Here is a 72,089-nt window from a genome sequence, read left to right on the forward strand (position 1 = left end):
ATTGATGATTAGGTCCTGACTCTTGATCAAGTTGTATTTATCATCTAAACAAAATCCAATTATATTCAACCCAAAATTATCAGCCAGGCTGCTGCACAGCCAGTAAATGAATGATAAATGAGATGAAATTAATAGCATATTATTACAGAGAATAACCATAATTTATCTTTCAGAAATGCCTTATTAAATTAAACTGTTTAGGATATAAATGCTACAAACATATCAAGAATAAAAAATTGCCTGCAAGAGTCGCCGAACATAGTCACCCTCCATGATTCTAGCAAATGAAGAAGCATGTGAATAAATGTTTCCTTCAAAGGCATGATAGTTATCAGGATGTGCATCAAGATGAAGAACATCAACTGGTCCTCCAAGCTTCTCAGAGACAGCTCTAACAACTGGAAAAGATATTGAGTGATCACCACCTAAAACCAAGGGTCGTAATGGATCCTGGAAGAATGTAGACACCATGAGAATCAAGCTATATCTAGCTCAAACTGAAAGTTACCAGAAAAATATGATAATTCATGTGATATTTGATGCTAAAAAATCTTGTTATTTTCACAAACAAAAATTCCAAACTAAGTGAATTTTTCAGGAGAAATAATCCAATCATGAAATACGGGGACCATCAAACATTTGGTCTCGTCATGTCACACAATGATCTTTCCCCTCTCATGTTCAAACTATTACCAAGAAGCCACAATTCCTTGTCAAAATATACTTAATATTTATTAGTTTAAGTGATTAATCAGGATTGAGGACCAAAATTTTGTGGGTCTCACTTATAGACATTCGTTGAAGTTGTGGGGTGAGGTTCAGGTAAAGAAAACAGAAACCTTGCTGCCAATTGGACCAATATGCTTCAGGCAATGAGATCCGGGAGGAAAATGTTTCTCTCAATTATGGCTAGGTCCTGCCCTCTTCCTTCACCTTGAGGATAAGGTGAATTTCGGAGGGAGAGTATTGATGGGCCTGAAGTATGTGAATAAAGGTAATAACAGAATTGGGGGTGAAAGGAAGAGAGTTAGTTAGGGAGGATTCTTCCAGAATAATCTTGGAGGATGGGATAAAAGGAGGGGAGTTTGTGGAGTGAGGTATGCATGTATTAAGAGAAATTTGGGGTTGGGTCTAGAGCTGCTGCAAGCAGCTCTTTGGGTAATGAGCAGTTCTTGTATTTTGTGTTTGTAAGAGGCTCTGCCTACATTGATTGGAAGGAATAAACCGCTGAGCATTTTGGGTTTCATCACTCACACAAAAAAACTGATAACAAGGAAAAAAAAACCAAAAACAAAAAAGAGAAAAATAGAGGAATATGAAGCTTCAGAAAACATTACTTACATATCCCATCAAGCTACCTATGAATAAAACTCCAGGAAATAATACTGATACTAGAAAAGTAAAACACCACACCCAGTTTTTTCTTTGTTCTTAAAGCTATATCAAATTTAAACGTAATGCACTGAAAATAATGGGGAAAATTGGATTAAAAAAATAAAAAATAAAAATGGCGTATTCTGCATTTTGTTGAAAGTGCAATATTTTAGTTCCAAATAATGTGACAGTTTTCAAAGCAGAAGTTCACAAATTGAAAAGTTACCTCCTCCATGACTAACTTGACAGATTCACTAATGACTTTCATCAATCTGTCATCATCTACCCCACAATCTCGAATTTCTTGGATAGGAACATCACCAACATCAGTTAGCACTCGTACGTCCTGTAAATCCTTTCCTGCAAAATCAGAATCCTGCTACTATAAGCTCATGATTATCATACACAATTACAGGCCCAGTACAAGAGGCATGAAGGCACTTAGAAGTAAGATTGCAAGTGAGCAATATCCCATTAAATAATTTGCTCCAATGACCATGTTAGCTTCATAGACAATGAATAATTAAATACAGGTTAACAGGCGTCATTACAAAAGTCCAGGATATCCTCGCAGAGAATACAACAAGAAGAGGAGGGAAAACACATGTGCAAGGTAACTGAAATCCCAACAACACAAAAGTCCAATATTTTTAAGAACCTAAAGAAATAATATCCACAATTTCAACATTCAAATTAGATAATAGGTTTGTATTCTTGAATCTTTCTACAACCAAGATTTGATGCAAAGAATAAATTAACATTTGCGGATGAGGTTGCAAAGCAAAATTTAGACTAGGCTACACAAAAAAACCTTTTATAAGACTTCTACAATCCTAAGGAAAACCAAATGACTACCTTCTTCAGTTGTTGAGTTTGTGCTACCACACCAAATGGCCTCTCGAATGCGAGGAGGTGCAAATGCGGGACCTTGAAGGAATGATGAATTATGTCCCAAGGGAACTCCAAGAAGAGTTGAAGTTGCTCCTGAACCTCCCAAAGCACGCACAAGTTCTCCCTGGAGAACAGCAAAATTTCTTCATTTATATTTCTTTCTTGCAAAGCATATAATCAAAATCACCCAAATAAACTACAAAATTATGGGACAACGAAGACAACACCAAATAAACACAAATTCAGCCAAGCAAGATAACATCAAAGGAGACATGCCTTAAGCTTTGCTCTTTCTCGAATAAGTGTAAGTGAAGCATCTATCACACGATTTTGGCCTTTCTCTATCAAAGCAGTAGATACATTTGCTGCATTTAGTTTTGGCATGTAATGGATGCCTCTGCGTGCTATAAACGACATTTCTGTATCAAACGAACAAAACAATTAATATATATATTTAGGGGGCAAACAAATTCTGTCAATTTCAATAATATTACAGACCAATGAATTTTATGTTTGAAATGAACAGAGATTTACAAATCAATTTAGGCTTCAGAGTTTACCAGCATCAATGATACAGTACACAATATTTAGTACCCCAAAATTTTATAAATTAACCTCTCTTCCTAAAACCCAAAACCAAGAAAACACAAGCAAGTGGCTCAACCTCTGGAATCCACCAAGCAATTTCTTCAACCTCAAAATAAAACACTGAACCAAAATGCTAATCTAGCCATCTAATATCTAAAAAAACATAGAAACAGATTCTTCAGGTTCAATGATGCTTTCCTTCCTTTTTCTTTAACAATAATAAAATAAAAAAACAGAAAAATAGATATCAGAAACAATAATAATTCATCTTACCACTTCCTTTGCCTGTAGCAATGAAAAATGCTAAAACTTTCAGCTACTTTAAAATACACTTTGTTAACCACAACAATAATCTCGAGAAACAAAGTGATCTTTCAAAAAAAAAGTTCATTTTCAAACCCCAAAAAAATACAAAAGCAAAAAAACACAAAATTGTGGAACACCCAGAATAAAGGAGTGTTCAAAGTTTCAAACTTTACAACCCCAAATGACAGAACCCCTAGTAAACTTTATAAGCTTTCAAAGAAGAAGAAGCAGTTCAGATTTTAAAACAAAAGCGTACCTTGAAACTTGAAAGAGAACTGAGGAAAGTGAAGAAGTGGCGCTAATTTATAATAATTAGGTGTGAGAGAGTGTTAACTTCGCCACCTCCTTATTTATAACGTCCTTTTGGGACTCTTGTATAAATATTTCATTTTTAATTTAATAATTTAAAATGAAATACTAGGGAATTGTAATATTATAAAATAAGGGCAAGTTTGATTTCAGTTCATAAAAACAAGTTTTTGATTTTCAAAATAAAAAAATTTATTTAGTAATGTTTATTTTGTAAAAGTAATTTTACAAATTATAAATATTTTTTATTTTAAAAATCAAATTTAAACAACATGTTTGATTTTTTTTTTTTGTGTTTTGACTTTTAACTTTTAAAAGAAAAAATACAAAAAACACTTATTTTTGATTAATTATTATGTAATACAGTTTTGAGAATAAAAAAAATAGTACTCAATCAAACAGACCTAATTTTAAAATTTTATTTGAAAATAATAAGTATAGATTCATGTAAAAGTATATTTTATTAATTAATATGCTATTCTTTAATTTATTTAATTATTATGCTTAGGAGTGTTTTGACTTCTCATTAAATTTTTCAATTAATTTATGTTTGCAGAATATAAGTTAAAAATATGCATTTTTTTCATGTTTTAATTTTTATAAATAAAGATTAAAGGATTTTTAACTCGAATTTTGAAAATTTATTTAAAAAGAAATAAATATAATTCATGTAATAAGTATGTTTCATTGTTACTATGCTAATTCTTTATTTTATTAACTAATATGCTTATGAGTGTTTTAATTTCCCATTGATATTTTTTAGTAAAGACTAATCGGTGTTAATTCGCGTTTATAGAATATAAATAAAAAATTATTATTTTTTCAGCTTTTAATTTCTTACAAACAAAGATTATAGGTTTTAAATCAATCTTTTAAAGTATATTTAAAAATAAATTAATATAAATATTCATGTATTAAGAATATCTTATTAATTACGATGCTAATTCTTTAATTTTATTAATTAATATGCTTTTGAAAGTTTTGATTTCTCATTAATTTCTTTTATCAAAGTGTGTTTATAGAATATAACAAAATATTTATTTTGTATTACATTGTTAAACTTTTTTTTTTTTTTTTGGTAACCTACATTGTTAAACTTAAATATCAAATATAAATGTTTTTTATACTTTTTCATATATTCAATATTTTAATATTATTTGGTAATCTTAATTTTTAACATTAAATATTAACGTTAAAAAAATCATATCATATAAATGGAAGTAGCACCTCGTTAAAGTAATGATTGTATTTGTGAGTTTGTGACGATGAGGTTTGGAAAGTTGATGTGATTCGTTGCACGGACCAATATCCCGAATACTCATTAAACAACTCAGATCCCAAGGAATGTTCGTCCCATCGTGCAACTTGCAAAATACTTTATACAAATTTAGTTTATTCTAATATGATTTACTATACCAATTACATTAATAATTTTAGTAATTATTCAGAAATTAATTTTAACAACTAATAATGTAATTTGGGTATTATATATTAGGATTGTAATAAGTATAATATAATAATTTAATATGATGTATTATAACTTTACTATTATCATTATTACATTTAGGGTAGGCATAATTCACTTTTCCATAAGGAATTCAACCGATAATTAAGATGGTCCAGTTTAGAGAAACTAACTGTTCTAGAAAAAACGTTCCAGTCTAAAATCGGTTAAAAAAATATGCTTATTTATTATATGATTTGATTTGATTCATGATTTATATAACTTTTTCACACGTAAAAGGATGAATATAATTAGGCTTGATTTTATTTTCCATATATGCGGAATCGAACTAAACAAGTAAGGTGCTTTTTTTTTTCTTTTTTTTTTTGTAAATTAAGTAAGGTGCTTTAGAGAGAGAAACTGACTTAGAGAAGATAATCCCGTTTTTAAAGTGATTAAAAATATTTAATTTATAAAATATGATTATTTATCATGTAAGTATAATTTGACTTGGTTCAATTTTTTTATATCAAACCAGACGAAACTAGTAAAGCAGTCAGTGTACTTCATAAAACCAAATTTTAAAAAATAATTTAGTTCTTAAATTGATTAAAAAATAATTTGATTTTAAATCCAACCATAAAATATTAGTATTTATAGGTCATTTTAATTTGGTTTATGATTCAGTTCGATTTAAATAAAATTTTCGAGACTTGTAATTATATTATATAAATTTATATAGTAAAAAAAAATCATTACAATATAGTACTTCCTTTTTGCGACATAGATGAAAATACAAATAAAAAAAAGAATAGAGTCAGAAAAAATTTCACATTTGAAAAAAAGAAATACCTGAATATGGACTTATGTAAGGCCCATATACATAAAGGTTCAATAAAAGAAAATACAAAATAGAAATCATATTAATTAGGAAAGAATCATATTATTAATGACAATCTTATCATAATAGTTATACAATAGATACTAGGCTCTTGGATAGACCATTGATGGGATGTTTTTTTTTTATTGAAATGGTAGAAAAGTGGGATGGAATTTTTTTTTCATGTTTGGTATGGGAAAGGTTATACTTACAATCTATTTCCGTTACAATCTCTTACAATCAATATTTTAACCGTTGATTTCCGTCAATCAGCGGTTAAGATTTTCGCAAATAAAATTTATTAATTAATTATTAATTCGCAATAAATGATAACCGTTGATTGATGGAAATCAACGGTTAAGATATGATTGTAAGGGGTTATAAACAAAAATAGGTTGTAAGTATAACCTCCTCTGTTTGGTATAAGTAAAAGTAAAAAATCTCAGGATACTTTTTCACATCATTCCCGTTTTTAACTACACATGGAAAAAAATAATCTCATCCCACCCATGATATTATTTTTTTTCCACCAACTCGGAAATACATTTTCACAATTTGAGACAAAAATGCTCTTATACAATATATCAGCAGATGTGTAAAAATGAGTAATTTTGTTATTTTGGTTCAGATTTCTATCAATATTTTATAACGAACCAAACATAACATCAATAAAATTAAGCCAACTTTTCAAAAAAAAATTGGCTTACCAAACACTTTTCGTAACTTACTGTGGGAAAAAAAATTCTCACCATATCTAAGTTTTCAAAATTTTCTCTACCAAACACTCTCTAAAAGTTCAAAATTTTATCATCCATAGATAAATGGCTTTAATGTTTCTAGAGTGAATGTAAATAAGTTATCTACATTCGCTCCCAAAATGACGTCGTTTGGGTTGAAAAATTTAAAAATTATAATGAAAATGACTATTATAACCCTGAAATAAATTATAATTACAAAAATATCTTGATTTCCGCCTCAAAACGACGTCGTTTTGGGCTCAATGTAAATAAGTTATCTATATTAACTGTAAAAAAGCGAACCGTAGATAAATTCTATAAATAAGAGATAAAGCTACATATATGAACTAATGTCTCTCGTATACTATTATCCTATCACTTGCATATACAATCCCTTTGGCAAATGTTGTTTGGGTTTTATTAATCTCATGTTAAAGGAGATAAGTTATCTCATGTTATAGATACAAACTTGTGAGTTCCACCGTCTGGAAAAAAAGAATTAACACAGTTATCGAAGGATGTGTAGGAGAAAAAATTTATCTCATATAACATGAGAATAATTTTTCTCATATTGTTTATAACTATGTGCCTTGATTTGATATATGAAGAGTATTTTCACTGGTAGATATCTCAGAGAAAGTACCATATCCTATATTACTAATCTTCTGGACACTTCTCAATCAGATAGAACAATATCCATTGGATACTTCCGCTGCAAGTTTTGTTCCGAAGGAGGACATGACATGGATTTCGCCATCAATGAGGTTGGTGTCACCGCGTTGTACCTCTACAACTCTGTTATGTATTGTTTGGTTTTTAGAGAAATTTTAGTTCCCTTTAGACATGTTCACCATTGACATCTTTGGAAACGGTGAAGGATCCACTAGCCTGTGATTCCTTCCCCTATATGTATCTTTTTTTTGGTTCATCTTCGATCGATGTGCTTTGTTATCACAATGAACTATTCACCAATGAGGCAAGTGGAGCAAAAACCAACAACAAATTGGCGCAAACATTTTAACATTAACCCCTGCCTACAAGGCACCCTTAAATTCCTTTGTCCTGTGGCTCGTAATGGTACCTTATTGTTAACCAATTCTAAAAACGGATACGCTATTTTATATATACTATCATATTAAAATTTTATAATACCGTATGGTATTGAGCCTTATGTTATGGTACATACCAAATATAGTCTTAAAGGTATTATTTGCTTTATCTTATGTTATAAAAATAATCATTGTGGGATCTATCATTTTAAAATAAAATAAAAAATAAGACACAAATATCGATAAATCAGCTACAAAATAAAAATTTGTGCAGCAATTGAAATGGTTATTTAAGACAAATAAAACCCATTATCTTATATTATCATTCTGTTTTTTGTGATGTGATGGGGTGCAATTTGCATTTTTGCGTCCTAAATTGTGCTGGCAACTTGCCATCTGCAACAATACGATAACCCACACCCCTATACTAAGGTCTATGATATTATATTTCCTAAAATATATTTTTAAATTTTTATAATTATTAATATTTTTTAAGAGAATAGTTATATTTAGAAATTCAAAGTTTACAAATTTTTATAAATTATACTATGTACTATAGATAATACATATTATTTAAGTATGTATTACCCATAATATTATTAATATATAATATAGTTTGTAAGAATTTGTAAATTTTAAATTTCTAAATATAACTTTTTTCTATTTTTAATAAAACTATTTAATGATATCTTTTAGGGCTCGTTTGGTGGATAAGATAAGATAGGAGTAGAATATGGGGTTGATAAGAGTAGGATATGATATGGGGCTGATAAGCCTATATCATGTCCTGTGTTTGATGAGCACCTAATTAACAATCTGATAAGATTATGTAAAAAGAGAAAGGAAAAAGAAAAAACAAAATATAATGCAATAAATACAAATATATTGGGTAGCGTGAGGATATATTGGGTAGCGTTGAGATATATTGAGTATTCAATATTGGTATCCTATCCTGTTGGATCCTAACCCAGCTCTCCTCATAGGATAAGAAATCATGTATTGGATAGGATAAAATGAGACAATAGGATAAGCTAATCATATCCTATTGACCCACCAAACAAGAGATAAAAGTAAGATATGATAAGTTATCCTATCCTATCTTCTTTATCAGGTGCTCCAAACAGGCCCTTAAAAGTTTTATAAGAGTTATGTTGTAGGAAAAATGATTGTGTAATGTTATAGAGATTCGTTTTGCGTGCCTTAAATTTTATTTTATTTTTGTTTCAAAATATGTGGACCCCATAAAATATTGTGTGTAGAAAAAAAAATTTGTGTCATGTTAAATGATAAATGCAAACCATATATTTTAATTATTGTAAAGTTTTTGTCAGGTGATGCAATTTCCAATTTGCGTCGCAAAACGGGTTGCATACTGCAAGTCTGCAACAATGCAATCACACACCCAGCGTGATTGTAAGTATTTGTCAGGTGTATGATTTTATACTCCCCAATAATTTTTTTGCTAATTATTAAATTCTTTTAACAGTATTACTCTTGACTAACTTACTCTTTTAATTATATTAAATAATTTTTCAGTTTTCAAATATCAAAACACATTTATATTTCCATTGGTTAAAATACAATAAATTTCTTCTAACTTCAAAAATAAACTCCGTAAACTCAATTGGCATGTCTGACTTAGTTAACAATACATGATTTGATTCTCATCAAATATATTTTTGTGGAGGAATGAAAAAATTTAAATGTGATTAAGTCTCGATTCGAAATTAATTTCATAACCGACTCAAAGAATTAAAACTTATGAAAATAATCAAAGTTAACTCACTTCAAAAAAATAATTATGATCGATATAAAAAAACTCCCTAATGCTTTTAAAGTCTTCAATCATATTACATGCATTTTATGTAATTTAATTTAACACTAATCCCAACAACCCCATCCAATTTTACCAATTGACAAACACATAATCTAACACATAAGGGTTTTTTTTAAAACAAAATTATTCCACCGTTCATCAATTAATTGACTAATTTAATTGATTTGGGTAAAATTCTCCTTATATAGTTACGAAACATTGGGATGTATCAATAAAGAGAGTGAGATAACACCCATTCATATAACGATTTGATACCGATACATGTAGGATTGCGACGAAGGCCACGAGGTATACCATCTGTCCTATTCTCTGTGCTAATAGCAATTTCTTTTTGTTATTTTAATGACGAAAGTGTACGATAATATATGATTAAGTCCATATATAGGAAGATTTAGTCATCAGCCACAAATAACTAAATTTCTGAACGCCTGGAAATTGCAAAACTTGCTCGAAAACGACAACCTAGTCCACTTTCAGCCGTCAATGGCCTTGTCGCTAGATTTAGGCGAAAGAAACCAAGTCGGAACAAAAGCCACGATAAGAGAAGCCGAACTCAACTCAATACTTTGACAAATAAGCCAATACGAAAGCCACACCAAAACGAAGCCAGACTTATATTAAAAGGTCACTGCGAAAAAAGCGTGGCTCAAATGAAAAGCCACGACAGAAGGAGTTAGACTCCATTTCAAAGAGGTGAAGTCTGTCTCCATAACTATAAGACTTCGGCAAAAGAAGACAAGTCACAATAGAAAGCCATGGTACACGAAGCCAAACTTAAGAAGGTGAATACCATCTTCATAAACAAGAACGAAAAAAGTCAGGTTCAACAATAAAGCCACAGTATGCGAAGTCAGGCTAAAATCAGAAAAGGCGAAGATACCGCCTTAAAAAACGTAGACTAGCAAAAGCCAAGGCAAACAAAAAAGCCACAGTATGCAAAGTTGGGCTCAAATAAAAAGGAGCGAAAACTGTCTCCTTAAGCTAAATGCGGTCCTGGCCAGGTCCAACAAAAGAGACACGGTATGTGAAGCTGAGCTCACAACGAAGAAGGCGAAAACAGTCTTCATGAACTTAAGACTGCAAAAAAAAAAAAAACTGTGGTATGCGAAACCAGGCTAAAAAATTAGACAACAAAAAATTGCCCCAGTGAACTAAAGACTAAAACAGCAAATCCAAGTCGATATAAGAAAGATTAGACATACAAAGTCGAGCTCTTATTCAAGATTTTGGCAATGGAGACAAATGACAAAGCTCACGTCTTAACAGGCCGGGTTCAAGTGAAAAGCCATTGCGAATGGAAACGGGGCTAAATTAAAAATTCACGACGAACGAAACCAGACTCAAATTAGAAAGTCATTGCAAAAGAAGCAGTGCTCAAATAAAAAAACCTATGGCAATCGTTGTCGGACTCAAAGTCAAGAAGGCAAACACCGCTTTTGTAAGCTTAAGATTTTGACAAAACAAGTCAAGTAAAATACAAGAGAAAATGCAAACAAAGAGAATTTCTTCCATAAAGAATCCAAGTCAAGATAAAAAATCACTCACGGCAAGAGAAGCTGGGCTCAGAATCAAAGACGCAAACACCGCTTCGCCAAACTCTAAACTTTGGCAAACGAAGCTGAGTTACAATAAAGTTAAGTCATGACAAATATATTGGGTTCGACCAACAAAGGTCCATGACGAAAGGTGTCAACCAAACAAGTCAATCTAAGGTCCGTGCCACGCGTTCAGACCCCACAAGTGCCCAGAAAAGTACGAGCTGGGACAAGGTGTAATTGTCACCCTCGCAAATACTCCAAATAAGCCAGGTTTCAAATAGTCAACATAACAAAATGTTAAAGGAAGCATAAGGTCATGAGTCGTGCCGAAGCAAATTAACATAAGATGCATTCCTTGAAGATCAAACAATCCAGTCCAAACATGTTTGGCAGACCTGTGGAGTCACACAGGATCATACCATGCAAAAATGCCTCGGAGCGGCTGAGTAGCCAACAAGGTTGCAAGCAACTCAACCGCTGGACCCAGCTTAGAAGCTCAACTATAGTGTCGAGCGCCAGAGGCCTTAAAACGGCTACGAGAATAGCAAATCATAAGCAGTTATGTAAAGACTATCATTTTTCATTAAAAGATGAATTATTCAGCAACATTCTACCTACACTAAGACATCGACAATTAAAGATGAGTCCAAACTTAAGCTCCTGGTATATAAGCCAAGGTATATAGTGAAGATCTATGATTGAATGTGCTGGTTCTAGAATCCAGGCTATGAGCTCTGCACCCGCAAGCACCCCATAAAGTGCTAAAGCTAAGAAAATCAAGCCAAACTCAAATAGTCGACATAACAAAATGCCAAAAATGGCTCGACGCCACAGGCCCAAACAAAATAACTTCACCAAAAGGCACATCATAAGTAACAAAGCAAAATTTCAAAATGACCATATTTGGAGAATAAAGATTGGGAACAAACCCAATGATGTACCTTACAAAAAGGGACTCAAGGTCCCCACAAAAGAAAAACAGAAAGATTACAATATAAGTCGACATTCCGCCAAACAACTACTCATCTTCCTAGATGACCCCAACAAACTTATGAACCCAATCCAGCATGAAGAAGCCAAAAAGATCACAAGAATGCGAAAGGAGCATGAAAGGCCAGAAGGCCAACCCCGAGTTCAGCCCAAACAAGGTAGCGCAAAAGTACGACCAAGGCGGTCTATAGAAAGACTAGTTATTCCAGAATAAGAGCTCTGCCAAGAAAGCAAGAATAGGAGAAGCAATAGCAAAATTGTAGGTTACACGACACTAAGGTAGGAAGAGGAATTTAGACCTCATCGCGCTGATAAGAAGTCGCTTGCAAAAGAAAAACCTAGCAAATGCCAGTTCAGAATCAACCTAGACTTGGATGAGGTGTATGAAAAATATCGTAAGTTCGGCCACACAACTATATGGGATATATGAGTGTCTCCGAATGAGCAGACCCAAACATGACCGAGATACGCTAAGAACACTATGGTCCAACAGCCCGAGCACTTAGACTATCAGGCTTGAGGGCATTTTTGGGAACACATCCATCAAAATGAAATGAGAAAAAGAAACAACCTTCATAAGTTGAAATCTCAGCAAGGTGGTCAAAAAGCAATATCAACCAGTTTGAGCTAGTACCTCAGCCAAAAAGGCTGAGAGAATAAACATCAAAATAGAGTCTGATGACCTGATGAAGACAATTGACAAACAAGTGTAAACTTGAATCATGCCGTACAAAGAAAAGGTTACTCTATTCAAGGAAAAAATCAAGTTGCTCGGTACAAACTTGGATATTGTAACATCCCGAGCGCTGACGAGGGCGGAGAGTGATCGCCGGTGCAAAGAGGCATGGACAAGGAGCGGCTCCTGACAGGCTTCCAGCGTGGGGGTTACATGCATGAATGAATCAAATCGACACCCGAAAGAGAGGGATTCCAAAGACTGTGCAGGGGTGAGACTGCACAGTTTGGAATAGCTTATAAGAATTGATTGGTACTACCTATACTAACAAGATGCATCTGCTTTTCGGTAGCCCAGATCGGAAGAACTCCACAGTTAAGCGTGCTTGACTTGGAGTAATTTTAGGATGGGTTACCTCCTGGGAAGTTTTCCCGGAAAGTGTGCGAGTGAGGAAAAAACACACTGAAAAGTCTCGTGTTAGTATGTGGGGATAGTCGTTGATTCTTGAAGCATCCAGGCGTTACAAGTGGTATCAGAGCAGGGCCTCTCTTCCAGTACGGTGTGGTTCGAGGACGAACCAAACGGAAGCTGGTGGGCATGTAACATCCCGAGCGCTGACGAGGGCGGGGAGTGATCGCCGGTGCAAAGAGGCATGGACAAGGAGCGGATCTTGACAGGCTTCCAGCGTGGGGGTTACATGCATGAATGAATCGAATCGACACCCGAAAGAGAGGGATTCCAAAGACTGTGCAGGGGTGAGACTGCACAGTTTGGAATAGCTTATAAGAATTGATTTGTACTACCTATACTAACAAGATGCATCTACTTTTCGGTAGCCCGGATCGAAAGAACTCCACAGTTAAGCGTGCTTGACTTGGAGCAATTCTGGGATGGGTGACCTCTTGGAAAGTTTTCCCGGAAAGTGTGCGATCTGATACCATAAAATGTAACACCCCGTTCTAGAATCGGTTTGTTAACATCGCATTATGATATTAAGCGCAGTTACAATCAAATGGGTTCAATTAAAATCCGATTAAATTTTTCATTTTAAAACATGCCGAATTTATAATGCCCAATTGTGTGATCATAACCATATTACATTGCGAAATAAAATAAATTAAGCTTAACATCATACTCTTATATCCTTAGACCAAATGTTATTAAATGTCTTCTCCTAATCATTAGCTACGCGTGGCTTCGAACCGCGCCTCGTTTGGAGCACTGTAGCTCGCGTTATGACAAATTAGAGCAACATAAGTGTGTGTTGGACACAGGCCCCGCGCGCTACCGGGCGCTCAAGCGCGCGTTATCGGGCGCTAAAGCCTCCATCTGAGCGCTTAAGCGCACAGAGGCAGAGAGCATCAGGTCTTTCAGTGTAAATGGGCGCTTAAGCGCGAACCAGGGCGCTCAAGCGCGTTATCCTAGGCGCTTAAGCCCCCACTTGGGACGTTTTAGCGCGCAGAGGCAGAAGCATCTCTTCCTTCAGTGGCTATGGGCGCTCAAGCGCGCAACCCTGGGTGCTCCAGCACGAGGAGGCAGAGAGCATTGGCTCTAACAGGGGCAGCAGGGCGCTTGAGCGCGCTGCCAGGGAATTTTCCCTCTCTCATTTCTCAAGTCCCAACCTAGGGGAAAGGGCATCCCCATGACAAGCCTCAATGGTTCATGCCTCATAACTTAACCCTAGCACTTATCCAACCTCTCCTCAGGGATTATACTAAATTTTGGGCAGCATAACCTTTGTTTTCTCAACATTTCCCAATTTTGCAATAGGTACCTAATATAATTTCCAGCTCAACAATCCAATACATAAAGAGTATGCATATAATGAACTTAAGGTAATCATCAATTACAAATCATGTTCATTACAATTCACGGAACTTAGCTTACAAAACACTATGATCACTCCCTTGGCTGCCATCAACAAAGAGATAACCAAAGGCATGAGCATAGGCTAAGTCCATTCCAAATAAACAGAACATACATCTATCAATTGTCTATTAATTACAATCCTATACATGTGAGCTACAAAACAACATGTATAATATCAAAATACAGGATCCTTATGCATCACTACTAGTCCAAGTATGGCCACTTGCCACTGGTGGCTTCTGCAGCATCCTTACCTGAAAGGGGGTCCCCACAACACGGGTGAGATATACGAATATATCCAGTAAACCAGGGGTCCTTGGAGCATCTATCCACCCCACAGTTCCATATCAGTGTAATAGCAATAACAATAATAATGCAGTAAATACATATCTATGCAAAGTGCAATAACATCTCCAGGAGAAATCCCTCGAGCTCTCAAGCTGTCCTAAGGAAACTCAGATGCAAATAGTCCTACTGGCCAGCTAAACTACCAAGTATGATTTACGCATCGTCATGCAACATACCAACAAAGGGAAACACCATCCTATGCCACACCAAATGCATACACATACGTATAACAAAGCATTACACTATTTCATTGCATTTATATACACTATAACTACCACTACCCTTTCAGGGCTTGGTGGAACAATAAAGGGAATTACACCCAAGGTCCGAAGGCTTACCTCAATGCTTCAGTCAACCTTTGTTTACCACCAACAGGTTCCACAACTAGTCAACTTTAATTCCAACTATTATTTGCAATTTCACCTACATTAAGGTGCCATAGTATCAATCATGCCATCCAATGAATATTCATATATACTCATTAATACCACAACAACTATACATCACAACTTAGCATGAGCTTACCTATTCCAAGGAGCTAATCAAGCTCCATAGCTTGCTCCGATGGTTGATCACTCACGATTGGTCCAAATGTCTCAATCCTAGACATCACAAGGACACAATCATCAATCAACCAACACAATCATCAATCAACCAAGCCAAACCATTGAGCATAATTGCAAGAAAACTCAAAACCAAGTATTATATTCTTGCAATATTCAAAGTATACTCATATAACTATCTAAGCTCATTTTCACCGATTAATCATCATTCTTAGCATTTCTCATAACATACGCTAAGCTCCAATACGCCTAGAACATAGCCAATCTATCAACATTTCATAAAAACCCTAAAACACTATTCATTAAACCCTAACCATGAAATTTTCCAAGAAAACAAGGTTCAAGGGTTAGAATCTTACCACCAATGGTCACACAACCAAGGATTGATGGCTCCTCAAGCTTCAATGGAGATTGAAGCTCCCAAAACCCCAAACTCTCATAAAGGGGCGAACTTTGAGAGGAAAAATCTCACAACACAAGACTCCCCACTAAGAACCAAGCTTGGATTAATGATGAGGGCGAGATTCTAAGTGATTTAGGCTTTTGAATCTTCAAATTTGGTTGAGAATAGCTCCCTCCTCTTCTCTCTCCCTTTCTCTTTCTCCTTCTTCTTCTTTCTTCTCCTTTCTGTCGACGAGTTTCTTGGGGGGGTTTGGGTTTCTTTTGTGTTGTTTTATCACTTAACACATGTTAAGTGGTAACAAGTGGGTATTAGTTCGTCTATCTATTCGACTCCATTAATTACCAAACTTTACCAAAAAGTCTGGAATATTATTCTAGGAATATTTCCACTTTTATTTTTATATTTTGGGTACTTTTGCCTACACTTATTTATACCCCTTAATTTTCACTGAGTACACTTTTTAACTCCAAAGTGACTCAAATTCATTTAATTAAGTCTTATACTCAATTTTACTCACTAAAACATGCTTAATCATTTAATTACATGTAATTTGCTAATTAATTGGGTTAGAGCTATTATAGATATGGCCAAAGCTCTAGACAAATGGATCGCCCCAATCACTAGAGCTAGATGGATCCTCAGAGTGTCCAACCGCAGAAGTAGTCTACTACGTGAAACATGATCCCAACATCACGGACATAAAACACAATATAACTAAAGTCATAAGGACAAAAGATTTCAGCTCAATATGACCCCCGCAACCTAATTCACGGAAGCTAGCCAAGTTATAAATGTTATAAAGCACAAGGGACAAAGTAAAAAAGAAATAGAACTCAAAAAAGCAAAGATTAGAGCCTGAACGAGGCAGTCTAAAGAAAGATTAACCAATCCCAAGTTGGACCTCGGCTAAAAAAGTTGAGGGAGGAATACTGGAACAACATACTCAGTACTTGGCTAACTAAAGCCAACACCAAAAGTCAGAGGCCAAGGTAAAATTTGAACACGGAACGCAGATAAACAAGAATACACTGATCGTAACTCAGAAAGGTCTGGATAAGACCTCGACAAAGAGGTAAAAGGGAAAACCCTCCTAATAGGGACCTTGGTCAGGAAAGTTTTACCAACAAGAGAAGTAAGTGCTGCAGATTTGAAAGATGGGTTTAGACTCACTTAGCACCCAACATGGACCAGGACATAACTGAACCCCAATAACGAAGCTCGATAAGTTTGATCTTGAACACAATCGGAGACAATAATTGCAATTATCGACCCAATTAAATCGGACAAGAAGGGTTCAACCCAGAAGAAAATTGTAGGAAAAAAGAAGACAAGTTCGTCAACACAGAGACAACTAGCTATTACACCCCGGCAGCCCGAACACCGAAACTACTGGGCTGGGGGGAACTATTCTGGACCTCTTAGGGGGTGTTTGGTATGGGTATTTGGTATGGAATGATGGGAAGTAGGGTGGTAAATATTTAATAACCATGTTTGGTATGAGTATTGTGAAAAAAATCTCAGCAGATATTTTTCCCGGGTATTTCCCTTTTCAACTACACAAATGCAAATAATTACACCACTGATTCTTTGGTATTTTTTTTTTTTTTGCCTGGGGTCTTAGATTCTGAATATAATATGTTGAGTCAAATAATTATCTCATCAATATTTTATCATCAATCAAACATAGCATCATTAAAATGAACTCAACTTTTCCGGCAAAATTTTGGTCAACCAAACACTTTTTCGTAACTTATCCGGGATAAAAAAATTCTTATCAAATACTCAACTATCTTTTTTTCCAGGTTAAAAAAATATCTATAATACCAAACGCCCCCTTAAAGCAAAAACAACTCCCATAGAAAGTACATAATGGAAATGTGCAACCACATAATAAGTATCATGTAGAGGAATGTTTAACCCAGAATTTGCCGGGACTATTCCAGTGAGATAAAAGATAAACTACTTATCTCATCCCTCAACAGACACAAATAAAGGGTTAAGCTTCTCAGGTATACACACTGAATTCTTTGCTCTTTTGCCTATCACTGTGCACACAACTCACGCCTTTGGTTATATGCCAGTATTTTTATTGTGCACAGTGATCTGTTACCCCTTGCAGTGTCTCTTTCATAGACTCTCGCGAACGTACCGATCCAAGATACAAATATCAACCTTATGTTGGACATACCGATCCTCTAGGATCAAACAATAACAATAAGACTAAACCCTATTAATATAAATAAACTAATAAAGGAATGGATTTTCAAAAATATATATTCCAAGATAATCTATATATATTAAACATTCTCAAACAACTTTGGAATTTTGATTGTTGCAAGATGAAATAATTGTTTCTAATCTTTTAACCTCTTCATCGTCACTTATGTCTTTGTCTTAAATAATATATATTTTATTATGTTAGTCAACAATTCCCTTTATTCTGTTTTATATTTTATATTATGTGTCATGAATATGCTTATAATGTATGCTTATAACCAGAAGCACTCGGAAGACACATGCTGGTAACTATAGTTTGTTCACACTATTTCTATCCTCTTTTTTTGTATATCCCTGTTACGCTATAGTTTTAATATGTCATGTCCCAGACACACGAGTGAACTTTTTTGTGCTTTTTATTTTAAATGTTTTTTTGAACAGAAGATTGGCAATCTGAGCTTTGATAAATATGACCAGTTAGCTGTAGAAATTGTTGTTGCAGCAGCATACACAGGGGCCGCATGAATCAATGTGCTACTGTTTAAATAAAGAAAATTTAAAATTTTACAACAAAAATTCTACGTCTTAAAAATATTTCATGTCATAGTTTGATTTTCTATAAGAATTTTTCAGATTTATTTTCTTTTTATGTCTTCAGTTGTATTTTCTAAATTTTATCTTAGTTTGATTTTTTTTTCCTTGTCTTGTCCATATTTTTTTTTATTTCATGCATATGAAGGGTTCTCAATCAAAATCAAGACTCAACAAGACAAAATGGACTTTACTTCGAGTGGGCTTGTCTGCCAAAACCCGATGGATCAATTTTCATTGTTGAACTTTATCGTACCATCCTTCGTACCCTAAGCCCAACTACATTAAAAAACACTCCTCCGTATAGAAAAAAATAATACAAAAAAAAATCAACATGGCAAAATGGATAAAAGTATAATATGATTACCCCTGTTACGAGAAGACAAGAAAGTGGGAACCAATCTAATTAAATTCAGCGCGTTTTTGAGTGATGTATTAGGTCACTGGTTCAATCGCATGACTTAATAAATATATATAAATTTATTATTTACATTAAAAAAATTATAAACATATTCAAATACCTGTAAAAAATAATATCAATTTCTAATATTTTAATATAAAAAAAAATCACACATTATTATTCAACAAATAATCAAACAAAAATATAATATTTGTGATATTGGTGCTTTTGGTTCAGTAGACAACATCTCTAGTTATATATTAAATCAGAATTCTTATATAGTGCATAATCAAGATAATATTAATATTGTCGGTACATCATTTATATAAGTCAATAAGCAACAAATCACTCAAATGTTTTAATACTTGGCCAATCCGCTCTTCACTCAACTGATTATATGATCAATTTATTAGTTTTTGAGTCGACCCGACCGTGCGTTCCGGGTTTATCAACACTGCTGGGAACACACTTAAAATGCCATACGCCTGTAGCCAGTAGGATTTTATGCACTCAATGTTATATTCTCACAATATCCCAAAGGTTGACCCAACTTTGATTGCGTAGATACGTTATTGTTTGATACATCAATCTTCATGAAAGCGATAATCCTAATTTTTCACTATATTACTTGTACGACCGATATATTTTCTGTAATTGCTACACATAGTATGTTAAGGAATAATATAATAATATAAAATTATATATCTTAACAATTTAACTTTTGAGGCTATTGAGAGGTCTAAACTTCATTCTTGATACCCATTATTTCAATTCAAATCCTAGTAAAAACCGAGGCATAACAATATGCTGAAAATAAAGGCATAGCAGTCTGTTTGTGACATACATGTTATACCAAATTACATATGAAGCATTGTGCTGCACGGAAGTTCTCAGTAGCTAAAGCACAAGTACATGTAAACTCTTTTATTAATGCTTCAAATAAAATCTAGTAAAAACTGAATGCCACTAAAGGTGCATTTAGGGAATGAAGAGTACATTGAAGTAAATATCATGAGGGAAGAGATTTATCACTTTGACATGATTGCAGCAAGTTCTCTCACCATCTTAGCAGCTACCATAGCAGTTAATCCTGTAGCAGTATCACGTTTTGGGTTGTATTCAACCACATCTCCACCAACAATATCACCTTTAAGATTTTGCAGGATGTTGAGAACATCTCTGAAAGAAAGACCACCTGATTCATGATGAGAAACTCCTGGAGCATACCCAGGATCAAGACAATCCACATCTATTGATATATATACCCCTTTAACGCCTTCCCCAAGTTTCTGCAAAATCAAAATCCCAAAGGTTTATATAAACCAAATAAGCACCAACTATCAAAACAAGAAAAAACAAAAAATATTAAAAGTGATAGACAGAGAGAGACCAGGTTCTCTAAGAAGTGGCGATCTTTTGAAAATGTTCTCATTTCATATTGCTCTACACCGAATTTTTTGCCTTGTTCACGCCCTTCAATATTTATTGATCTTATGCCAACCTGAAATAAATTAATGAATTAAAAAGCATGAAGAATATGTGACATATCATGCAAATCGTGGATGAATTTTGAAATATTCACTACTATCACTTAGGAAGAGAAATCAGATATTATAACATAGTGAAGAGCTTGCAGCAATTTAGCTACTGAAACAAAATTAACAATAAAATTCGTCTGATGAAAACAAAAGTCAAAGAAATAAAACTAAAGAAACCATATGCATCTGTTCTTTTCCACTTACCTGATAAATTCAGCTTATATACACTACAGAATCATTTTGATAGGTTTGTTAAATTAAATTGAACTAAATTTCAACAAAACACACTTCCTTATGAGGAATTCAACATACTTAGTTCTATCTCTTTGCTGGTCAAACTAAACATTATTTCAAATAATCTATAATAGATCATACTATTATGCAAGAAGAAATCATAACAGTATGAACAGAGGTACAAATTAATAACAGAATAAAAATGCTGAATGAGATGAAAGTAATAGCATATTATGACAGAGCATCACATGGTTTATGTTTCAGAAATGCCTTATCAAATTAAACTGTTTAGGATAGAAAAGCTACAAAACATATAAAAAAAAAATGCCTGCAAGAGTCTTCGAGCATAGCCACCCTCCATGATTCGAGCAAAGGAAGAAGCATGCGAATAATAGTTTCCTTCAAATTTATCATAGATATCAGGATGTGCATCAAGATGAAGAATATCAACTTGTCCTCCAAGCTTCTCAGAGATAGCTCTAACAACTGGATATGATATTGAGTGATCACCACCTAAAACTAAGGGGCGTAATGGATCCTGGAAGAATATAGACACCATGAGAATCAAACTATATCTTGTTCAAACACAGAGTTATAAGAAAAATATGATAATTCATGTGATAGTAGATTTGATGCTAGAAAATCTTGTTATTTCCACAAAAAAGAATTCCAATCTAAGTGAAGTTTTTAGGAAAAATAAATCATAATGAACTGAAAATAATGGGGAAAAAATTACATTCTTTTTTAAAAAATAAAAATTACCTGCTCCATGACTAGCTTGACAGATTCACCAACAACATTCATCAATATTTCATCATCTACCCCACAATCTCGAAGTTCTTGGATAGGAACATCACCAACATCAGATAGCACTCGTGCATCCGCTAAATCCTTTCCTGCAAAATCAAAATCATGCTAAGAATAAATTGCCACTTGAGTTTACTATAGTCATAGCAAGAGACTATCATCAATAGTCTAAGTGACACCAACTATAATAATTGGATTATGAGATCATGTCTTAATCTAAAACCTTAACACATTAAATATAGAAAAAATTATTTTCCCTTTTAAAGGATATTTTTTTTTTTGTCTTTTATCACTTTATAATTATGTATTTGGAAAATATATAGTTATAATATTAAATTTTTTTTCTTTTCAGAATCTTTTTAGAAATTTATTGACTGAAGTGGAAAGAGAGAAAAAACAACTTTTACATCTGGGAAATATATAGTTATAAAAAGTAAAAAGATATAAACTTCTATCATCTAAAATCACATAGACTAAACCCTTAAGTATATGATTCTTTATACTTATTAATTACCAATATAAGACTTCACCCCTTCCTCTTCAATTCCCAAAAAATTTAGGCTCGTCTTAACAAAGAAGAGTTTCTAATATCGTAGGTAGTGTTTGGTTGAAGGATTATTTTGGAATTGATGGGAAAGTGTAAATGGATATTGGAGAATACCACGTTTGTTTCAGGTTTTTTCAAAAAAATACTAGGCAAATGAGATAGATGGGGAAATGACTTTTGTGTTGATTTTTGGATGAAATTCACTGTTACAGAATACCACTTGAGATGTGGTATTTTGAGATAACTGGAGAAGTGAAAAAACAAGTGGGAAGTTTCTCCCGAACATAGATTTTGCAAATTTAAATAAATTTTCCTAATAATATTTCGGTCAACCAAACAATTTTTTTTACATTTTCCTACTAAACTCATTTTCTAACCATTTCCCTAGTAATTACATTTCTCTAGTATTTAAAAAATTTCTCGTCGACCAAACACCAAAGAAAACCACATGAATACCTTCTTCAGTTGTGGAGTTTGCGCTAGCACACCAAATGGCCTCTCTAATGAAAGGGGGAGCAAATGCGGGTCCTTCAAGGTATGATGAATTATGTCCTATAGGAACTCCAAGAAGAGATGAAGTTGCTACAGCACCTCCAAAAGCACGTACAAGTTCTCCCTGGAGGAAAAACAACTTTTGCATTTACTTTTGCTTTCTTGCAAAGCTTATTATAATAAAAATCACCCAAATAAAAACAAACCGGACTCATTGGTTTGACCAGTTTAAATTAAAAATTGTTTCATTGATAGTCTATCCATCCTTTTAACTTGGTAGTTTTAAAAATAGTTACGTTAGAGAAATATGATATAAAATATATGACCAGTGACTTATCTTCACTTAATAATTTAAATTTTTCGGTTGATTTAACTTTATATGAACTTTCATATTAGAAAAATATCATATAAAATATAAAACTAATAATATGCTTTACGCTAATAACTTAAATTTTTGAGTTGAATTCATTCTTTATCATTTATACCACTCAAGTTGATAAGTGGTTCAATTGTTCAAACTTCATTTCACTAAAAATATGAAAAGTGTTATGCTAGGTACCAACCTGTAGCCTCCAATGTGTTGTTTATGCTTTTTACTATTAGAAAAAATAAAAATAGAAAATCAGTAAAGGAAGATAACATGAAAGGTGACATGCCTTAAGTTTTGCTCTTTCTCGAATGAGTGTAAGTGAAGCATCTATCACACGTTTTTGGGCTGAATCTACCGACTCACGAGATATTTTTTCCCCGTACAGTTCCCGCATGGAATGTAAGCCTCTGCGTCCTATCCTTGACATTTCTGTGTCAAAAGAACAAAACAAAATTCAATGTTTATTTTTAGAGGCCCAATAAATTTTGTCAATTTTACTTATATTACATACTAACGAATTTTATTTTTGAGTGATTAGGGATATGCAAATCAATGAATTTAGACTTTAGAGTTTGATAGATGTGTAATAGTAAACTTAAATTTGGTAAATTAAACTCTCTTCCTAAAACATAAAACATAGCACCACAAGCACGGTGATTAACTAGCAAGGATTGTTTTAATTTAACACTGATCTCGAGTTTAAGTTTGTTTTTCCTGTCCCATTCGAACCAGATTAATTGATAAAAAAATAAAAAAAATAAAAAAAACATATTAAACACAAGTAACTCAACTCCTATGCTAATATAAGAAACAGAAAATCAAATTCTTTGGGTTCACTTAAATTTGTCCACCCGATTTTATCAATTTGCAAATTCTTCCGCAATTAGTTAAAAGAATGAAATTGGTAAAAAAAAAAAGGGAGTAATTAAATATGACACGTTCCCTAACAAAAAATCCTCTAACAATTCATTTTTTTAGTTACTCCGTTCTCTATTTCTATTTGAGAAAATCTTTAAGAAAAGAAAAAAAATTCCATGGAACTAAAATATGTTGATGTTTCTAGTAAACTAAAAGAATCGCTTGTTATCAAAAAAAAAAAAAAAAAAAAAAATCGCTTTATAGCTATTTTGCTTCAATCTCATGTTTTTCTTCCCTTTTCTTTAATCAGAAAATTTCTTTTCAGCCCACAGCTAGGAAGCACGTATATGACACTGTTATGATAGATATATTAATGTTTTAAAAGTTGGTATTAGTTAATAAAATACAATTTATCTAATTATTATAGTATTTTCATTTGTATTTGTGTAAGAAAATGAAAGTAAAAAAATTACAAAATGTAACCAGGTATTTAAAGTATCTGTTAAGTGGAATAAGAGTGTAAGTCAACTAATATAAAGTGTTACTTGTTACTAGAAATGAAGTACTAAAAATGCTATAACTTAAACTACTTCAAGAAACACTTTGTTAAGCAATAGAATAATCTCCAGGATCGGATAGATGTTTCAATTTCATTTTTCATTTTCAAACAAAAGTAAGCAAAAGGGTAAACAACCCAAAATAAAATAAAAAAATTGAAAATAAATTGTGAAACACCCAGATGAATAGAGGATTGTCCAAAGTTTCAAACTTTACAATCCAGAAGACAGATTCCTCTTTAATTATGTCAACATGGAAACAAGAACAATCAATTCAGGTGTTAAAATTTATATGCATACCCTGGATTCTTGCAAGAGAACGGAGGATACTCATTGTAGAGAGAGAGAGAGAGAGAGAGAGAGAGAGAGAGAGAGAGAGAGAGAGAGAGACGGGGGAGTGAAGAAATGGCACCAAGTATAACTGGGGTCACTTGCTACTGCCTCATTTCCAAGTGTGGTTATATATACACATTTTCATTGGAGTAGTACAATTTTTTTTAATGGACAAGTCTAAAAATGAATTTATAATTATAAAGTGAAATTAACTTATTTTGAAACTAAAAAGTTTTTAATTTAAAACTTTGAACCGAAATTTTGGAAAAAAAAAATTAAGCTATTATCAAACATGTTATATGTAAGAGTGTATCAACTTTTAATTTAATTTATAGTGTATTGTAACTCTAACCCACTAAAATTTAAGGATAAATATATTTTTATTTGTTCACTTTGAAGAGAAACTCACTTTAGATAAAAAAAGTTCTAATTTAATGATACACAAAAAATTTCCCTTTAAAACTAAAGAAGTTATTATAAAAAATGAGTTTGATGTTAGAAACAAGTATGATTTTAGCAATTGGCAGATACCTCATTGGTCATCTCACACATTAGGGCTTATCCTAGGCATTGGGGTTTAGTACTAAAGACCCTAAGATAGTTGTTGAGATATATAGTCTCTCATTGGTTGTATGGGTAACTAATGTGGTTTTTATAAGGCCTTGAACACTCTCACCCTTTGAGCTAGCTTTTGGAGTGATGTATCACAAGGTTCTTTACATGATATCAGAGAGAGCTCTTGAGTAACTATAAGGTTACAAGTTCGATCTCACCGCCCCCACTTTAAAGTGGAATTAAAATAAAAAGCACAAAAAGGTAAACCAAAAATTGGGCATGTGTAATATTCACGCTTCTAGCTCAATGGGCTCTCATGTGAGGAGCGTGTTGAGATATATTCTCCCACATTGGTTGTACCTTTATAAGACTTTGGACACTCTCACCCTTTGAACTAACTTTTGGAGTAATGTATTCCCACTAATTTAGCCAAGGGTTTTATATATGTACCTGTGGGATTACGATGAAGGCAACATTTGTCCTCTTTTATGTGCTGCTTTTTATCAATGCAATGGAAAAAATCCAAATATATCATCTATTTTATTGTTTTAACAAAATATTTATTAATTTGAGTGAAATGCATATAAAGAATATATGTGTTTAACTCGTACATCACTCCATCTATAACTTGTTCAAAAATCAAAATGAGTTTTTCACGTGTCATGCTCTGTAAGAAGTATATGGGGTGCGCATGACCTATATGCGTATTGCAAGCGCGTCTTGCATTATGCAAATATTTGTATAAATATTCATATATGGTGGTAAATTGGTGATCCACATACTTTAAGACAAATTCTTATGCAGGTTTAATTCGTATTAAATAAACAAATAATTTGTATCCAGAAAAAAAGTAAATAATTTGTCAAGAAAAAATTAAGAGAGAAGTTATATTTATAAAAAAAATTCTCATATAACCATTTTATGGTTATTAGATCAAAATTAAATCAATAGCTCTCATTTAATATTATTTTATAACTCTTAATTTGATTTTAATTTAAAAATAAAAAAATAATTATAAAAAGGTTATAAGAAAAAAATTATAAATATAATTTTTCTCAAAATTAAATAGGTGATATATTTGTACTTTTGCCTTGTTTGGATAAAAATGCCTTTATCCGCGCATGCCACATATTTTATTAAGGAAAAAATATTTGTTTTTTTAAATGATATAATTTGTGTCATTTTAGTCTCACAAAGAAATGTGAGTTACATTTTTTTTTGTCCAATCTTTCTTTTATGATTTATCTTTTTTTTTACTTAAAATGACATAATTTTATATCTTTTAAAATGACATAAACTTTTCACTTTTATTAAACGTGTTATGATGAATGATGGGTGTGGGTCCATTTATTTTTGTGGTGTCATTGTGTCAAATATGGTATTGGTGGATGGATCTTCTTGTGGTTCATGGGAATCTCATACGACTTTTTTTTTTTTTGTAAAAGATCTTATAGGGCTTTAGGGCCCAGTTGTTTTCTATGGCTCTGTTGCACTGTGTGTGGTCCTACTACTACTGCTATACGGAAAATTTGGTGTATCATCTTTGTGATAATATTGTGTGGACCAGTCTTTGAATAATGAAATTTTGTTGATCTTTTTGCAGGTAATGGAATGGGGACCGTGAAAATCAACATAGACTTTTATATTTTGTTCACATTATAAGAACACGTGTAGGAAGGAAACTTACTTATTTGAGTAATTTGTTATAACCTCTTATCTACCTATACCCATTTCATGCATATCTTCTTATGTCAGGTGGTTTTATATGACGTTGGTGATTCATATTAACGGTTCTCATATGGTGATGTTTCATAAAAGCCGTATGCTTAGTTTTATCAGCTTCTTTCTGCCACTCCACTTTCTTATCTCTTTTTTCTTTTTCTTTTTTCTTGGGGTCATTTCTGTGTTGTTTTTTTTCATGCTAAAACACGCCCGTGAAAGAAACGGATACTATGGTCCCCTTCTTTTACTAATTGGGATACCACCATCAAAATCATATGATTTTTTTTTTTCCGGAAAATATCTTTTGTATTATTGTAATATTGACAACCCGATAATATATTATTTATTAATATTGAGAAAAAATAATTCACCTAATTTTATTTATTCCATCCACTTCTCTGTAATTAATGTCACTTGAGTTTTGTTTTAGGTGTAAAAAATAACTACAGTAACAATTAGGATATGATATTCCATGTATTAAGGGTGTTCGCACTCTGAATTGGATCAATTTTAAAGTGAAAATCATCTGATCCAATCCCTTTGATTTGATCATTTAATCATCTGTTCTGTTTGGATTTTTAAAAAAATCTTATTCAATCCAATCCAATTTTATTTAATTTGGATTGGATTGGATTAGATTTCGATTTTTTGAATAGCCTAAAATTTCAACTATAAAACCACATACTATATTAAAATAAGGTTGGAAAATTCAACTCTTTAAACTAAAATAATTTTTAAAACTCATGAAGAGTTAAAATAGATTAATAAATATTAAAAAATTAAAACAAGATAGTTTGCTATCAATAGCATCCAATATTTCAAGTCACCATCTTTCAAAAATAATAAATATATAATACATTAGATCGGTTTTTACCAACAAAACTAAAAATTGATCTAATCCAATTAAAATATGCAAGATTTTTTTAATTTTTGATTTTTTTTTTAGTTTTCGATTAATTTAATTATAAATTTTTCGCTACGATCACAATAATTTGAATCGATTTGAATTGATGAATAGTTATATATAGTGTATGAGTTACACTTTATCCTTTCTGGATTACAGCTGGCACCTGTCAAGTTCAGCACATTTAGCTTGTGAACATTGCATTTTTTGTCCATACTATATTTATGTTCAATGTGTGATGGAATGATATTTAACATTTGATTTGGTTAATGTTTTAAATAATACGAAATATAATATATATATATATATGTGATAAAATTATTTCTGCAGCCGCTTTACGTACAACAACGACAAGTTATGGTTATGATTCCTCACATTTAATGTTTTTATCCTTTGTATGGTTATGATTACCCGTATTTAATGCTTTCAAATATATATATGGCAAGTATTTGATTGCTGCACGTACAACAGCTGCAGAAATGTAAGCCTCTATATATATATATATAGAATTAATATTTTTCATGTTATAGGAGATAATTTTATCTTCTATATACATATAAAAGTATGTCGGATCTATGTTTTCTTTTTCGCTCTCTTATCTTCATTTGGCCCTATATAGGCTCCATATATCTTTATGTGTATGTAAAAAATAAAATTATTTCTAACAACATGAAAAATATTAATCTTTTATATATATATATTTATTACTGATCCAAATGTATATAAAACATGATCCAAATGTAATGGGCCCAAGCCCCGGCCTCACACATCTGCAGCATAGTTATTGTAGTCTTTAATTCTCAAGGACAAATTTTTTCATCCTTTAACCAATGACATCTTTATCTTACTACTTCGCACGTGGCTCAGTTTACTGTATACCCTTTATGATTAATTTGTCGGTAACATTAATCTTAAAATCTTAGAGGAGTGCACAAAATAAATGTGATTAAATATATTTTTATTTTAAACTTTAATAAAATGAAACATTGACTCTTCAGTAATACGAGAGGAGGCAATGGAAATTTGTGCAAATTACAAAGGTGACGTGGATATTAATATAAGTCCCACATAAAAGAAGCCCACATTCAATGTCTTCATCATTAAGCACAGTTTTGGTCAACAAAGGCTGCTACCTCTTCTTCATCTCCCAAGCTTATCTTAGCAAGCTCCTCAACATTAAAAGTTACAGCCACATTACTTTGGCACCAAGATAAGCAAAGCTTATCTCAGCCACCTACAGTAACCAATTAGAAGATTTGTCACCTCACCACTTGCAAGTTGGTCATCTCCCAAGCTTCTCATCTCTCTACTATAAATACATTATGTTAACACAAAGGTATACATCTTCTTCAACATAATAAAAATCTGCTTGAACCATATCTGACTTGAGCGTCAGAGTGTCTTGTAGGTATACCCTCATCTTATTCCAATTAAGACCCATGGATTAAAGATACTCTAACTGGAAAATGCTCTGACTCAAGACGATTTCAGGCCATTTGTGTAGAGAAAGATCACACGATCAGCCTAATTGTAAAAGTAGTTCTGATCAAAAGGTAATTTATGGATATTTAATGATTGAGAAAATTCATGACTTTTTATGGAATATAATGAAACAAAATTGTTAGATGATTTTTTAAATGTTTACTAAAATTTCCATTTTATTATGGGTTTTACTTTTGTCATATTGTACAAATGGTAAATAATTTTCCTGTAGAGAGGGGATTATTGTGAAGCCACTTTAAAGAAAAAAAAAAAAAGGGAAAGAGAGGGGGGGGGGGGGGGGGGTGTGTTTTGCATTTTTTCGATGTATCAACAGGATGCAAAACTACCTCAATATGACACAAAAGTAAAATCCTTTTATTATTTAAAAAAATGGATCAATTAATAAAAAAATTAGTAAACAACAAATTAATATTCAATCTATTCCATATTTCTCTAAAGTAAAGCATTAATGCCTCGTTTACCGAAAAAAAAAACATTAATGCCTCGATCTCGAGGATTGGGTGATGATTATGTGAAATTAGTAATGGATGTAAGGAAAAATTATAAATAATCAAATGACTGAATTGTAAATTATAATATCCTCTCGGTGGTCAATTTTACCAATGCTCCACCTTAAAAGCCACCCTTCGTAAGGACTTTATTTAAAGGCCCAAACTCCAGAAGTTAAACATGTTGGGCAGAGTATGTGGTCCACAATTTAGGCCTACTCAATATGTGACAGTGTGTTTATCATATACTGGCCCAAAAATTTGAAGTTTGAATTGGATATGGACCCAAAACCTATAGCTTCATTTTTTGTTAATAGAACTATATTCTCTTTTCCATGTTTGATCATGGGTGTAGATTTAACCCATAAATAACAAAAATAATAATAATAATTATCACTTTATGTTAAACAATCTCATTATTTTTTTTTTCCAATCGATTTATCGATTACCTAACTAATCTAATTTGAGCACTGTTTGATTGATGCATTTAGTTTAAAGGATAACCTTTGAGATACCATGAACAGACTCGTATAAAAGGAACACGTTATTTATCATTAAAATCAATGATTGTTGGTATAATTATGTTATTTTTGTTGGTCATATGATAATGTGTTTATTGTTGATTTAGTCTAACGTGATGAGTTTTAGTATAACTGAAGACCCAACAAATCATGCAAAATGGGGGCCTTCTAGCATTGACAACAAAAAACCTCTCGCGCTCGACTCAGGAGTGAAGTCACTTAAACAAGCATGAAGAAACAAGTTATTTGCTCTTTGATTATGTAGTTAGAATTCACCCCTTTAAACACAAATCTTTTTTCTTTCAGCTTGTGGGGTTAACATTGTTGTGGTTTTCTGCTTTTGTGCGTGTTATATATATACTTGATTAAATTTGATCTTAAACTCAGGTCATGGAGGTCGTAAAGCTTGAAAAGACTGGCCATGATTGTTGATAATTGTCTCCTTCTGGAGTTCTGGTAAGTAATATTAAGATGTCATTCTTTGATGCAATCATGAAGAAAAAAAAGACCTTTGATAATTATAATCTCAGAAAAAACACTTCCATTGAAAAAAAATAAAATAAATACGCTGACAGTGTACATCGGTTAAATATTTAGAGTAATCATGTATATACAAAGCACAAAAACGACTTAATCCGGGAGTCAATATTAACACGAAAAATAAAAAAAGGGAAAGATTTTCCTCTTTTTATATGAGTTTTAAAAATTGAAGGATGAAAATAAAGGATTTTTTAAAGTCTTCTCACATTTAAAATTAGAGTTCTGGATCCGAGAGGAAAAATATAATAAATTATTTATATGACCTTACTTTTTTTTACAAATTTTTTAATTTTCTCTCGTTTAATTCAGAAACAAGCAACCTTCTTTCGCTTTCTTCATTTCATGCAAAAACGAAACTCTAACAATGACCTCTCCTTAATCTTCCCTTCCATTCATGCTTTGATCTCTTCCCTCATGCATTTTTAGAGAAAAAAAAAGTTCTTAGAGAGAGAAAATAATTTTTAGAGGGAAAATTATTTTTAAATATGAAAATTACATAAATAAATTTTTTATAAATTTTAAATTTAATTTAACTTGTAAAATATAATAATCATATTAGTTTTTTTAAAAAGGATAAAATTGTAAAAATATCTCATTAATTATCTATTTTTTTCCCTTATTATATTTTTGACTTCCAAACAAAGAGAAGATAATATCCTTCATTTTTCTTTTTTTCATTCTCTTCTCCTCGTATCACACCCTTAATTGTCGATTTGAATTAGGGAGTTTTAGTATGAGCATGATTGTTTTACTGATGTGTCGTATGATTAGGGCCTGTTTGGAGCACTTGATAAAGAAGATAGGAAATGATAACTTATCATATCATACTTTTATCTCTTGTTTGGTGGGTCAATAGGAAATGATTAGTTTATCCTATTGTCTCATTTTATCCTATCAAATACATGATTTCTTATCCTACATGGGGAGCTGGGTTATGATTCAACAAGATAGGATACCAATATTGGATACCCAATATATCCCCATGCTACCTCCCTTCCAAACCCACTCCTCTCTCTGGACCATCTCCCTCCTCCTTGTCCTTGTCGAACTCCCTCTCTCTCTTCTTCTCATGCGAGTGAGGCTCGACGCAGTTTGGTGTGGTTTGAGCATTCAGCTTCAAGTGTCTCTTCATTCATCTATATAGCAAGTTCATGAACTCGTACTCTTAATTTTTTCTCTCTCCATCATCCAAGGATTTTCCATCTTTTTCCTTTGTTAAAATTTCCTTCGAATTCGTGAGCTGAGAATAATTCCTTGCCTTTCCGTGAAAAGATCCCTCAGTTTCCTCACCTTGTTTCTCCACAAGAACCCCAATTCCAGGATTTATTGTTACTAATCAGAACAAATTTCTCCACAAGAACCCTAAACCCTAATTTATGAATTGGGTTATCTTAAACAAAACAAATTTCATAATCTTATCAGATTTCTAATCAGGTGCTCATCAAACACATGATATGATATATGCTTATCAGCGCCATATCATATCCTACCCTTATCCAACTCTCTTATCTTATCATGTCCACCAAATGAGCCCTTAGTGTTTTATTACTTAACCAAAACTTCTCTCTGGTGTTAATAATATAAAGAATTTTATCAAATGATGGTAGTTCAGTTAGTACAAGTTAGTACAGGAGAGTTGAGCACGTAGAGATGAGAGCATATGTTCGATCATATCTAGTATATTATTTTTGGAAGAACTTTAAAGTCTTAATTTTAGACTCACTTCGAACAAGATTACTTTCATAAAAGATACCTTTGGTTTATAAAAAAAAATGAAGATATTTTTTTTCACTAAAAGAAGGAATGTTTAAATAAATATCTCAAAAATAATAACAATCTACATAAATATTAATTTTTTATTATAAATAATTTTTATCCAGAAAAAATCCTAATTTTCCTATTTCCATATCAGATAAAAATAAAAAGCACTTTATTTTCCCTTCTTTATATACAAAAAAAGAAAAGAATCACATTCTATTGCAGTTGTATTTTCTAGAACTTGAATCCAATCCTTGTCCATGAAAAGAAAACTCCTGCTACACCAAAAAAAAGAAGAAGAAAACTCCTGAGAAATGGAATGAGTCAATAAGCATTCATTTGAAAGATGCCATCTCTTCCTCTCCGCAACCCCCCATCACCGCTCTTCCATTTCATTCCAACCACCACCACACTCTTCCACTTCCACAAACACCCTTCATTCCAATCAAAAGCCATGGGTTCCTTTTCTTCTTCTCCTTCTCCTTCTCCTTCTTCTCCTTCTCCTTCCACATCCAACGACACCAAACATCAAAACCTCGACGAACACAAACTCTCCCACGTGCTCAAGTACCACAACCAAACCAAGCACAACTTCAAAAATTACGCCAGAGGGCCCCACGGGCTTGATTGGGCCAACCAGCCCAACCCATTTCGCAGGTACCTCTCTGCTCCTCTCCTCTCTCTCCTCCACTTCCCAACTTCACCGCCATCACCATCACCACAAACACAACCACTTGATGCACCCCTTTACTCTTCTCTCTTCAATTCTCTTCCTTCTCCAAAACCCATTTCCAAATCCACTATTTCACAATTCCTCTATGATTCCCTCGCCCTCTCCGCTTGGAAAACCACTGGCTTTTCCACTTGGTCCCTCAGAGTGAACCCAAGTAGTGGCAACTTGCACCCTACGGAGGCCTACATCGTTGCACCTGCTATACCCTCTCTCTCTGATTCACCTTTTGTTGCTCATTATGCTCCAAAGGAGCATTCTTTGGAGCTTAGAGCTCAAATCCCATCTGGGTTTTTCCCCAAGTTCTTTCCCCCCAATTCTTTCCTTGTTGGGTTGTCTTCAGTTTTCTGGCGTGAGGCTTGGAAGTATGGGGAGCGTGCTTTCAGGTACTGTAACCATGATGTTGGTCATGCCATTGCTGCAATTGCAATGGCTGCTGCGAGTCTTGGTTGGGATGTGAAGCTTTTGGACTCTTTGGGGTGTGATGATTTGAAGAGTCTTATGGGACTTCATGTTTTTCCTGAATTTGAAATTCCATCACGTGCTGTTAAAGGGAAGATTCCAGAGATTGAGTTTGAGCATCCAGATTGTGTTATGCTGGTTTATCCAAGTGGGGTTAGTGGGTTTGATGTGAATTATAAGGAGTTAAGTTCTGCCATATTGGAGTTTTCCAAGTTGGAGTGGAAAGGGAAGCCTAATTCTCTTAGCAAAGAGCATGTGTGTTGGGATATTATTTATAGAACTGCTGAGGTTGTGAAGAAGCCTTTGACCTTGGGAAATAGATTCTTGGTTGATCCATTTCAAAGGAGTGACCTTTATAGTGAAAATTCATACAAGGGTTTAACTGTGAGGCAAGTTGTTAGGAAGCGTAGAAGTGCTGTTGATATGGATGGAGTTACAGGAATGGAGAGAGATACTTTTTATCAGATTCTGTCACATTGTCTTCCTTCAGGTTGTGGAGGGAAGCAAAGGAGACAGCTTTCATTGCCATTCCGAGCCCTTCCTTGGGATGCTGAGGTGCATGCTGCATTGTTTGTTCATAGAGTGGTGGGGTTGCCTCAAGGGTTGTATTTACTGGTGAGGAATGAAAATCATCTTGATGAGTTGAAGAAAGCTATGAACCCTGACTTTCTCTGGGTCAAACCAGAGGGCTGCTCCGGTGATCTTCCTCTATATGAACTCCTTAGATCCGATTGTAAGCGGCTTGCTAAGCAGCTTTCATGCCACCAGGTACTTAATGGTTGGGGATTGTGTACCTGCCTCCTAAATTTTCACATTGCATTATGGAGTTTTCTTAAATTCTGGAAACTAAGTTGTTACATGACCAAATATTGTTCGAGTTAAATTGTGAGATACAGTTACTGAAAAGATAATAAATGTCGCTCTTTATATAGGAATTAGGATGATGGTTTGTTCCCATTGCTTTTAATAGTTAGGTGTTCTGAATTTGGCTTTTGCTTTTTGTTAGAGATATATAAAATCATTAATCAGGCCTTCACTTTATAGCTTAAGCTTTTGGGTTGAATTGGTTCATTATATGGTATCAGAGCCTCGGTGTCACGGGTTCGATTCTCACTGCCCCCCACTTTCTCTTGTGGAATTTCTTAGTACAGGTAGGTGAGCCTGTACTTTGTCCACCCTTCAAGCCCAATGGGCTCTCGTGTGAGGGGGTATTTTAGAGATATATAAAACCATTAAAGAGGCCTTCACTTAATAGCTTAAGTTTTTGGATTGAATTGGTTCTTTACACTTTTAAAGAGAATTTATTATTTAAATTCTGTTTACTCAATTAGTAATATATTTAACCTTATCATACATACTATACTAGTCCTCTGATTGTTTTTTCCCCACTTTGAATAAGTGAATAAATGAGGATGTGCCTGAGAGCAGTTGTAACTTGTAAAGCTACTCTTTTTGACCAAAGAGTGGAGAGTATGAATCCAAGAAATAGTCTCTTTACAAAAATACAAGGGTAAGACTGTGTACAAGGATTTCTTCACCCCTACCATCCTAAGTTAGGGTTTCATGGGGAGCTTTTTATTGAATAAGTGAATTAGCTGCTGTTTGTTCTTAATAGCATCATTCTTTGGAATTTGAATGTGAGAGTATCAAAATTTTATTTTCTTGCTTTATTATCCTAAGAGCTACTAATTTTGAGGGACAGAAATGATATAGGGTTTGTGATTTATTCTGTCTATTAATATCTCTAATCTTATGTGAGTTGACTTTACACCATTCATTCAACATCAACATCACCTTTATCTCAAACTACTTGGGGTTGGCACTTTACACCATTCATTGTATAATAATATTATTTCTTACTAAAATATGAACTGACACTCAATGCAAATTGCATCTCCTTTTTAAATGTGATACCTACTTGCAGGACATTGCTAGTGATGGTTGCTTCAGCCTTGGTATGTTGGCTCGTATGGAACCTACTTTGCGTGAGAAGAATGTCTGGATGTATCCACGTTTATTTTGGGAGACTGGAGTCCTTGGACAGGTGTTGTACCTTGAAGCACATGCTGTTGGAATCTCCGCAACTGGAATTGGTTGCTTCTTTGATGACCCTGGTATGATTCTTTTTTCTCACCCATGCTTTGAGATTGTTGGTCTGGTGGCAGTTATTTGTGGAAAATGTTTGATTTCTTGCTGAGTCAATGCAAAGATTAGTGATTAAGAATTATCAATACTAAGTTCTATATTCAGCATATTTATTACGTAGTCATCATTAAGGCAATTGCACTTTCACATCAAGTGAGCGTTGATAATTTAGCATCATTCTTCCATGTTCCATTATGCTGACAAGCATTAGAGTTTGATTATTATATTTTCACTTTTCTACAACCTTTTCTAATTTAAACAATAGGTTGAACTCAGTTAGATTCTGGTTAAGGATATGGTACCACAATGTAGATAGAAACTGCATGGAGGTCCCTAAAAAGATTTTCCTTGAAATATAGTCATGCTTGATATGATGATGACTGGAATAGACTTGATATACACAATTATTGGTTGTGATGTTAAATTTTGGACCGTTATCTTACACTGAGTAGTTGAACCTCCATGTGTTGGCTTGCAAAATTTGCTAATGAGGAATTTATATCCCAAAGCAGTCCATACAAATATAGGTTTATTCCCTCTTACGAGCCATTAGGAAATTAATTTAGTCCCATAATTGGAGAAGAACCAGAGTCGTATTGATAATGTAGAAATTCTTGATTGCAACCTGGGTTTATTCTGATCCTTGTAAGGTACAGTCTGCAAATGGAATCTAAACCTTATGATCATGGCCAATTAGCTAGTCTCATGTTACCTCAATGACTGTCAATATGTAATTGGTCAGTTAACTCACCTAAAGTAAAGCCATGTTATCAGAGTCTTTTACTGAAGAAAGATTGAGTTTCTCAAAGGCTGTTAACCATACTTGTAGCCATTGCCTTTGGTATCTGGTTTTTTCCGGCTTTGCCTTTATGACACTTTTGGTAGCGCGGTATGTATTTCACATAAATTGCATGTTATCCAGAGAATAGTTTTCTGATGGAGAGCCAGAGTCTAGGATCCTCTGGGTTCCTACTTTTACTAGCAATTGAACTACAGAAGGATTTACTAGTTGCTGAAGAGTAGTAGTTATACATTTTAGATGGAGAACCATATTCTAGGATCCTCTGAGTTCCTACTTTATCTAGCAATTGAACTATAGAAGCAAAGTTGCTAGAGTATTGAGTTGTGGGCTTGTGGCACATATCTGCAGGTGAAGTAAGCATCTGTTTTTGGCCCACAAAATTTGTTATAAATTAGAGTAAAAACTATTAGACAATAATATTGTCAAGGATAATGTTCATGGGGCAACAGGGAGAACTGGAATATTACAGAGGACTATTGCCTGTCATTGCAAGAATAAAATTTGACAGCTCTTCATCAATTAGATCATTAACCAAATAGAAATACATATTCTCAGCAGAAATGATATGTTGTACTAATGCAAATATTCAGAAACTTTATGTACTATAATGTTAGTGAAAGATTTAATTGTATTTGGCTATGAAATACATATCCTTTTGTATACTTGAAGGAACCAATGCAAATGTAAAAAATTACTTGTAGTGTACTTCTTGTAATATTGCACTAGTATAGTAATCGAAAATCTTGTGTTCTTTTGCAGTGCATCAGTTGCTTGGGTTAAAAGGGTCAACATTCCAGAGCCTCTATCATTTTACTGTTGGAGGTCCTGTCTTAGACAAGCGTATAATGAGTTTACCAGCATATCCAGGCCCTGATGTTGATGCTTGATGTTGCATAATTACTTCAAATTGCCATTCATTGTGAGGGAGACTTGCATAACAAAACACCCGTCAAATGAAACTCCCCCAAAACACACTTTCTTTGGATTGATATAACACCTCTGTATATCAGTATATGTGAGACCTCTACGTAGTTAAAATCTTAGCCACATGCACATCTACACATTTGATAATTTTGTTGGTGACATTAGGAACATACTACCTTCTTGTTAGTAAATATGTAATAATATCATAGTAATAAACCTTGGTGACAATGTTGTTTTCAAACGGGGAGGTATTAAACGTTGTTAGTTAATTAGTGAGCTCATTTGTATATTTAAGTCTTAGATGGCTAATGTGACTCATTAGAAAATTGCATTTGAATCAATGTTGTTTATATTGGAGTTTTTCCTCCTTAACTTGAAGGAAAGAGAATCTTAATTTTATCATATTTTCTATGGATGGAGATCATGATAACAATCCCGTCACCATTTGTAAAATAGAGACAATTTTACTTCATTGACGCCCCCAAAGCAAAACATTGGTCTCTATATTTGTCTATTGATAGCAAGGGTGAAATTAGAAATCAACTGTAATAGGAATCATATCGAACATATATAACATAAAACGAGGTGGACCATCAATTAGATGGGCTATGTGGAAATTTATTCCAATTGATACATGAGTAACATTACAAACTTAACGGGACCCTGCAAATAACTACCCATTTAAACATTTATTTTTAAATGTTAGTTGGTATAAGCAAAGAAGCACAGACACTTGTAAAAACAGGGAGAGTCGTGTCCGACACGCTCCGACACGGTGTCGGACACGCGGTCAACTTTTTCTGACACGTTGACCATTCCGACACGCGAATTTGACCGTGTCCGACACGGTCAAATGACATTTTCGTAATTTTTTTTAAAAAAAAATTAAAATATATTAATAAAACTTCCACTTGATCATATCAATTTTATTTTTTTTGTCTTTTTCCCCCTTAAGTAGATAAGAGATTATCTCAGCATCATTGTTGTCAATTCCTATCACGCTCTTGTTGTATCTCCTTGTTCCTGATCTCTTAATATGATTTGATCTCTCTATCTGATATTATATATATCTCTCATCCCAGTTCTTATTTTTTTTATTAAAGCTTTCATCTTTATAACGTGTTGATGGGTATTATTAATTTAGTTTCATTTTTTTGTTAAATTATTAAATATTAAATGAAATATACACTATATAAATTAAAAATATTATTTAATATTAAAACGTGTCCTAACGTGTCGAAATCCATAAATTTTTAGGATTGACGTGTCGGAATGTCGTGTCGTGTCACGTGTCGTATCGGTGCTACATAGGGTATAAGAGGTTGAATGCAATTTATCCAAAAAAGAGAGAGGTTGAATGCAATAGTAAGTAAATTATGTTCTGAGGAGATGATAAAGATTAAAGTGTATCCGTATCGGTAATATTAATTGGTAGTTAATGCAGTTCCGAATCCTAGTCTTCGGTAAGTTTCTTGTAGAGATGATAAAATGCCGTTGCCAATAGAGTAATGATATTTACATAATATTTGATATCTGCACAGCTTTTAAGATTCAAGATGGAAGGAGGCAAGGCAAGGACACAAAATAAAGCTTTTAAGATTCAAGTTGACTTTGCTTGAACTGTACACAGTGAAGTTGTTATCCCTTGAAAATTGACTAGCTTTCAAAATTTTAAGATGTATATAACTTGACCATCAAGTTAAGCTGGAAAAATGACATGTGCACATAAATTAGTCCCAATACAATTTCCAGTGCATCTCCTGCACACAAGTACATCAAAGTGATATCTATACCAATATGTACTATCAACAACTTACAAAAGGTAAATGTAAATCCAAAGTGCAAATTCTCTTCTTTAAAAATTATAATTATATAAACATGATGGATAGCTTTTCACAAGATCCTCTATATACTAATATAGACAAAATGAATCCCCAGATGGCATTATCTGCCGTTCTTGATGGAGCCTGGAAGACATGCACCTGGTGCATTGTTAAAAAAAATCTGGTAGTTTCTGCAAAAAGGATGATCACAATCACATTACTAAGGTTATGTTTGTGCCAAATTGCATAATTTGCACCAAAATTTTGACATCACCAGTCAAGCAGCACTTCAAGTATCCTCTGTATGTAAGAGTCACATCTTTCATGTTGTAGAGCAGTAACATATTTATTGCAAAAGGGTCACAGTTTCACATCAATGTATACCATTATCCATGGTCGCAAGTCAACATAAAAGTAGACCTCTTTTTGTTCCAATTTGTCAGACTTCCCCAGCAGAGTGAATACCAGCCATTCTACTAGCAAGGATCCAATGCCAAATTGAATGAAAGTGTGAAACTCAGGAATAAGGGACTAAAGAAGTGAACTGTTGCTGAGGGAGGTAACATCTCTAGCAGCACTGAACTCAATGGAGAAAAAAAACACCACTTCCCATTAAACCCGACTAGCGAGGGTGAGGTGAGAGCAATTCTTGTATGCAGTCTTATCCTTTCATAATTGCAAAAGGGTTGTTTCCTGGATTCGAACCCATAACCTTTAATGTGAGTTGTTGAATGTGTCAATGTCCTTAATGTTCCCAGTCAAACCCATTGCTATGCTGATCATAAATACAGACGATTAACCTTATACCTTTAATTTAATGTCCTACCTTCTGGATATAAGCACTGTCTTTCAGGGACTTTTAAGAACTTCAAATATATCCAACTTACGTCCAGAAAAGTGTAACTTCCTCATCTATCAAACATACAGGTGATGGATAACTACAATGACTATAAGTCATTTGCGTAAAAAATGCCAAGTATTTAAAGAACACGAGGAGATATGAATTCACATGGAAGGGATTGCTGTATTCAATAATGAAATCAAATCAATATTTGAATGAATCCAAGAAAAGTCCCAGTGTAAGGCCAGCCTTCCAATAATTAAATAAGGAAATTAGGCTCTTGCTCTTGCTAACAAAAGGAAGAGAAGCCCTATACATGAGAGCCCCAATGGCTTCCACAATAACTACAGCCAAGGCAGCAGATAGAATATCCCAATCACCAGTTTGTCCAATAACAGTGGCAAAGGCAGTTGCACAATAAACTCCAACCAAGAAGAAAAGAAGCTTCATCGCAAGATTTTTCCTCACCTCCTGAATCTTAGACGCTAACTTGGACTGAAACTCTTGAATCACTCTAATTATGCGGGTCCTTCCATTAGTGCCATTTGAAGTGGAAGGACTAAAACTACTGTCATCTATGCTGCTTCTAACGGACCAAGCCATCCTCCTGAAGAGGGACATATAGACTTAATATCCCAAGAAAAAGTTATCACAATAATACATAATTTTCTTCATACAATTAACTTACGATATTCACCTACAGAGTATTTGAAGTGTTTCAAATAGCGTACATGCATGTTCAGATACATGCACATGTTCATATTTATATCCCAAAATAGCTGAAAATATCAACCTTTTTGAATCATTAAACAATGCTCGCCTACCCTTTTAGAATACAACCTTTAGAAAGAACACAGATATTACCTTCTTCATAAGTTTTACACCAAATTAATCTATCCTGATTTTAGTAAAGAAGCACATTTCATCTATCCTGTGAAGATAACCTCCACCAAATTAAAAGATACTCTTCTCATCATCTTGGATGGTGCTTAGAGACCCCCAAAAGACCCTTAATTATGACTTCAAATACTTAATTACACCGAACCAAAGAAGAGGAAAATCTGTAACCAAATAAAACACTAGTGTAGAACTGTCTAACAACAAAGACAGGATAATAATATAATCATGTATTAAATATAAACACATGTTAAGCTCCATCTCTGCATTTATTTATCACAGAAACTCCAACTATGCAGTATATGTTTAAAGTTATCTCATTACATTTCCCAGATTCCCTACAGCATAGACTCTCATAAGAGCATAAACTGCCACTGACTTACTTGAAATTGACATTTAAACAAGGTTGAGGAAAACTGAAGGACAAGCATGTAGAGCATTGCTTCTGGCCAAACGTGGTTTTGAAAAAGATTGCAGCAAGACCAGCTTTAGAAACACCTGAACTGATATAATCAAATGATATAACCTTGGCACTTGTCATATAATTCGATGACGTCATTCTAGTTGCAAACAACATGCAGAGTCCTCACTCCTGGAGATGAAACACAATGTAAGAAACATCAATAGGCACAGTACCAGACACATAAAAGGGTGTCACGTTTAATCATGAAAAACTGAAACACTCCAAATCAACAATTGGATACAATAAATGGAGCCATTAAATAACTGGGAATTACCCTTTTTTTCTACAGGTTGAAAAAGTAGAGCAGGGTCTACTAGTAGAGAGGAATGGGCCCTCTCACGTTTGGTTTTCACATGACAAGGTTATGTGAATGAGAAAGATAAACACAATAACCTTAAACAAGGCCACACAAATTTTGACAAGGCTTCACCTGTTCTAGGTCTTTGTGACTGTTTCTCTCTTAACATGGCTTTCGATATTCCTATTCATCTGCTTTGTGCTTTCTTACGCAAATCTTTCTTATGGAAAAAACAATGAACATAGCACAACAAATTCAATTGTACCAAACAGTGCCTTTCAATTTTTGAATTTGTTTTCATCACATTATTATCTAACTGATTTTCCTCATTAATACATCACGTTATGTGATTTTACATGTGAAGTTTTGGTGAACGGGAATCAAAACACACCTCTGGGGAAAAATAAAATAAAATAAATCATAAACTGGGTTTTGTTAATGAAAAAAAGCAAATTAAAATACCCCAGATAAAAAAAGAGTAAACTTTAACATGAAACCGTAATCATAGAAAACAAGAGCAACATGGGTGTTTCTTATTTTTGGATAATCAACATGGGTATTTCTGTAACATAGAGTTAAAGCTAAAAAGTGAAGGTAGAAGCTTACTGTGTGTTGTTGAGACCAAAATGAAATTAGGCTAAGAAGGGGTTCTTGCTTCACTGACTTCTGCTAACATCGTTATCATTGAGACCTATTTCTTCACAAACTCTGTGTATTTTACTTTTTATTCATCACAATAGGCCCGATTATAAAAGGTATTTAATCATTTATTTAATTATTATTATTGTTGTTGTTGTTTTAATTTGTTTTTATTTTGCATAAAAGTTCTTTTATTATAATTGTCATATGATATTTTTTTAAAAAGATTGCGACTATTTTTTTTCTAAATTTTTAAAAACAAATAGCAATAAAGCATGCATTAATTTCTTTTTTTTGGAGTTACCCAACCCTAATTACCTCTTTGAGACGAGTTGGCTCCCTCCGGTATCCCCACGAGCTTCGACTCTTTGAGCCGGCTATGAGACTAATCCGGAGTGCGGGGCATTAATTTTTAAAATACATAATTTATTACATATATTTATCTTAAAAAATAAAATAAAAGTACATCAGTATAATACCTATTAAGTATTATTTTTATTTATTTATGAATTGTATCATCTTTTAATCTTATTCTTGTAAGTTTCAATAAAAAAAAAATATTTGATCAATATTTTGAACTTAATTTTATGTGTTATTATTAATATATTTTAATTTTATTTATGTAATATTATTATAAGAAGCATGAAAATTTCTATTATTGCATATAAAATAACAAGTTAAATAAAAATCTTATGTAAGAGATAAGGAGATAAGTTTTTATTTAATTTTAAAATTATTAATAGATATTAAATTATTTTATTGGATAGAATAAATTTTTTTTAAACAACTAAAAAGTAATAAATTTTGAGTGTTGAAAGTTAATTGAACTAATATTCGAAATGTTTAAGTTTATGTAGTAATCAAAGTTCAAAATCAACTTATTATCAGAAAGTGCATGAATTAATTGGTAAGAGATTAGTTAAGCTTAATCAGGTTCGAGTTTGTGTTTGAGTATAAAGGTCGAGTTCAAATCCTGAATTTGTAATTATGTTAAACATTCAGCAAAAAGCTTTTGGTACAACATATAAATCCTCGAAAGTGTAAGTATATAAAATTGGCATCACATGCAATAATTGTCAAAACAGCAATGAGTTGCAAGATAACCTGCCTGCTAAATACAACACTATCATTGAAAAGGTAAATATTAAGCTAGCCCTTTTACAATAGGACCCCAAAAAATAGTACAAATCTCCTTGCCTTTGATGAGTCCTATATCAAAATTATGATCCTTCTCTCTTTAAAAGTGTCAAAAGTGTATACAGATTTCTGGCATGAGTTGATGAACCACTGAGTAGAAAAACTGCCACATCTCTGGACTCGAAGCAAGAATATCATTGAGTTGCTGAAGATTTGTTGCAATGAGCAAGACACATTTAGTGCATTGGGGCCATTAGGAGCTATTTCTCATGCTTCTTTACAGAATCAATCCAGACCTTAAGCTTTTGACCGTCTAAACTCAAACCATATCTCATAGTGATTGAATAGCAGGCTATCATGTGTATGCTTCCCAAGAAACTCAAGCCCCAAACTCATAAGCCTCTTTGTGCATTCCTCTCCTCCCAACCGTGAACAGAACTTTATATTATGTGATACAAAGATTCGTCCATCATAAGGTTTCAATTTAGATGCTAGTCTTTCCAGTCCAATCCATACGAGTTTATCCGGCATATGAAGAAATACAGCACTAGCATAAATCAAATCATACATTATGCCAGAACCAAACTTACTGAAATCCATGTCATCCCCCTTAACTATCAAAGGTCTTTTGTGTAAGAGGCCTTGAGCAGGAAGCTCATACCTAAATGCAGCCATCAGAGAGAGTTCATCCCTTTCGAGACAATGAAAGTGTTCAGGATTCAAATATCGAATGAAATGCAAACCAACTCGAAGAGTTCCGCAACCTATCTCCAGCACCTGTGAGTCTGGTCTGAGTTGAGTGGTATGAGCAAGAAACTCAAACACATCCCTTCCACCTGCCCAAGGTTCACCATAGTTGCTATGGTGCTCTTCAACTAGGAGTTCCCCAGGGCATGACAAGGCTGTGTGATTATTTGATTCAGGTCCCTCATAGTGTGATATGCCCTTGAATCTGCACTTAGAAGAAGAGATTGTAATCAGAAAATCCAAAAGGCCAAAAGGGTATTCATACATTCATGCTCAAACAAATGATTTAGAAATTGAAAGCATTGCTTCAAGAGCATATATATCTCCTAAGTGGCTACCAAAACATTGGGATCCTTTATTTGGAGCCTTACGAAGAGAAAGAGACAGAGACAAGGACAAGGAACAAGAGTTCTCAAGTTAACAAAAACATCATAATGCAAGATTCTGTAGTTCATTAGTTCATTAATTATGATAAAAGTGTGCTTCAAGAAAAGGGAAAAAAGAAGAAGAAGCTGTGAGTTAGAACTATGTTATATATGGTGTTTGAATTTGAAAACCCTACTGCAGATTAGGAAGATGGGAATACTCAACCATTATAAATTGCAAATTAAAAACTGAGTTGTGAAGACAATGTTCAATCCACGTTTTCACAGAAAGATGGACATAAAGTATTCACACATCACTTTGAAGCATCATGTAAAATCCCACCTCCCTCATCCCTCCATGAAAAAACAACTTTCACTGCAAACTATAAATGGCACACTTCTCAGAAACAATTATTATGAAGACTTTATAAAACGAATGAGATTAAAAAGTGGTAATCCCAAAACAAAAGTTATATATACTCATATACACACACAATTTGATAAAAACAAATTGAGAGGAAGGTTCTTACTGTCTAAGATCCTCAAGTTGCTGAGCCCTAGTGCGAGGATTAATACCTTTGCGAAGCACATTGTCATGCATATGAAGCCCATTTGCTCGGATTTGACCTTTCACCCACTCAACATCCTCCTTCCTTGTCAATAAAGAAAAACTACCACTGCTGCTAGACTCAGACACACCAACATCAACACTTCTAGCATTGGAAACAGTGGTGTCTGAAGGTGGAGGGCAGGAGCAAGAAGAGAGAGAAGACAATAGGAAGAACAGAAAAACAGCAACCACTGAAGCAGAGAGAACCAGAATAGGCACTGTTATCACTACACCATTTGACATAGCCCGTGAAACTGAGAGTGCCATCTATGACTACAACTCTTAGTCTTCCAGCCTGTGAAGCTAGCAATAACAGGCAAATGAAAACTAAGAAATAATGCTATTGCATATCACTTATAATTATCTTAATACTCATTGAACCACAATGCTATAATATAAATCATAATTGAATGGCATCAAAGTTTTGTTTTTTGTTTTGAACAGTAACATATCATACAAGGGAGTTAAATAAAACCCAATGGAAAATTCCATCTATGGTGGATAGAATCATGAAGTATTCAGTAACATGCTTTAACCAACCTATTTGTGTCTAATTGAAGCAATAGACAAAACACATAAAGTGGAAACACAAAAAATCACACGCATACTATCATTATCAACCGTTGCTTCAATCCAAATCCAATTTAACCAACACACATATTGAGCATAAATCATGAAATGGGGTGGGAACAGAAACACTCTAAACAGGAAAAAGTGAAGAACTTGTACATTGCATTCAGAAAAAAAAGACACCAAAGCATTCCAATGAATCACAGACACGAAGCAGGACTTTGAAAATTCATACCCTTTTGAGAGTAGATCTAGTGAGCGATATCGACAAGGACGTGGAATGCAGAGAGACAGAGAGAGAGAGAGCGAGAGGAGAATTTGGTTAAAGAACAACGTAGTAATTGGTTAAATGAAGAAGAAAGGAACCTACGACAGTCACACCGACTGTGATTGGGTTATCTATGATGCCATAGATTCCTAATTAGTGAATTGGTCGGTGTATTATTTTTAATTTAATTAAAAATATTATAATATTAATTCACAAAATTTTAAAAAGATAAAATTCCTTACTTTAAAAATAATTTTTTAAGGTATTTCCCCCCTTATATTAATTGTTTTTTGAATACAAACAGAAATTGAATACACATCCTAATACACAACCTACCAAAATTCCTTACCACTATACCAATACTAATGGCTTATTCAATATTTATTTAAAATCAAATAAAATAGTACCCCAAACCAAAATAAATAAAAGAAATAGAAAAATATGTTTGTTATTTTGCACAAGACAAGATTGGCACACTTAAAAACTTGGTGGAATCCACTAATTTTCTTTCTTTCTCTTCTCCTTAAATTTAACCTCATCTGTTAGACTAGGGTGTGCATTACAACCACGCGAGAATCAACTTTCTTTTATTTTTGTTCCTGCAAATAGAAACTGATAAAAATAGCGTTTGGTAAAATCGATTTATTTTTTTTCCCGAGATGAACTAGTTTAATTTTTGTGCTAAAGAATAAAAGAAAAACAGATTTTTTTTCTCCGTTCCAGGGAACAAAAAGAGAATCATTTTTCTGTTTTTCTTCTTAACCCTTTATCTCAAAAAGAACATTAATCGAAGGATGAGGTATTTGCGGCGGTAACGACATCACAATCACTGGTTGTTGCGTTACAGTCTGCAGCGGCGACTGCGAATGCAATTGTAGCTGAGAGTGTTCCGGCACGCCGGAGAAATCAAGCTGCCTCGCCGGAATATCAAACGTTGCCGCCATTGCAACACCTTCTAATGACGAGGACGACACATTCTTGGAAGAGCCACCTTTGCCTTCCCAATGAAGACGCAAAAAACAAAAATCAAATTATTTTTTCACTGCAAATTCGAAATTCTTTTTCTGCCTCCTTCAAACCACCGATTATGATTATTATTCCCCCCAAAAATCCTAATAATTTTAAAAAAAAGAGCTCGAATTCTCCGAGCTTCACAAACCACAAACAACGACCATCGATTTCGCAGCTCGAGACTCAAACCCCGAGTTCATCGAACATTTTTGAAAATTTAAAGGTTATTCGATCCAAACGTAGCACAGAATAAGATAGAGTTCTAGAGAGAGAAATAAATTGAAAATATTTTAGAGAGAGAAAGCAAAGATGAAGTATTAAGAAAAAAATGAAAAGTGCGATTTTGCAGAGTAAAAGGGTCGAAGAGGAAGAGAAGAAGCATGAGAAGCAGAAAAAGCAGAAGCCAACACACACTCCTTCTCTCTCATAAGCTTTTTAAAATTCAATTTTGTTAGTAAAAATAAAAATAGTGTTGGGGAACAAAATAAAATGTGTAAACAAACGTAATTTTGATTCTCGGAATAAAAATAAAATGTCTTAACCAACGTAATTTTGAGTCTCAGAACTCTTCCAAGTCACAGAATCAGAAAAAAAACATGTTTTATCTTAGAAATAATGCTGGGAAACAGAATGGTTGTCTTGAATACCCCTAATATAAGCCAAATTATCATTTTGGCTTTACTTATATTTAAAAAACAAAAGGTCCGGCCTAGACCTCTTAGCCTGTATAAGTTTATTAGGCCTTTAAGAATTAAAAAAATAATTAAAATAATATTATTTTTTTATTCAAAGTTATTTGAATAATAATTTTATTTTATTTAAAATAAATAATATGATATAGGTTAGCGTGTAGGCTTATGGCCAGACCTTGTAAAAGAAAGCCTATAACCTACTTTCTAAATAAGTTTTTTTTAAGGCTTGATTGCTTGAGTATGTTCTATTTTATTAGATGTAATAAGCTAAGTCTAACCTGATATCGGCCTGACCGTAGCCCGTAGACCCTTGATAGGTCGTGTTACCCATTTACATCCCTAAGTAAGTCATATTAACGGTTAGAAATTATGTTGCACAGACATTTCAGAAAATCTGATGTGTCATGTTCGATACTCTGACACGCTTCGACATCTATAATATTTGAAATTTCATTATATATCATGAAAAAATTATCGATATTTTATCAGACTGATATAATAAAAAAATGGATATCGAATAAATCTCACTAGAGTGTATAAGAGATTTTCAATTTGAAAATATAATAGTAAATATTTACATTTTATGTTTCTTTGCATAATTGATGGGAATTATAAGTTTAAAGGGATGCATTGGATTGAGATTTCAAAGGATTTTAATGGATTATTTTGGGACAAAAAAAAATCATTGGTATTCAATTAGGATTTAAAGGATTAAAAAAAAGTCATGTGGTATTTGATTAGGACTTTAAAAGATTATTTTAGAGTCCCTGCAAATCCGTTGGTATTCAATCAGGATTTAAAAAAAAAAAAAAAATCTTGTGGTATTCAAAAATCTGACAATTTTAATAATTTTTCTATTGGTGTGAATTTCATGAGATTTTTAAATGAGAAATATAAATAGGATGTCTCTCTCACAATCTCACCCCAATCCTTGAGATTTCTCTATTGCAATGTCTTCTTCTTCCTTTTGCGGGTTGACCTGCTCGAATCAGGTTCCGCCATGGGATTCATCAAAGCTAGAAATTAGCAAATTTTTTAGCTATTTTCATCACAAAATAACTCAGAAACAACAAACCAACAAGATTTTAATATAATCCATCTCAAAACAGCAAATTTTTGAGAGCTTGTAGAGGTTTAAAAAATGATTTTTCAAGCTATGGGTTGCGATTTTTGTTGGCATAAAAGATATGATTTTTGTATTAAAAACGATATAAAACAGTGGAAAAACAAAGGGGAACTGAAACCCTCAAACCAATTTTCGTTTTACATCAATGAAACAAGATCAATTTAAAGAAAGATTGAAACTTTCATAATATAAACCCTATATTTCGTAACAATACATTCATGAACGAGATTCCCTCGCTATAGAAAATGATTTCAAACAATTTTTGTATCAATAGATAACTAAACACTTATTTTTCAAAAGCTAATGTATCGATGGAAAATAATTCGAGAAATTTTCTAAACTTTTAATTAATAAAACCCAAAAATTCAGATTCAAATTTTCTTAGAATACTTAATAAAAACATGCAAATGATATATGGTTAGAAAACTTTCATCACGTAGGACAAAAACCCCAAGGTTTCTAGGATCAATGGCAAAAAATTCCAAACGAAATTTTATCATGAACTTTAGGTTCTAAATGCAAATTTAGAATTATTTTAATAAATAAAAAATTGGGTCTTATATATAAGAAATTTTCATATAATAATTCAACACTAAGATCGAAACATGCATGATAGATAAAACATCATATATCAATTTCATTCTGAGAGGAATATGTGTATTTGATTGGACCATCTTATCTACTGAGCGAAAAACCTTGGTTACACAGCTAGAATTTCCTCTCTATGACCTATTCGGAAATGGCAGCCTTATGCGATTGGAGCATGACGATTCTTGAGGCTTAACCCCAATATAAATAGCAGTGTTGTAAAACCCGGCCAGATCCAACCGGGTCGACCCGGTGACCCGGTCATCGGACTGGTTCGGGTCAAGTATGAGACCGGTCATGCATCGACCCGGTCAAAACTCGGACAAAACCTGCAAGAACCTGCACCGTTAATTAAGGAAATTAATCTGTTAATTATGAGTTTAATGAGATAATTCCATAATTGACCTTAATAATTATTATGAGGCTCTAATAATTATAGTAAGTGAGTAATAATGTTGAAAGTCGCTTTTCTGACGAAAAGTGCAGATACCGGTTCTGCTAGTCAGTATAAATGCGTACTGAAAAAGTATCCCGAAAAATTATAATAAGTGCATGATAATTACAAGAATAACATGTAGGACTTGTAAAACGAGTTTCAAGTTAAAATAATGAGAATTGGTGCCAGAAACTGGTACTGGCTATGAAAAGCGCGTACCGGAAAGGTGCTCTGAAAAATTTAAAAAATATATGATAATTCTTGTAAAATTGAGTAGGTTAAGAATCCTGAGTTTGAGATTAAAATGCTAAGCGTAGCAATTAATGTTAATACTGTGTGTTTAATTCTTAAGTGACCTATATATAAGACTTTTGCACAAAACCCTAGGCCATATTGTTGCCTCTACGTGAGTTTTGCTGAGCCTTGTAGTCAGCCACCCTTTGCCACCTTCTCCTCCATTGTTGTGAGCCAAGGAGCTTCCTTTCTTCTTGGTTTCTTCTCCAAAATACCTTGGGCTTGTGAGAGCTTGCATGGTGGGGGAGTGTGAGTATACATTCTGAGTTCCAGCCCCTGTGTGTTGGTGAGGGTGCTGACCTTGTGAGGTTTGGGTGTTGAGAAGCCTTGGTCATGGCATTTGGAGGTCCAAGTAGTGACCTTTGAGTTGAAAGAACCAACCTTTGGTGGAGCATTTTCATTTTGGGATCAAGTCAGAACCTTTGGAGTTGGTTGTGAGCTCCAAGAGCCTTCCATTTCTGAGTTTGAAGCTTTGGTGAGTTGCCTAACCTTAATCATGAGTTTAAATGATTTAAAGGTGGTGTCTTTGCATGTAAATGGGTTAAGCAAGTAATTAACATGTGTATGAACCTGTATAGACCTAAAAATGGAGTCTTGAACGCATTTAATTGGTAAAAGTTGGACCTTTGTTGGATATCTTCGCGAAATGTAGAAACTGCATTCTGTCGCGAAATATCCGGATATTTGGTCGATAAATATTCGGATATCGATATCCGGATATGGGGATCTGGATATCTGGATATGGATATCCGGATATGTCCCCGATAGATATCCAGATATTCTGGATTTGCGAGGAACAATAGCTTACTGTTCAACCAGAACCGATGTTTGGGGGTTTGTGGACCCTAGATTGATGAAGTTGAACTTCTGTAATAATCGAACTAAGTCAGAATAAATGGATTAAGGGTTTATGGCTTGGTGAGAAGCATTAAGACGTAAAACGTAAGAAAGACGTTGTCTTTATGATGTATGCTTGTAGTGCATGTATATTAATTTATTATTGGTCCATATCCGATTGTGATTTTGCTGTGTTTGGATTTTGAGCTGTGGACTATTGGCATTGGATAGTTAGCTTGCAAGGTAAGCTTTCGTGTCCTCGGTTTAGCCATGTTGTGGTTCCACCATGTCCCATGGGGGTATGGTTATATGCATGCTGTGTTACATGCTTTGAATATTTGAAATGTTGTTGAACTTTATGTGTAATGGCTTTTAATATGCATGTGTTGTTCCATCTTGACAGTAAGCCTGCGTATGTGGCGTCATACAAGACGGTGATTCGGGGTGGATGCAAGTGGCGTCTTGCACTATGTGTGGGTATTTAGCGTATATAAATCCTGCATTTCTCTGGCCAGTAGAATAGAATTGACACACATGACATGATTATCTGCTGCATTGCACTATTTTAGAACTGATGATGATAAATTGCTTTTGAACTTATATTGCACATGTAAGTGAGCTTGGGGTGGAAGATCCTTGAGGACCCCTTGCCTTACTGAGATTTCTTGTTTAGAGATCTCACCCCACGTTTGGGGAATGCTTTTTCAGGTTCAGGTAGTATGAGGACTGATGCCTCTGGCGGCAGGAGGCCAGAGCTTAGTTGATGTTTTGTGCTGTTCATATTATGCTGGCATGACTGGATTGGATGATGTTTATGTTTTTCGCCTTTATCTTTATGTTGCTGTTGAGTTGAGACTTATGTTGGGCTTTGTTGCCTTATTTGGGTGAGCATAGGAGTTGTCCATGTCATTATGTTGTTTGTACTGTTGAGTTGAGTTGTATAAACTGTTAGATGGTCCGGTCTACGTTTGTAGTTCCGTGACTAGAGACTCATACTTAGGTTATTTTAATTAATGAGGTATTTCAGTTAGCTGTTTGTTGCAATGTACATACATGCAATGTTTTGAAAATGGTTAAGTAATCAAGTTGGTAATGATTAATGACATCATAATTGAAAAGAAAAAGATATTCTGTATTTTTAATTAAGCGCAGCTTAATACGATAGTAATAACATTACCGGATATATATGGGGTGTTACAAAACCGGCCAAACCCGGTGACCCAGTGACTCGGTCGGGTCATGCATTTAAAAAAAAAACCAAAATTGTTTTTGTCAAAAAAAATGTAGAACTCATTTTAATTTTAATTTTTTTTTTGTAATCTTATTTGCTAGTATACTCTTCTACAATGACCTCAAATTTCAGCTTCCAATACTGAAGCAATTTATGGAATAATAAATTAAGAGATTGTGACATATGTCATTTTTAATGTAGTTGAATTTGAAAAATATGAGTTCAATGTCATTGAGAGGTATGTTTAGGAGGATTTTGAGTTGCAATTTAAATTGACATAGTAATAGCATGTATTTTTATTATTTATGTTTCATGTTTTTTAACTTATTTAATGAATCTTGTTTAATTCATTTTAGATATGAAGAATATAATTAAATTTATATGTTCATAATTATATATATATATATATTTATATATCTATATATCCAGGTCAACCAGTCCGACCAGTGACCCGATGACCCAGTACCCCAACCGGATCGATGTCCGGGCCGGGTTTAATAACACTGATAAATAGGCTAGAGAGGGGACCTAGTAAAACCCTAATCAACACTGTGTCTGATGGGTCCACCCATCCCAGAAACCCAATCAAACACTAATGTGCTGCCCAACTAGGCCCAATACCAAAAGCCTAACTCAACATGATCATAATGTGCTTATCACAATAGATTAAATTGGAATATCCATTAACTCGATTATTTTGGAAAAAATAAAAATATTAATTAATATTGCCCACATATAAAATTTCTAACATTCTCCCACTTGGGTTATATTAATTTATTTTATTTTAAAATACTTTTATTTGAAAATGACTTTGTCGGGTTAATAACAAGGAAAAAACATTTTACGTGGCAACGATTTTTAAAAATAATATTCCAATTCCAGCATCTCAATCCAATCCAATTCAATATAACCTTATTGTAAGAATATGGCGATCAGTATGTCGAAAATAACATAACATATGACCTTCCATATTCACATACAATAAGCATCATATCTTCATGAATTATGGGCCTAGCAGTGTAGTAAGAATTAAAGCCAAAATGTGATCAACAATATAATGCACTAATTCTTAACGGTCAATGTGATTTCTCAACGACATGAAATTACATTAGTGCAATTTTCAATCAACATGAAATTACACTCCATAATGTAATTTCTCAACAACATGAAAGTCCATTACCGCAATTTATAAACAACATGAAATTGCCTTTTCAACCCAATTTCTTAACAGCATGAAATTGAATTAACGCAATTTTCAAACGAAATGAAATTTCTCAGGTTAGATAAATCAAGTCACAATATAACATGAGATCTCAAAGGTGGCAACTTCATCTTTAAACCACACAATATGTTTAAAGATCACATTGATTCTCAGTCAACAGGAGAAAACAATAATAATGATGATCATCAACATAAACTTTCAATAAATCTCATTAACATCAGTCTGCATGCAAAATAATCAAAATGAAAAACAAAATAAAGCAAGACATGGCTCCCACTAATTAAGTGAATCAAAAGAATCCACGACACCCATGTTCTTCACATGTTCTTTAAATAGTACGGGTCGTAATCCTTTAGTCAGGGGATCTGCCAACATGGACTCAATTCTAATATTTTCAATCACAACATCCTTTTTTTTAACCAAGTCCTTCACTGTGTAGTATTTGATCTCCATGTGTTTCGAAGCATTATTAACTTTGTCATTCTTGGGGTAAAACATAGCTGCGGTGTTATCACAATAGATCACCATAGTTCTGGCAATAGAGTCTACAATTTGCATGTCATAAATCAAAATTTTAAGCCAAATTTCCTGAGTGGAAGCACCATAACAAGCCACAAATTCAGCATACATTGTGAAACTTGTGATCAAGGTTTGTTTTGCACTTTTCCATGAAACAACACCACTAGCTAGGATAAAAATATATCCAGATGTTGACTTTTTGTCATCTAAACAACCAGCAAAATCAGCATCTGAATAACCAACAACTTTGAGATCTTCTACCCTTCTATACACAAGCATGAAATCTTTCGTGCGTTGTAGATATCTCATTACTTTCTTGGCTGCAACCCAGTGATCGTGACCTAGATTTGACAAATATCTCCCAAGGTTGTTAACACCAAACACAATATCAGGTCTAGTGCATACATAAGACTCCCAACTACACTATCATAAGGGATATTTTTCATTGCCTCTTTCTCAATGTCATTTTTAGGACACTGTTCCTTATTTAATTTATCTTCTTTTACAATTGGAGCATCACCAGCTTTACACGACTGCATATTGAACATTTTAAGCACACGATCAATATAGCTTCTCTATGATAATCCTAGAACCTTTTGGATTTGTCTCTATGAATTTCAATGCCCAGAACAAAAGAAGCCTCTACAAGGTCCTTCACATCAAAAAACTTTGACAAGAAAGCTTTCGTCTCATTCATTAAATCAACATCATTACTGGCAAGCAAAATATCATCTACATAAAGTACTAAGAAGATATATCTACTCCCACTTACTTTAATGTAGATGCAATGATCAAATTTGTTTTCTATGAAACCATATAATCTCACAATTGTGTCAAATTTCATGTACCACTAATGCTTGTTTGGGACCATAGAAGGATCTTTGAAGTTTACACACCATATGCTCCTTTCGAGCTTCTTTTCCATTTTGGAATAAGCCATAGAGAGGAAGATTCTAGCCGTGTAATCAAGGTTTTTTTTTTTTTTTTGTAATCAAGGTTTTTCGCGTAGTAGATAAGATGACCCAATCAGGTACACAAATTCCTCTCAGAATGAAATGTATATATGTTGTTTTATCTATTATGCATGTTTCGATCTTTGTGTTAAATTATTATATGAAAATTTCTTACATTTGGTATCAGAGCAAGGCATGTATGATTATAAGACCCATAATTTATTGCGATTTATTTTTTTATCCGGGTTGTTGAATAAATGGTCTCTGTTCCGTCTCGATCCGTATTGCACAGTTTTAATATTATATTCAATTGCAACCAATTGTTACATGCTATCTCGATTTTTTGAATTGCGTTGAAATTGTTGCTCTGTATATAATTAATGTTTGTTACAGATTGCCGTCTCGATTGACATTCAAATTGTTGCACTGCATATACATATATTTGCTTACAAATTGTCGTCTTGATTTACGTGAATTGGTTATGGCAAATTCTATTGTTTGATTTACGTGAATTGATTATGGCATATACATATAGGGTAATACTTTTCTTATGTTGCATAAGAGAAATATTATCTCCTACACTTATATTTTTCAAATGGATCCCACAAGATTTTTTTTCTCACCTCCAACTTTTTTCTCTCCCCTATTTATTGTTTGAGTATGAGATAATACTTCTCTTATGCAACATAAGAAAAATATTACCCATATATATATATATATATATATATATATATATATATGGGGATGGTTATACTTACAACTAGGTAAGTTTACCACCCTTACCACCAATCTCGTCACCGTTAGATTAAAATTAATTCTAATGGTCCATAATTATCCCTTATAATCCTAATTTTTTCTCCCACGTTCCCTTTGTCTTTCTCTCTCTAGGTTTCCATACCCTCCCTCATCCCCTCTTCAATCCTGCATCTGTTCCTGGGTAAGTTCGAGTTGAATTGGATGCTAATTCAGGTTGAGAAAAAAAAAGTTTTCGTTATGACTATTGATCTGGATTTATTTTTGTTAATTGGCCAAAAGTTATTCAGGAACAATTGGCCAAAAGTTATTCCGTTCATTGCTCGCTCTTCATAATACTGGTAGGACTTGGGACGGTCTTGTGAATTCATTTTTTTTTTGGTAACCCGTGAATACATTTTTTATTATTATGAACTATTATTTCTATTAATCTGATCATCTTCCCTCGATAGCGCACAACAATTGAAGAGAGGATGTGCAGCGAGTTAAAATGAGTTGTCATAGAGAATCAATATCGAAAGCGCACAACAATTGAAGAGAGGATGATGGAGGGTATGGAAACCTAGAGAGAGAAAGACAAAGGGAATGTGAGAGAAAAAATTAGAATTATAAGGAATAATTAGGGACCGTTAGATTTAATTTTAATCTAACGATGATGTGATTGGTGGTAAAGGTGGTAAACTTACCTGGTGGTAAGTATAACCGTCCCCTATATATATATATATATATATATATATATATATATATATATATATATATATATATATATATATAAGGTTTCAATTGTTGCACTGTGTATATATATGTTTCGATTTGAATTGTTCGATTTGAATTGCCGAATACTCTGTATGTGGTATTTATCTAATATACAATTCAAGCAAATTTTTATTTTATTTCGTGAATATGTGTTATTCAGATTTTATTACATGTTAATTTTAAGCCGAAATTCATAAAATTTAATTGTTTGATCCTTGGAATATTTGTAAATTGTTGGTATATTTTTGCATATTTTCCACTGCATTATATATTTTTATGGCAAAATTATTGGATTCACAAATGCAATATGAATTTTTGGAAACACATGTTGTAAGGTGTTTCATGTTGTTGAAAACACGTGTTATTAAGTGTTTCATATTGTTGGGCATTGTTGTTGATTCATTGTTTAGAATTATTATATGTTAATTACCTGCCAAATGGGGTAATTATATATAATAATTTGAAAATTACCTGAAATTATTGATTGAAATCTGTGATTTAAAAGTATTTATCTAACCAAAGGGGATAAATTATTTTTAAATTGCATGTGGTATTATGGAGAAATATGTACAATTTAAAAGTTTGTCTGCCCAAAGGGGATGAATTTTTATAATTGTATGCAATTTTTCCTGTTGTTGAAATCTTCATGTGATAGAAAATATTTGTATATTATATACCCTGCCCAAAGGGGGTTTGTGATATATAAATTATTTTGTTATTGCCCGAAAATTAATCTTGTTGCATTGTGTATGTTCAGTAGTTAGCTTTGCCATTAACAACAACCATGCTTCCGTTGAGTTATTGACCGGAACAAATTATAAGAAGTGAAAGCAATATGTAGAATTTTCCATGAGGATTGTTAACTTTGACTTGGCCTTACGAGAGGATGAACCTCCCAGCCAAATGAGAGAAGCACTGGAAATGAAAAGGCTTATTATGCTAAATGGGAGAAATAAAATTGAAAATTTGCATGCGAAAGCTTTTCTAAGAGAGGTCGGCGAAAAATATAAGGTTTCTGATAAGGTTGAAGCTGGGAACCTAGTGAATGAGCTGACTGATATGAGATATGATGCTTCTATTGGAGTCAGAGTGTTCATTTTGAGGATGATCGATGTCCAGAATAAACTAAAGACTCGTAATATTGTTTTTGATGATGATTTTGTTGTGCATCACATCTGAACCGTTTACCTGCTGAGTTCAGTCAGATAAAGACTGCCTATACTGCTCAGAATGAGAATTGGGGCCTTAATGAGTTGATTGTAAAATGTGCGTCTAAGGAAGAAAAGCTGAAGAAAGAAAAGAATGAGTATGTCCATTTTACCTTTAATGCTAAGAAAGACTCCTGGAAGGCGAAAGAGAAATTTAAGAAGAATTATTCTCCTGCTCCCAAGAAGTTTCATAATTTCAAGAAGAGGAATAGTGATGAAAAATGTAGAGGAACAATCTTGAAATGTTTCCACTGCAAGTAGAATGGTCACAAGAGAGTAAATTATCACAAGTTTAAGGCTTAGCTAGCAAAGAAAGAAAAAAGCAAAGGTGTGTTGATGGTTTGTTTTGAATCGAATTTGATAGATGTCCTTTTAAATTCTTGGTGGTTGGATTCTGGTGCTATTGTCCATGTAACAACTACTTTGCAGGGTCTGACAAACCTAAGGGGACCAAGCCCGAGGGAGGCAAGGCTTAAAGTTGGGAATGATGCTGGTGTGGACGTGTTGCACGTGGGCAATGTTATTTTGCTTTTAGATTATGGCTACAAACTCTTTTTTGAATAATGTATTTTATGTTCCTGACTTTAGGAAGAATTTAATTTCTCTTTCGTCCATTGATAATGAAGACACCTGTTTTAATTTTGGAAATAAAAAGGTGAATTTAGTTTATGATTTGAATGTTGCTGGGAATTGTGTTACGGTTCATGGTTTATACAAATTGTCCTTGTCTTTTAATGAACCTTATTACACTTTGAGTGTGGAAAGTGGTGTTGCAAAAAGATGTTTCCACATTCAAAGTGTAATAAGGTTCATTAAAAGACAAGGACAATTTGTATAAACCATGAACCGTAACAATTCCCAGCAACATTCAAATCATAAACTAAATTCACCTTTTTATTTCCAAAATTAAAACAGTATTCTTCATTATCAATGGACGAAAGAGAAATTAAATTCTTCCTAAAGTCAGGAACATAAAATACATTATTCAAAAAGAGTTTGTAGCCAGAATCTAAAAGCAAAATAGCATTGCCCACATGCAACACGTCCACACCAGCATCATTCCCATCTTTAAGCCTTGCCTCCCTCGGGCTTGGTCTCCTTAAGTTTGTCAGACCCTGCAAAGTAGTTCTTACATGGACAATAGCACTAGAATCTAACCACCAAGAATTTAAAGGGACATCTATCAAATTTGATTCAAAACAAACCATCAACACACCTTTGCCTTTTTCTTTCTTTGCTAGCCAAGCCTTAAGCTTGTGACAATTTACTCTCTTGTGACCATTCTCCTTGTAGTGGAAACATTTCAAGACTGTTCCTCCATATTTTTCATCACTATCCCTCTTCTTGAAATTATGAAACTTCTTGGGAGCAGGAGAATAATTCTTCTTAAATTTCTCCTTCGCCTTCCAGGAGTCTTTCTTAGCATTAAGGGTAAAATGGACATACTCATTCTTTTCTTTCTTCAGCTTTTCTTCCTTAGACGCATATTTTACAATCAACTCATTAAGGCCCCAATTTTCATTCTGAGCAGTATATGAAGTCTTTATCTGACTGAATTCACCAGGTAAACGGTTCAGGATGTGATGCACAACAAAATCATCATCAAAAACAATATTACAAGTCTTTAGTTTCTTCTGGACATGGATCATCCTCAAAATGAGCTCTCCGACTCCAATAGAAGCATTATCTTACATCAGTAAGCTCATTCACTAGGTTCCCAGCTTCAGCCTTATCAGAAACCTTATATTTTTCACCACCTCTTTTAGAAAACATTTCGCATGCAAATTTTCAGGTAGACCACTAAGGAGATGCTCAGAAATAGACCTCTTCATAGCAATGAAGCACATTCAGTTTGATTTCTCCTATTTAGCATAATAAGCCTTTTCATTTTTAGTGCTTCTCTCATTTGGCTTGGAAGGTTCATCCTGTCGTAAGGCCAAGTCCAAGTCAACAATCCCATGGCAAATTCTACATCTTGCTTCCACTTCTTATAATTTGTTCCGGTCAATAACTCAATGGAAACATGATTGTTGTTAATGGCAAAGCTAATTGCTGGACATACACAACACAACAAGATTAATTTTTGGGTAATAACAAAATAATTTATATATCATAAACTCCCTTTGGGAAGGGTATATGATATACAAATATTTTCCATCACATGAAGATTTCAACAACAGCAAAAATTACATACAATTATAAAAATTCATCCCCTTTGGACAGACAAACTTTTAAATTGTACATATTTCTCCATAATACCACATGCAATTTAAAAATAATTTATCCCCTTTGGACAGATAAATACTTTTAAATCTCGTATTCCAATCAATAATTTCTTCATCTAATTTTCAAATTATTATATATAATAACACCTTTTGGGCAAGTAATTAACATATAATAATTCTAAACAATGAATCAACAACAATGCCAACAACATGAAACACTTAATAACATGTGTTTCCGACAACATGAAACACCTTATAACAAGTGTTTCCAAAAAATAATATTGCATTTGTGAATCCAACAATTTTGCATAAAAGTATACCAACAATTTATAAATATTCCAAGGACAAACAATTAAATTTTATGAATTTTGGTTTAAAATTAACATGTAATAAAATCTGAATAGCACATATTCACGAAATAAAACAAAAATTTGCTTGAATTGTATATTAGATAAATACCACATACAGAGTATTCGGGAATTCAAATCGAAAGATATATATACACAGTGAAACAATTGAAACCTTATATATATATATATATATATATATATATATATATATATATATATGGGGAAAATATTTCTGCAGTTAATGCAGATAAGTTATCTGTATTTATTTTCAAAACAACGTCGTTTTGGTATTGAAATCTTAAAAAATTATAAATATAAAGACTATTATAACCCTGAAATAAATTAAAATTACAAAAACATCATGATTTCTGCCCCAAAACAACGTCGTATTGGCTTACTGCAGAAAAAATGAACCCTATATATATATGGGGGGAAAGATCCGTTTACAATTTTTTTTGACAAATTTTTACAAATTACATTATCTTCTCCCGGAAGAACATAGTGAAACTAGTGTTCTCCCGGGAGAAAATAGTGTAGTTTGTAAACAAAAAAGTTTGTAAATATAACCTGTCCCTATATATAAAAAAGTTTGTAAATATAACCTGCCCCTATATATATATATATGTAGGATCCTTTGACACCAGTATCAAATTTGAAATTTGACACCTTGTCTGAGAGCTATTAGATAAAAAAAGATCTAACATATTTACAAATCAGAGTCGTTGATCTTTTTTATCTAATAGCTCTCAGATAAAATGTCAAACTTGATGTCAAAAGATCATATATATATATATATATATATATATATATATATATATATAGTATGGGAAAATATTTTCTCATGTTGCATGAGAATTGAATTCTCATGTTGCATGAGAATTGAATTCTCATGTTGTGACCCTTTGGTTTGCGTGCAATTTTTTTTTTTTAATAAATGTGGAGTCCACCACTAATTGAATTACAACATGAGAATTCAATTTTCATGTAACAATGAGAAAATCAAATTCCTTCACGTATATACCATAACCAATTCACGTAAATCAAACAATAGAATTTTCCATCACGTAAATCAAGACGACAATTTGTAAGCAAATATATGCAGTGCAACAATTTGACCGCCAATCGAGATGGAAATCGAGACGACAATTTGTAACAAATATTAATCATATACAGTGCAACAATTTGAACCGCAATTCACGAAAATATGTAACAATTGGTTGCAATTGTATATAATATTCAAACTGTGCAATACGGATCGAGACGTAACAGAGATAATTTATTCAACAACTCAGATAAAAAAATAAATCGCAATAAATTATGGATCTTATAATCATTCATGACTTGCTCTGATACCAAATGTAAGAAATTTTCATATAATAATTCAACACAAAGATCGAAACATGCACAATAGATAAAACACCATATACCCATTTCATTATGAGAAAAATTTGTGTACCTGATTAAACCATCTTATTTATTAAGCAAAAAACCTTGATTATACAGCTAGAATCTTTCTCTCTCTATGATCTATTCCAAAATAGCAATCTTTTGGGATGGGGGCATGAGAGCTCATGAGGCTTAACCCCAATATAAATAGGCTAGAGAGTAGACGTAGCAAAACTCTAATCAACAGTGTGTCTGATGGGTCCACCTAGGGGTGTAAATGGGCTGGGTTGGGCCAGGCTTTGGCCTTCATGGCCCAAGCCTACGTAAAAAAAAATTCAGCCTATCTGGCCTATTAAAGGCTTTATTTGTAGGCCAAGCCTGACTCATTTTTAAAAATAAGAAAGCCTGATATGGCCTACAGGCCTTGTTGCCTCCCACTGTAGATACTAAGCGAAAAAAATAATTGTATAGAGCAAAGAAAGTTCAATTCATGCATGCACTAGTACTTCTCATAAGAAAAAAATGACAAACAAGAAAGAGTCAACATAATACCCCAGCTCTAGAATGTATATCATAAAGGAATATAGTCAAAGAAATGGGAAAAATAAGAAAAACACAATTACTGGATGCTGAAATAAAGTCTACAAGAGAATATCATTCATCTAAAATTCTTTAAACCACCATAATCCAGCAAGGTACCCATTGCTCCATGGTATTAAGCTGCAACAACATGTAAAATTTGGAGACATTAGACAAGTTTTCCTTTCATAAAATAAAATAGCACAAAAAGTAAGAGATATTGGTATTTGGTACTTTGCGTCTTTGCCACATAAAATAAATATTATTTTATTATTTTATTTTAATAAATTAAATAGGCCAGCCTATAAGGCTGTAGGCCGGGCTTGACAAAATTGGCCTATAGCTTATTTGTTAAAAAAACTTTTTTATAAGCCTAAGCCTACTCTACTTTTCTGAAAGGCCGGGCCTGAGCTGTGCTCAATGTAGGCCGGGCTGGGCCAGCCTGACCCATTTACACCCCTAGGTCCACCTATCACAGAAGCCCAATCAAATACTAATGCATACACAGTGTTGCCCAACTAGGCCCAATACCAAATGATGTCAAAAACTCAACTCAACTTGATCACAATGAGCTTATCACAATAGATTAAATTAGAATATCCATTAACCCGATTATTTTGAAAAATACAAAAATATTAATTAATATTGCCTACATATAAAATTTCTAACATTTTAATCATATATGCATAGTTCTGATATTAAATGAAGAAGATAATTTTTAACACATTGGTCAAACCCAAGAGTAGGAACGAGAAAATGCTAATACATGGAGGACTAGTATAGCTTTAGATATCTGGAGAGCTGTTGCTTAGTAATTTTGAATGTTTGTTAAAAATTATATTATGTTTTACTGATTGAGAAAATTATATTAGGTTTTATTTTTTTTATTAATATCATTGTATTTCTTTGTTATTTTTTTATTGACTATTGTAAATTTGAATGTTTGTTAAAAAATAAAAATTCATCTGATTTTACTAAACGGATCTTGTTTATATCAAAAAATTTGACACACATAAGTATTTTTCTGTTCTTGTTGAAATTATCCATAATTATATCAAATTCATGCTAACACAAACATGACATATCAATTCAAATCGCCGCCACTAATTCTACTGGGCTATTTCACCTATTGTGAACATTATCACACCTTGTACTTTATTGAACTTGTGACTCTCCCTTCAAATTTCCCACAAGTCACTATCGCTCTTCCCTTATCTGTCGTTGCCCCCACACCACCTTTGATTTTGGTAGGTTAAGGTTGTTTCCTATGTTCCCACATGTTCTGTTCTCCAAAATCTACTTTTTTTATTTTTATTTTGGGTTTGATATTGTTATATAACCACAAGAATTTCTGGGTATGTTTTGTGACATCAGCTCATTATAGATTTCTGTTGAATTTTGCATGAGAAATAGGGTTCATTGACTAATGACTATAAAGCATTTATTGTGGCTATCTCTTCTCATATCATTAAGGTTTATTATACATGCATAAAAATATGTAAGATTTATATTTTCTTTTTTTTCTCTTCTTTTTACATGATCCCACATGAATCTTACATACTTTAATATGTATATAGGTGATAAAATTATTTTAAAATAAAATTATCTCTTATAATACGACAAACATCATACCCTTATTATTATTTCACTCGCTAATATCTTAGGTTTTATGGGATGAGTTTAAGACAACAAAATATAAAGAGAAAAACTTTTAAGTCCAAACAACATTCTAGCATGAGGAATGTTAAGAGATAATGCTTTACACATAAACACCTTTTTTTTTCAGCTTAAAAATGGTACGCACATGTAGAAATAACTTCAACTTATTCATAAAACACTCCGTGGCTTAAAAATAGTACATACATATCAAGTTTTCAATGATACTCCCTTCTCTAGAAATACACTCATGACAACTTTATTCATAGGACATAGCTTAATAAAAACAAGGCAAACCCCCCCGCCTGTTAAAGTATACGTACAGGTCAAATTTATTTATGAAGCACCCTTCTAGTAACTTAAAAACAATACATGTCTCACAAGACAACTTTATTCATAAAACACCTTTATGGAACTTCAAACAGCACACACTTCCTGCAGGTATACAGGTAAACTTTATTCATGAACACCACACTTCGAAAGAAAAGAAAAGCCATCAATTTGTCTGAGAGTTGTTGTCATGTTGTTATCCGCTTATCATCTGATTGCATCCTTCAAATACCACTGAAGCTTAAGAAACAAATTTAAAAGAGCAATTACATTAGATATCTAGTTGCTGAAAATTAAAAACAGTTTCAAACATTAAAAAATAAGCCAAGTCTATTCATGGATGCCAGGATTGGCACCCAAACTTTGATAGGTAAAGAATTCACAATTTATAAAGCATGAGAAAATGTGAGTATATCAAATTTAGGTGTTTTTTTATGATTTCTAAGCAAGCCTAAGTTTATGCATGCCAAATCAAATTGAATCCATGTTCAGGTCCATGTTTTCATGAGATGGAAAAAATATATGTAGAAAAAAAAAAAAAAAACTCACCAATATTCCATGTTTTCTGCATTGTTGCTGCTTGAAAAACAAGACAACTAGTTTTCAACGTTAGCATAAGTGAAAGCAATGACAATAAGCTTCTCTCAGCATACAACAATTTCCTGAAGCAAAGTATTAACAAAAGAGAGGTAATTAGATAAGATAAAAAATAATTTAGGTAGAACATATATTCATATAGCTTTCCGTAGTCTTCATGGCAAAGATTGAAAGATATGTTTGAAAATAGAGGCAATACAATTTTTCTGGTGTGTTTATCTGCCAATTAATTCACTGCACAACACTGAATTGATGCAACTTGAGCAGGCTGAGACCAAGTTAGTTAATTAACATATATTGCATGTATATGAGAATAGCTAATTATATATGTACTTACATACAAATCATGGGAACCTGTGATTATATTAACTCAGGCAGCCCTCCTCCCTAATGAAGAAATCATTAAAAATAGAGTATCAAAGACTGTTGTTATAAAAATTAATAAAATTGCAGAATCATAAAAGTAGCATACAAATATTGTTATCCAAAGCCATAGTGTCGATCACAAGAGACATTTGGATAATGTTAGTTTAAGACATGAAATTCACGCAGAAGTTGAAATTGTAATCAATTGATTAGGATGTAAGTCCTTACCTGTTGTAGAAACACCCTTTTTACTGAGCCATTAAGATCATCATGGAAGACCAATTCGTCACTTGAGTCAGACGAAACTTGAATTCCTCTAAAGTATTCAGAATGTGTCAATTCCTCTGGAGAGAAAATTTTCATCTTGGGACACTGCCATATGTTGATTTGTAGCAGAGAGGGTAATTGCAAAGTGCTATTGCCTGAATAAAAACATTCAAGGCTTGGTAAATCATGTAGAACTATCCTCTCCAGCCACTCAAATTTGATCTCTTCTTGGGATGGTGGATGTGTTGGCCTCTCTTGCTGTTCTTTTTCGTTGGGGTCCTTTGGAAGTTTTCCTTTTCTAATCCTTTCTGCATCAAGGCGTGCCTGTTCCTTCTCTTCCTCTTCTTTCTTTTTCTTCTCCTCTTCCTCTAGTCTTTGCTTTTCTCCTCCTTCTTGTTGGATTTCTGGGTGGTTTTCTTCTGAAGCACCTGCTTGATTTTCTTCGGGTGCTTCTTCTTCTTGTTGCTCCGGTGCTTCCTGTTCTTGTTGCTGTTGCTGTTGTTGATGAGATGGTTGATCCGGAGTTGGTTGTTCCTGTTCAAACTGTTGGGGTTCATGGTCTTCTTCCTCCTCTTCGTCTCCCTCTGACACTTTTCCCACTATTTCTATCAGTGATTCACATTCCTTGACTGTGATCTCCTCAAGGTACCTGAACTCTTTTGCTGCTGAGTATGGGAACAAATACTTCAATGCAGAACATCCCACAACATTCAGTTTTTTTATAGAGGAGAAAGATACTGCAGAATCTACTAATGTTATCAAACCAGGACATTTGAAAACATTTAATTGGTGAAGCTGCTCACAGAGTTTGTTCAACCATGATGAGTCATCTAACTCGATGGACTTAATCTCATCTATTGTGTCCAGTGACAATATTTTCAAATGTTCTAGCATCCAGTCTTCACCAATTTCAGGGTTTTGAGTGCGGAATATCTTGGGGCCACTGCAATTGCTTATAATCATTGTTTCTAAATTTGGTGCCTTCTTAAGTACTTCAAAGGGAAAAATAGACTTCTCATTTCCATAGCCATCAGAGATCAACACATTTCCTAACCTTAACACCAAAGTGTGTTCCCAATCCAACTTCTGTTTCTCCAAGTTGGAAATAGCCTAGTAAAGGCAAAACAAATGGAAAAAGAAAGTGTTGTGAATTAGAAGAAGAAAAGAAAAGCATGAAGATAAAGTTAAGAGTGGAGATTCTATGTTACTTACATGCAGATTCTGGGAACTTTGAAATAGCTCCAACTTACGACAACCTGTCAAAGATAAATTATTTAAAGCCGGGCATTCCAGAGTGTATGTTTCAGGGTAAAAGTGAGTGAGCTCTGGCAAATCAAGAAGATCCAGCGAGGTTAATTGAGGGAACACAAACTTGTTTTCTGATACTTCTTCTTCATCTTCAACAATTTCTTGCAAATCACGACAAGATTGTGTTTCAAGTTTCTTGGAAAACAGAGTTTTCAGATTGCCACACTGACTAACAAAGACTTGTTGCAGATTTGGAAATCTGAGGATTCCTTGACCATAGTTTTGCCAAACATGTGTCAGCTCTGAGAGCTCTTGTAAATTCAATATCTTCAATTGGGTTGCTGTTGGCATATTCTCAGAGTTATTCATATCAAAGATTGCCTTCACTTTGTGACATTTCCGCACTTCCAATTCTCTTAAGCTTTTTACGTAAGGAAGATGAGATGGAATTGCATATGACTGAATTTCACAGTTGATCAGCTTCAAAGTTTTCAAACTGTAAAACCAATTGTTTTGCAGACCAACTCCATCATGCCAGGCTTGTTGTAGCTCAAGATGTTCTGAAAGATTAATCTCGTCCATCCCTTCCAAAAACCTCTGTGAATATTGTAAATAAGTTTATCATCACATATATCATTTACCTATCATTCCATTTATTTTTTTACCATCAATCTTAGCAAAGGCTTATTTAATTTATTTCATTTAAATAGGTGATTAAAGAGAATAGAAAAAGAAAAATTCATACGTACGTACCATTTCTTTGACCATTGATTGAATGGTATCTTTTAAATTACAATGCCAGTACCATTTCTTCTCTTGTTCATGTACAACATATATTTTTTGTAAACTTGGCGTGCAATTGGCTTCTTCAGAGAAATTTTCCATTTTGGGGCATGCACTCACTACTACCTTCTCCAATGCCGGAAACTCAAAGATGCAGCTATTGGAGCTGGAAAAACTTTCAAGGCTCTTGAGTGACACAAGTTCTAGAGCTTTCAATTGTCTGAAAACAATGTCAACTTGGCCTGCATTTTCTTCTTCATTTCCTTGCTCTAATACAATTTCCTTCAGGGATTTACATTTCATTACCTTCAAGGTGGTGAGTTGAATCAAGCTTTTTGCAGTCGATGGTTCCATTAAATACTTTAATCCATTACAATCAACCACCTCCAGAATTGTCAAGTGAGTGAGAGATACCGAGGAAGGCCCCATAGTGACCAAAGAAGGACAACTTTCTAAAATCAAGGACTCTATCCTTTGAAGAACTATATCCCGCTCAAAGCCTATCTCCACAAGCCTGGGTAAGTCAGTTAAGTTCAATGTTTCTAGCTTTAAAACAACCCCGAAGTTGTTTTGAATTTCAGGAGGCCTTTTGATTGGCACTATCTCCTTAAAGTAGCAATCACTCAATACTAGGTCTTTGAGATTAGGATTGCAGTGAAGAAAAGAATACAGAACCTCAGTATTCATTAATTTACACAGGAAAAGCTCTTCTAAGTTTTTCTTTTGATAGTTCCCTTTCTCCATATAGCTGCTTGACGACTTTGCATGTTGCGACTCAATTTCTATGAACTTCAACTGATTGATCACCTATAAGAAATACACAACGAAAAATATATTAAATATATGAAAATGCATTGAGATTTTTTCCCCTTCTATTATGATTTTTACTCTATTTTTCTATAATTTGGAAAGGATTCTTAAGAGTTGAAAGGCTTACCCGTACTTCTTCTTCTTCTTTAGGAAAGAGGACTCCCTTGCTTTGTGCATCTGTAGTTTCTTTTCTGAATGGTTCTAGCTTGTCACAAAGTCGAACACACAGTTCGTTCAGTACAGGACAACTTAAGTCATGATCTTCTGGATAGAAACTCTTGAGATTTGGTAGTTTCCACAAGTCGATGGTGGTTAGTTTAGGAAACTTAAGTTGAGCATACTCTTTGTTTACCTCGGCAACAATTTCTCTCAATTCAAAGCATTTCCATACCGCAAGGTATTCAAGATTGTCAAGTCTCTTGGCTTTAGAAACTGGAAATATATAGTCTAAGCTGTGACATTCACGAACAAATATCTTTCGCAACTCTTCAGAGATATCTATCAATCTTTGGCCTTCTTTCCATCCCCATATATGCTTCAATTTCGGGAGCGTTTCTAAATGAACATCTTGCAAGTTGGTTACATCTCGAGCACCTCCATTAAATATCTCCTTCATTAACCTGCAATTAGTAACCCTCAAGTTGCATAGACTCCGGAATATATTTCTCTTCACATTAAATGGAAAAACTTCTTCTAATTTATCACACTGCTCAAGGATTAGAGTATCGAGTTTTCCAAAGGAATCTTTAGGGAGTTCATCATTCCATATCTCAGTCAAACTTCTCATGCCACTCAATTTGAAATTCTTCAAACTTGGAAAGATGTTACCCTGCTTTGGTTCATAATTGCTATAAGTTAATCCAATTAACAATGATGTCAAATGTAAAATAAGTCAAATCAATAAAGAGAAAGAACAAGGTAATTTGATTGTAAAGGTTTTAAATTATGATATTGTTGTATTACTATTATAGCTAATGTGAAAAAAATATGGACAAATGTGATCTTTACAAATAATAACACAAATAAAATCAGTCCTAGTAATTCTCGAAATCACAATATAGGGGCTGCAAATTGCATTTGAAATTTTAATTATAGGAGAGATTGATGGTACGCTATGTTAAAGGACTAAGATTTGAAATTTTAATCTATATTTAATATGCTGATGTAGTATTTGAACAGGAAATATAGGTTGCTTCATATTTTTGCATATCTTATGTTTAATTTTGAATAAGTTTTCAACATCATAGGACTCAAAATAGAGATTTCAAATTCTCTAACATGCAAGATATGGAGATAATAATTCCACATTAAAATTAACGCATAAAAAGAGATATAAAAATAGAATCTAATCCCACCACCCTACGTACCTCCATTTTAGCATGGGAAGCTTGACCTTGGTGAAAGATGTGTCTCATCTTCTCACACTCACTGACGAAAAGGCTTTGAAGATTTACCAGAATCTTTGCCATTGCAAATGATACCAAATATTCTAAATCCCAACAACCATTCACATCCAAGTGTATCAAATTTTTAAAATAGGAAATTGTTGAAGGATGTTCACTTCATATTATTTTCATTGGGATCGAGGACAACTTTATTCTCTTTAATTTGGGGAACACAACCTGCAAAGTCACATGAAAAATAAGTGTCTCCAAAAATCAAAAGAATTAATTATGACTTTCTCAAGTTAGTTCTTGACAAAGAAGAGAATTTATTTTTCTAAGTTTACCAACTTATAAACTCCTTCCTTTTTAGTTTTAACAAATAAAATACGAAACATGGTTTGAAATCCAAAAGATAAATAAATCTATATGACAATTTTAAACTCACCTCTTTGTTGAATAATTCTTTGGTCTTTCCTTCTATTGATGAAAATCCAATACATTTTGGTAGAGATTGTAGCGTCAAAGAACGTAATTCAGGAAACACAAAATGCTCCAAGCGGAGTTCTTCTACCACAAGGACAATCTCCTTCAAAGAGTCACATTCAGAAACTTCAATAGTTTCAAGTACGGTTAGAAGTCTAGCCACAGAAAGTAAGAATACATTCTTCAATTTATTGCAGAGATTGATCTTGATGACTTTCAATTTACCAAATGAGGATTCTGAAAGTTTACATGAGCATACTTCACCCATCTTCTTGAGATTATATAGAAATAATGACTCCAATTCACGAAAAGCCATCTCATAATGTTGCCTGTCTTTTGGGTTGGTGAGAGATTGAATGTCAAAATTACTTACAATAGACAAATGTTTCAGAAATGGAGATACTTTCAAATTCAATCTATAAATAATATCTTGGACACCACTGATATCCTCCAACAACAAATTCTCAACTCCGACACACAACATTTGGATACCCATTTGAGAATGAATGTCGAAGCCTTCTTTTAGCTGTATTGCCAAAAATCTTGATCTTTCATACTTCTCTGGCATCTTGAAATCTGTCTCTAAATATTCATTCAAATCTCCAATGACAATCTTGTAACTATTTAACTTGTCAAGGAACAAGTTGTTCGACAAATGGGCAACATTTGGGATTTGAATGTCTAAAGCTGTCAACTGATTTAGATGCCTCAACTCAGAAAGACTAGCATTCTTACTTTGATTTGTCTGTCCTTCAATGTTCCATTGAATCAAGGTGTTTCTCGTATACAACTCTTCCAAACTAATCAAATTGTTTATCACATTGGATGGAAAATATTGAAGTTTGGAGCAATTACTTATGTCAAAAATTTGTAGTTTTGTTAACTTCATCAATTCAACAGGCAATTTTTTAATATCAGATCCTGAAAGACTAAGAATTCTTAACCTTTCCAATTTGCCTATGATGGATAAGTCCTCACCTAGTATGCATTGCTCTAAGCAAAGCATTCTGAGTTGTGTTAGGCAAGTGATTGATGAAGGTAAGGGTGATAGATGAAAGCCAGTCAATATCAACACTGTAAGTTCTTTCATTCCTTCAAATAAGTTTTCTGGTATTTTCAGATGGGGATCACTATTATTAACATGGAAGACTCTCAATCTCGGGCATTTTATAATACTAGGAAAGCCTTCAATGATATCACAATGTTGTAAGGAAATAGCAACATACCTTTCAAGTTTATCCTCATTAGGCCATTTATCTACCTTTCCCATTGTCATTGTAAATACATGCTTCTCCTCCTCGGATGCTATTGACAAAGCAGCACTGCGAACAATATCATTCATAGTGAAATGATCATTTGAAAAACTGTCAGACAACAAATTAGACTCTTTTAGCTTTTCAACCAACTCAGATACTTTATCTCTAGCTTCCCTTACAGTGCAGATTCCTTCAAGAAAACCCAGACCAATGCAGTATTTCACCAAGTCTTTAATTAATGCATCATGACCCATGTAAGCACACAGTAAGAAAGTATACTTAAG

At 33.4% G+C, this 72,089-nt stretch overlaps 6 protein-coding genes across 7 annotated transcripts in view; 1 reads left to right on the plus strand and 5 right to left on the minus strand.

Annotated features, from left to right (window-relative positions):
- The window catches only part of LOC133300382 (arginase 1, mitochondrial), a 5,486-nt gene extending 2,025 nt beyond the window's left edge, over window positions 1-3,461 (minus strand). The window contains exons 1-5 of the mRNA XM_061499910.1: window positions 3,416-3,461; window positions 2,542-2,684; window positions 2,230-2,389; window positions 1,601-1,734; window positions 241-450 (exon numbers count right to left, since the gene is read on the minus strand). Of these exons, the coding sequence (XP_061355894.1) occupies window positions 241-450; window positions 1,601-1,734; window positions 2,230-2,389; window positions 2,542-2,682 (645 nt within the window). The 5' untranslated portion in view covers window positions 2,683-2,684; window positions 3,416-3,461. The remainder of the gene's footprint in view (window positions 1-240; window positions 451-1,600; window positions 1,735-2,229; window positions 2,390-2,541; window positions 2,685-3,415) is intronic.
- Window positions 3,462-19,815: 16,354 nt separating this feature from the next.
- Window positions 19,816-24,834, minus strand: LOC133300380 (arginase-like). The gene is made up of 7 exons (XM_061499909.1): window positions 24,714-24,834; window positions 23,285-23,427; window positions 22,593-22,752; window positions 21,545-21,678; window positions 21,111-21,320; window positions 20,401-20,511; window positions 19,816-20,299 (listed from the first exon to the last, which is right to left on the minus strand). Exons 1-7 carry the CDS (start codon window positions 24,745-24,747, stop codon window positions 20,039-20,041), a joined length of 1,053 nt encoding a protein of 350 aa, XP_061355893.1. The 5' UTR covers window positions 24,748-24,834; the 3' UTR covers window positions 19,816-20,038.
- An 8,149-nt stretch (window positions 24,835-32,983) lies between these two features.
- LOC133300397 (uncharacterized) lies at window positions 32,984-38,140 on the plus strand. The gene is made up of 3 exons (XM_061499929.1): window positions 32,984-34,697; window positions 35,854-36,043; window positions 37,636-38,140. Exons 1-3 carry the CDS (start codon window positions 33,084-33,086, stop codon window positions 37,761-37,763), a joined length of 1,932 nt encoding a protein of 643 aa, XP_061355913.1. The 5' UTR covers window positions 32,984-33,083; the 3' UTR covers window positions 37,764-38,140.
- A 1,390-nt stretch (window positions 38,141-39,530) lies between these two features.
- Window positions 39,531-42,819, minus strand: LOC133300398 (uncharacterized protein ycf20). Of its 2 annotated transcripts, none has more exons than XM_061499930.1 (3): window positions 42,729-42,819; window positions 41,745-41,953; window positions 39,531-41,071 (listed from the first exon to the last, which is right to left on the minus strand). In XM_061499930.1, the coding sequence occupies exons 2-3, from the start codon at window positions 41,936-41,938 to the stop codon at window positions 40,669-40,671; spliced, it is 597 nt and encodes a 198-aa protein (XP_061355914.1). In that variant the 5' UTR covers window positions 41,939-41,953; window positions 42,729-42,819; the 3' UTR covers window positions 39,531-40,668. The 2 variants fall into 2 exon arrangements, with proteins under 2 accessions (XP_061355914.1, XP_061355915.1); XM_061499931.1 differs by lacking the exon at window positions 42,729-42,819 and adding an exon at window positions 42,585-42,716.
- Window positions 42,820-43,915: 1,096 nt separating this feature from the next.
- Window positions 43,916-46,478, minus strand: LOC133300399 (uncharacterized). The gene is made up of 3 exons (XM_061499932.1): window positions 46,426-46,478; window positions 45,541-45,923; window positions 43,916-44,850 (listed from the first exon to the last, which is right to left on the minus strand). Exons 2-3 carry the CDS (start codon window positions 45,885-45,887, stop codon window positions 44,196-44,198), a joined length of 1,002 nt encoding a protein of 333 aa, XP_061355916.1. The 5' UTR covers window positions 45,888-45,923; window positions 46,426-46,478; the 3' UTR covers window positions 43,916-44,195.
- Window positions 46,479-65,473: 18,995 nt separating this feature from the next.
- LOC133300390 (uncharacterized) overlaps window positions 65,474-72,089 on the minus strand; it is a 7,851-nt gene continuing 1,235 nt past the window's right edge. The window contains exons 3-8 of the mRNA XM_061499921.1: window positions 70,512-72,089; window positions 68,809-69,510; window positions 67,842-68,678; window positions 67,053-67,685; window positions 65,802-66,950; window positions 65,474-65,594 (exon numbers count right to left, since the gene is read on the minus strand). The exon at window positions 70,512-72,089 is cut by the window's right edge and continues 435 nt beyond it. Of these exons, the coding sequence (XP_061355905.1) occupies window positions 65,568-65,594; window positions 65,802-66,950; window positions 67,053-67,685; window positions 67,842-68,678; window positions 68,809-69,510; window positions 70,512-72,089 (4,926 nt within the window). The 3' untranslated portion in view covers window positions 65,474-65,567. The remainder of the gene's footprint in view (window positions 65,595-65,801; window positions 66,951-67,052; window positions 67,686-67,841; window positions 68,679-68,808; window positions 69,511-70,511) is intronic.

This window comes from Gastrolobium bilobum, unplaced genomic scaffold (genome assembly GCF_033153095.1).
Source record: "Gastrolobium bilobum isolate Gb01-03AN ecotype WA unplaced genomic scaffold, APGP_CSIRO_Gbil_v1 utg28843, whole genome shotgun sequence".
Lineage (NCBI taxonomy): Eukaryota > Viridiplantae > Streptophyta > Magnoliopsida > Fabales > Fabaceae > Gastrolobium > Gastrolobium bilobum.

Excerpts from the sequence above, each read along its gene's own strand:
- LOC133300397 (XM_061499929.1), top strand. The coding sequence starts at position 33,084 with ATGCCATCTCTTCCTCTCCGCAACCCCCCATCACCGCTCTTCCATTTC. Across the intron at positions 34,698-35,853 it reads AGCAGCTTTCATGCCACCAG|GACATTGCTAGTGATGGTTG; the intron begins GTACTTAATGGT and ends ACCTACTTGCAG. Across the intron at positions 36,044-37,635 it reads TTGCTTCTTTGATGACCCTG|TGCATCAGTTGCTTGGGTTA; the intron begins GTATGATTCTTT and ends GTTCTTTTGCAG.
- LOC133300380 (XM_061499909.1), bottom strand. The coding sequence starts at position 24,747 with ATGAGTATCCTCCGTTCTCTTGCAAGAATCCAGG. Across the intron at positions 23,428-24,713 it reads TTCTCTTGCAAGAATCCAGG|AAATGTCAAGGATAGGACGC; the intron begins GTATGCATATAA and ends CTTTTGACACAG. Across the intron at positions 21,321-21,544 it reads TCAAGCTAGTCATGGAGCAG|GATCCATTACGCCCCTTAGT; the intron begins GTAATTTTTATT and ends ATATTCTTCCAG.
- LOC133300398 (XM_061499930.1), bottom strand. The coding sequence starts at position 41,938 with ATGTTGTTTGCAACTAGAATGACGTCATCGAATTATATGACAAGTGCC. Across the intron at positions 41,072-41,744 it reads TGTTTAAATGTCAATTTCAA|GAGGATGGCTTGGTCCGTTA; the intron begins GTAAGTCAGTGG and ends GTCCCTCTTCAG.
- LOC133300399 (XM_061499932.1), bottom strand. The coding sequence starts at position 45,887 with ATGGCACTCTCAGTTTCACGGGCTATGTCAAATGGTGTAGTGATAACA. Across the intron at positions 44,851-45,540 it reads CAACTTGAGGATCTTAGACA|ATTCAAGGGCATATCACACT; the intron begins GTAAGAACCTTC and ends TTCTAAGTGCAG.